Below are 72,089 nucleotides of genomic sequence, written 5' to 3'. Positions count from 1 at the left end.
GATATATAGACATTTACATGATACAATATTTCAAAAGCAAAGCTCTTTGGTGTTTCATCACTTTGAGGAATGAACAAAGGCTACTTAGGCCAATATGAGCAGGTGGCATGTGTTCAGTATTTCCTTTCAAATGTCCACCATACCTGTAGCTTCCTTTCTATTTGTACTGGTACACCCTGGTTCTTGATGTTTCATACTCATATCTTACAATATAGATGTAATGGCAAGTTTTCCTGATTCTAGTCTGTGTGTCCTCCAACTTGTCCTGCATGCCAGGGCAAACCAGTCACCTTTTAGAACTACATTCATGTCATTTCTTTGCTCAAAATTTCTGTGGCTCCCCATTTCCTATGGTGGTTCATTTATAATCTTCTTTTTGGGTTACTAGGAACTATATCATCCAGCCTCTTTCCCTGCCATCCCATCTCCTCTTCCGTCCCAGTCCAGCCGACTCTTCATGAAGATGCCCTTCCTTTGTCTCTGCCCTCACTCTTGGTGTTCCCTTCCCTTGGCAATGGAGTCCCCCCTTCATAAATCTATCCCAAGACTAACACATGTCCCATCTTCCACATGAAGTTTTCCCTGATCACTTCCGACCCTCACTGGGTTCCCCCTCCAGGAACTTCACAGAGCATATCCTTTTAGCTCACAAATTGACTCGGCTTACAGAATCACTGCTTTTCCATATGGGCCAGTTTTAGCTCCTGGACTAGTTAGTAAACTCCGTGATTTTGAGTATGAGATAACTATTTTCTTGTTGACATTGAATAAATACCCTGAATGCCGCATACCACCCCCAGAAGCAGCTTCAGGAAGCAAGATTACATTAGGAATCTCGTTTTACCAAAAGAGAAAGTAGAAAACTCATTTTAATCTCCTGTAGTCAGTGCCCAGCCTGCAAAATGAAAACTAGTGAGGCCGTTCTTACCACCAGAGAGGCTGCTAATACTTCCACTATTAGCTATAAGTAGAATTTATAACAAAAGCACACATGAAACATGACGCCATAGGAAAACAAGAATTTCCAGAAACCAGACATTGGGAATCAGACTGAGTACTAGAAAAAGCACTGAACCATGTCGGGTGGCCTGGGCTCTCGTGGATTTACCACTCGCTAGCTATATAGCTTTGGTTAAGTCTCTCAGCTTCTCTAAGCCTAGCTTACCCCATCTGGAAGTAAAGCATGTCACAGAGCTCTGAGGTTTGCTCTAGCACTAACATCTTGGTGTTTGTTGCCATGCCTACGTGTAATTTCACACTAAGTTGGAAGGAAACACAGGGATATCTTAGAAGGTGATTTGGACTATGTGGTCAGAGTACCTTTAGCTCGTGGTCTCCCATCTGGCCAGAGAAGTGGCTTCCCCAGTAACCCACCAGGAGGCCTGACTTCAGCCCCACCCTTGGCCTTGGTATAATATGTCCCAACCACTGCCTAGTTCCTGTAAAACTTGCCAATTGGCTTAAAAGATTGTCTTAATGTATGTGCTTTCTTTTCACTTGGTTAACCTTGAAGTTGAACCCAATTTTGTTTTGCTACTTCCATTCTTAGCTGACTGTTGAACAGTTTAAGACTCTTGGAGCCTTTTGTATAGCTGAACCTGCATTGTTCTGTCCTAGGAGCTGTCCCCTGCCACCGCCCCCATGTGCTCCTTCTAGTTTGGGCCACAATCTCTCTTCCTTCCTCTGGTGACATTGCAGAACACTTCTGTGAACTACAATGCAATAGCACAGGTCCTGTTCCATGGAGTTTAAATCCCACGAGGAGATTATTGGAGAACAGAGTAGCTGAATGACTAGACTTCAATTCAGAGGAGATGTGAAATTCGGCACTTTTCTTCTTCTGGTTAGCAGCTCCCAAAGCCATTTTAACCGCTGTAACATGAATGACTTGCCTACTTCTCAAGCTTATGAAGTCTTTCTTGAAAGCCATCACCGGGCCAGCTTCATGTGTGGACCTGCAGGCTCTCGGTGGATCGACCTGATAATGCCTTACGGAACACTGGACATGAGGATGCATCTTAATTTCAGGCATATCAGGTCCACTGCTAACATGGATTTGGTGCCCTAAAGTTTAAAAAGCCAAGCCTGGGGTGAGAGTGTGTGCTCTTGAAAAGTGCTGCTGTGGGCACTTGCAGCAGTGAACGTGGGCTTGGGGGAAAGGCTGGAAGAGCATTTAGGCCTCAAGCAGTCACTATCAATGAATGAATGACCCTTGCTTGATTTCTGTGACATAAGACATCTTCTTTGAATAAGGGATTCTCTTTACTAAAATAAAACTAACCAAAATCAATAAATAAAAGGAGATTTCGCAGGCAATAAAAGTTGGTTGTCAGATAATGCTGGTTAATAGTAAAACATTACAGCCTCCCTCTGAAGTTGGAGTAGGCTCTGCTGAAAATCACAGCTGTGATTATCCAGTACAGTGAATTTGGGAAATTAGTGCTTCAGGACAGCTGGAGCTCAGGAGATGTATTGGAGAGAAGTAGGAAGTGGAAAATCAGGCAGGGGTAAATCTTTTTAAGCCATGTTGATATTTTGTTCTGTCCTGTAAACAATGAGAATCCAATTAGAAGATCAGAACAGACTTGTATATACCTATAATGAGGGTCTGTGCTACTAGATGATCCTGAGACACCACTTGTATTTAAGCAGGAAAAAAATAAATCTATACCAACATCAACTGAAAACCTTTTGACAGCATCCTAGGAATAAAGAAGTTCCAACAACCTCTACAAATGCCTTTAAAAGTTGTCTTACGTCCCTATAAGCACTCATATAAGCCTGAACCTGGAAAGGCAGATATGCCAAACACAAGCTGTCTCACCCCGTCCTTTGCCTGTAATATTTATGTTACTAACAGCTAATATTTATTGAGTACTCTGTGCCAGATACTTTGCTAAGCCCTTGGCATGAATTATCTCAACCAATCCTCATAATAAATCCTGTGAAGCAGGTGCTTTAATTTATCTGCATTTTACTGATGAGAAACAAGCCTGAAAGTGATTAGGTAACTTGCCCAAGGTCACCCTGCAAATAAGTGGTGGAGACAGAACTTGAACTTCTGTCTGACTACAATACCCATGCTGTTAACTACTATGCTGTCCTGCCCATGGCAGACATCACTAATCGATCATTGCATTCTTTCTCACTCAGCCCAGACTGGGCATCCCAACTTCTTTTAGCATAGTGCTCTAGAAAGCCATTACTGATAGATCAGAGTTGATACATGATAGGACTAATTGCTGCCCTTGGCCTATAGCCCAGTAATATCATCTCAGATGCAGCCTCAGATTCTGATTCGGCACTGTAAGCCTGAACAACATCAAAAGCTGACCTGACACCATAGATTGTATTCTGACACCTTTACTTGGAGTTTTTACATTAGATGGTCCCCCTAGACTGCTTTTCCAAGCTGACTCATACTGGTCAATTTGTTGGTATGGAAAAATGACAGAAGGAATTTGAGCCATCCAAAAGCTATCAATATGAGTTTGCTGCCCATAAAGAATGCCTTTCATGAGGAAATTGCAGAAGTGATTCCAGGAAGAGACTATGGCTTTATGTTACATGTTCTATATATCTGGATTTTTTTAATTAATGTAGAAACTAAAAGCACTGTTGAAGACTCAGAGTTGATTAGGATTTTGGAAAAGATTAATGTATTTCTAGATATTTTCTATAACACATTAAATGTACCTCATCATTCCACACAAAGTGGCAAGAAATCAAGTGTCCGTGTTAATATCACAGGGCCCCTCCAGGCAGACAGCTCCACCTTAGTGCAACGGCTTCCCCTTTTCTTTCCAAACTCCACGAAAGTCACAATTTGTCACCAAGTATTTACATTGCACAACGGTGTGATGGCTTGAAATGGTTCAGGAATGAAGAATGGTAAGTCCGGGGACACAGGTTCGAGCCCTAGTCTGGGAAGATCCCACATGCTGTGGAGCAACTAAGCCCGTGTGCCACAACTGCTGAGCCTGTGCTCTAGAGCCCACGAGCCACAACTACTGAGTCCTCGTGCCACAACTACTGAAGCCCATGCGCCTAGAGCCCGTGCTCCACAACGAGAGAAGCCACCGCAATGAGAAGCCCGTGCACCGCAACGAAGAGTAGCCCCCGCTCGCCTCAACTAGAGAAAGCCCACGCACAGCAACAAAGACCCAACGCAGCCAAAGATAAATAAATAAAATAAATAAATAAATGGGAAAAAAACAAAACAAAACATAACATGGTAGAAACTCTTAGTGCCCAGCAAACTTATAAATGTTAAATAAAAATAAATTATTGGGGATGAACTTTGTAACTTCTAAAAATAGTAATAGTTACTGTAGTATAGAAGAGAAAGTAAGCTTCTCTTTAAAATCTTCTTAAGGCAAAGGAAACACAGAAAGAAAAAATAATGCAAACTTTCTTATCAGAAAAGCACTTCTTATCAGCAATAATTGTAGTTAAAAAAAAAAAGAATGGTAAGTCCGGGGCTGAGAGGAGGGGAGAGGTCTCATTGAATCAAGCAAGGGCCTGATCCCTTGTGATGAGCGGGAGAAAGGGAGAAACAGGAATGACCCACCCAGATTCGAGACTGGTCCTGGCAGGGCAGCTAGGTGCTCCAGGAGTGGTGTCGTGGGTTGCACAGCCATTTCTATCTCAGGGCTGGAGCAGGCGGGCAGGTGAAGGAGCCAGTCAAAGTCCGGGAGCCTGTGGTTACCAAGGAGGCACAGGGTGATACTGGAAGATGTGCCAGCATAGACTAGGAACCCAACCAGGGCTGAGATGTGAGAGCCAGGCCTCATCCCGGGGAGAGATGATGATAGGAGTTAAGCAGGGTACCAGGCTATAGACACTCAAGGAAGGTCTCCCCAAAGGGAGAGATGACAAGGGAGACTCCAACAACAGTTAGCTCAGGTCAAAATCCCAAACATGTAGACTGGGACAATGCATGGGAATAGAGGGAAGCAGAGAGGTTTAAGCAGTTTAGGGATAACCTGGGCATTTGATCCTAGGATGCTAGATCCTAGGAAGGGCTGACAGTGTAACAAGGCTTTGGGACAACCTGGGAGCCCAGTGGCCATGGTCTCCCTCCCACGCCTGGCAGTCTGAATTCACGCCCAGCTCCCACAGGATGCTGGGCGGTGGCTCTGATGCATATCTCATCTCTTCTAGGATGGTCTCAGCACCCAGGGAGGCCTACAGGGGGAGTTAATTGTGTGGTAACAGGGAAGGGAATTGACATGTTATAAACCTGCCAGATGCTGGGTGCTAAATATCCCATCTCTTTTAATTCTCAAACTACTTCAGAAATGTTCAGACCTGCCAAAGATCACAACTAGTTGGTGATCCGGCCAAGATCTGAATTCATGTATGACTCCAAAGCCCTGGCTCTCTCAACCCCATCAAGCTGCTTCTGGGAGGACCTCGGCACATGCTGCTGGGATAGACAGAGGTGAGAGACACTGAAGACCAGGCAAAGGGATCTGATTCTGTCATCATCTCAGGGGTTTTTAACCCTGGCTACACATCGAACTCTTCTGAGAAGGTTTAAAACACACACACACACACACACACACACGTCAGGACCATCCCCAGAGATTCTGATTAAATTGCTCTGTGGTGGAGTCTGGGCATGGGTGTTTTTCTTTAAAAGCTCTCCTTGTGATTCTAAGGTGCAACCAGGGCTGAGAACCATTGATTTTCCTTGTTCCTGGCCCTTTAAGGCAGTCTAAGGCACTCAGGCCTGCTGGTCCAGGGAGGCAAACTGAAAACCCAGGGCTGAGGTCCTTCCTTGCCTGTTTCGCACTTTTCTTTTGTTCTTATTCCTCTTGGCTCTCAGGTCCTGTGCTGCCTGGGAGAGAAACACCCAGTTCCTGCTCAGGCTATAGAACCCAACCTTTGTTCTCTGCTCTAGACAAGGAGGAGCCACAGGAGCTGGACACAGGAGGGGTGCTGTGTCCTGGAGGCCAGTGGTGCTGGGGTTCCAGGAATCTCACAGAGGGATGCAGGACATGGAGAGGTGGAGGGTGGTGTTTCAAGGGGAAAACAGAGTTAAATCCAGGGAGAGCACTTCAGAGAGTCATCATCAAAGCAGAGGATCTAGGAAAGGAGAACCCAGGAAAGAGATGCAGGGAAAACAGCACAGAGCGGGGAGGGTTTAGAGCTGACGTTAGGAGATAGAGCCTGGAGAAATCCTCTGGGGTGGTGATACTACCTGCAGCTGCTGCTTACTTATCAGGAGCCTGTGACCCAGGGCCGGGCGAGGTCATCACATGGGCTGGCCTGGGCCTGTTTACCTGCCCAAGCTCAAGGAATTTGTGTGCTGTTATCCTTGGGCTGCCTCACCCTCGGACAAAAGATCTGGCTGAGAGGGCAGTGCAGGTGAATAAGGGAGCCTGAAGCAGAATTTCGGAAATGAACCAATCTGGAGATGTCTGGTCTCTCAATGTGTTGGGTCAGGGTTGATCTTGCTGAATTGCCAACGAGAGTTACCTAGATCAGCTCCACCCAGACCTAGCAAAGAACTTAGAAGAAAAATATAAACATACCCTTTGCTTATTTTATCATGAGAACTGGTCTTTTTTTTTTTTTTCTGGCTGCACTGCGCAGCTTGTGGGATCTTAGTTCCCCAACCAGGGATTGAACCCAGGCCCTCAGCAGTGAAAGCGCGGAGCCCTAACTACTGGATCTCCAGGGAATTCCTGAGAACTGGTATTTGGACGGCAGCTGTGAGCAGGTGAAGGCGGGCTCTACCATCTAAGGGTTTGGACTGGCAATGCCCTTCCCGGGGCCAGAATTCAAGTCGTTTCTCTGAGTTCATATCTTCCTGCTGACTTTCGTCCTCTGTGGTTCAGTTGCCTTTCATTCCCAGCCATGTTTGAAGCCAAACAGACCGTTCCTTTCTGGGAGTAGCCAGGCCATGGAGAAACAGAGACCCTTAAGAGGTATCTCGGGGCTTCCCTGGTGGCGCAGTGGTTGAGAGTCTGCCTGCTAATGCAGGGGACACGGGTTCGAGCCCTGGTCTGGGAAGATCCCACATGCCGCGGAGCAACTGGGCCCGTGAGCCACAACTACTGAGCCTGCGCGTCTGGAGACTGTGCTCCGCAACAAGAGAGGCCGCGACAGTGAGAGGCCCACGCACCGCAATGAAGAGTGGCCCCCGCTTGCCGCAACTAGAGGAAGCCCTCGCACAGAAATGAAGACCCAACACAGCCAAAAAAATAAATAAATAATAATTAAAGGTGCTAATAATTAAAAAAAAAAAAAAAAGAGGTATCTAGTCCAGTCCTTCCCAAACCTGCTCATAATCAGAGCCTTAAAGGCACAGATTCCTGCACCTTGAGAGGGATTTACTGAATGAGGACCTCTGGGGCCTGTGTCCCCACTCTTCTGCCGAATTTCCCATCCAAACTGACATCCACTTCAATTAGCCTGGACAGAGGAGGATCGTCCTTCTGTATGTTGAATTCACAGCTTCCTTTCATCCCTAAAAATGTTTCATGTGATCTCTGATTCAGGTGCAAGCCCAGTACGTAGGAAGAATCACAGCTGCAACTAATATTTGGACAGCCAACAGTCATTTGCCTCTCTGCCTCCTAAATCATAGTTTTTGCTAGCAACTCTACAGTAGAAAAGTGATTAAAAGCATTCTACTACCCAGCTGCTGTGTCTGTCTCTAAGACAGCATCTTACTAGATAGTAAAGAGTAAGGAGAAGTACACTGAATTTTGAATCGGAAGGTCCAAGTGTGGAGCCCACACTTTCTCAATCATTAGTAGATAATCCTGGGCCAATTACAATACTCTTCTCAACTCCAAATTTATCACAGCCATCATGAAGCTAACATTTATGAGGCAATTCCTATGTGCCAGGCACAATGCAAAGGACTTGACTGACGTCATTGGCTTTAATGTTCCCAAGGTACCATTACATAGAAGAGAAAACCGTCTCAGATAGTCGGCCGCTTTTGCTAAGTGATCATAGTGATGCCGGCCCTGGGTACTTCACGGGGTTACTGGGAAACTATTGGGAGATAATGATGTGATGGTTGCCCTATGTATATGTTTCTCTCCTCAAACTGTAAGTTCCTATAGCCAAGATTCTATCTGATTTGTCTTCTGCTCCCTCACACAGCATTGTACCCAGCACATCCGTAGACAGTTGAGTGAAAATGAATAAATGATTTAAGAAACAAATCAACATTTGAATGAAGCGCTATATAAATGAAAGCCTTATTGATCAACCTATTACATCAGTGTGACAAAGACCCCAGAGATACCTGTGCTCTACATCCACGGCGGGCTTTGTATCACCAGGGTGGCTAATCAGGGGCTCTGTTTACATGAGATCTCGATTGGCCTACTTGAAGAAACAGTAACCAGACATCTGGAGGGTGTGTCCAGCCCTGTGGATCTGGGCCAGCACTACAAACTTCCACCTCGCCAACCTGGACCCCCGCCACGCAGCAGGCCACCGATAAGGGCCTCAACATCCTTGCCGTGGCTTCTTCACAATCTCCTCGCAGATCTCATCTGGCCTCCTCTCCCCGACATCCTTGGCCTGACCCTGCCTCTCTTGTTCCAACCTTGGCTGTCCTCTTGTTTTGCAGTGGGCACTCTGGACAAACTCCCTTCTCACTCAAGCTTGGCCTCCACGTCCATTGCCTATAAGGCTGATTTTCCCACTGTGCTTGGTCAAGCTTCATGGATTGGAATCAGACACCAGACTGAGCCTCCTGGTCAAAACCAGGGCAAAGTCGCTCATCTGCATTCTCAGAGAGGACTTCCAGGTGGGCCCGGAACCACCCTGGGACTGGACAGAGCTGCTGTCCTTAGTTTCAGTCCCCAGACGTAGATGCTGATTGAGTATCGGTGGGAGGGACAATTCGGGTGGGATACAGCGCTGTACCGCTCACAGAGAATGAAATCAAACACTCAGAAATATGTCCATGCCCCAAACCCTCGGAGGGAAAGGGAGAGAAGGATCCTCTAGAAAACTGAAAACTATTCAAATGAAAAAGCCGGTGCACTGGCAAAATTGTAAGAATGGGAGCAAGATCTCCCTGATTTGGGATCCCATGAAAATAATACTGAAGGTGCCTTAGTGAGATGAAGCAGAAGAGAACTGGCAAAGACTGTGAAGTAGTAAAAAGAGTGATAAGAACGTGGAGATCACTGGCAGCGCGAAAGGACAGGTGGGCCTCACAAAGCTGAGCTAGGTGACATTAATTTAGCTGCTATAAACCAGCAATTCCTAGCCAAGTCAGCCATGGATTAGCCGTCAGGGCCACCAGGTGGCGCTAGAGTAGAGAACTTCGGCGGTGACTCAGCTGTAACGAGGATCCCGCAAGGGGAGCGGGGGTTTGAGAGGCTGAGGGTCCAGCAGCAGCGGGGGGCGGCCGAGAGGGGAAGATGCGAAGACATACTTCGGTCCTCGCACTCTTGAATGTCCTTGCCTGAGCTGGCAGCTAGAGGGGCATGCTCTACTGGTGTCCTAGTGACAGAATTCCCAGCGGGCCTCTAGTTACAACTGCACGGATGTGATACTGCGCAAGTCTAGGGTGTCGGTCACCTGGGGAAAAAAAGCTATTTGCTTCCCGTTTTCCAACTCAGTGAGAATCCATCCTGTGATCCCAAACTCGATGAAATATGTGAAAAGAGCCTAGCATAGTGCCCCGTACCCAGAAAATGCCCAATAAACGTTAGTTTTCCTCCTAAGTAATCCGTCGCGGCGGGCAATCTGCTTCCAGTCTCACACCGGGGTTGCTCGGTGCCCCCTCGGAACTGAAAGTGCCCCTGGCCCCATAAAGCCTGTAGCCCCTCTGGCCAGAGACCCTTTTGTCGCAGCGCCTTGGCTGTTCCAGATTTCTCACTGTGAGGCCTGGGCAGCTGCCAGGGGCCACCGCGGGAGCTGGAATCGCAGCTCGCACGGAGAGCAGTCCCCGCAGGCCTTCTGCCCGCTCCCCGCCCGCTGGCGGGCTCCAGCCTCCCCCCACCCCCCAGCCTCCAGCCCTCCTGCCCTGCACGCTCCGGGCCCCCTGGCCCCCCCTTCTCCAACAACGTGTTTCTAATCTGCCCAGGAACAGTCACCACGCTTGGTTTTCCTGCCGGGTCTAATCAGCTTCGCCTCTGGGCCTCGGCGTCCCGGGGTGTGTAACCCAGAGGCTTGCACGGAGGTGATCAGCTTGCAGGGAACAGTGCGTGTCCCTCCCTGACTCCGCTTGTTTTCTTCAGGGGCCAGGGCCAGCCAGCTGAGCTGTCTTTCTCTTGCTCCACTCCTCTCCCTCCCTCACACGTGGTCTGCCTTCAGTGGGTGCGTGAGAGGCGAGCGGAGCAATGCACGGGGCGCGTGCACAGCTCGCCGGGAGTGGGTGTGAGTTGCAGGCAGGTTCTCTAGGGGAAGCAAGATTGCTACCGCTTGGGGCATAGTGGAAGAGGAAGGCGGGACAGGAATTTGTGCAGACCAGTTCTGGCCAGATCTCTTAACATGTTTTGTTCTTGCTTTGCTGCTGCTGTCGGTTTTTTGTTTGTTTTTTTTCTTTTTTTCCCCTTCCCTATGCTGAGCTGTCATTTCTTAGTCCAGCCAGGCCCCTCTGAACTTCTGGTTCCTCTAGGCAGTAAACACCCTAGTTTCCCAGGCCACCCTATTGCTCCCTCTTGTTGTTTTCTTCCAACATGCAATTTTGAAAAATGAGAAAAGTGGCAACGTCAATGATAAGGGCGGGGTTTAAATCAAAGAACAATTAAATACAATGTTTATTGAATCTGACACCTTCTTCAGTTGTATTCTCTCTTGTTCTTGGCAGCATTAGATCAATACCTAAAAAATGTTCACCCTTTTAGAGCAGTATTAAAATAAATATTTTCAATAAAAATATTAAACAGTTAATAATTAAAGCATGAGCATGTTTATCCCTAGAAGGGGTCAGAGTTCCTTTTGGTCACGTTAAATTTTCCACAGGAGTCGGTACCAAGGTGACTAGGAATGTGAGATCTGAGACTGCCCTCCCAAAGGATCATGAGGTCAGCTTGGGGTGAGTTTGCCTCTGGTATCCCAGCCTCAGTCCCATGTCATCTGCTTCTTGGACTCATCCAGGCAAACGTCAGCTCGCTGACCAGAGATGGCTGTGGCTTACGTGGTGCTCAGCAATCCTCAGGTCTACCAGCCCGCTGTGTCCATGCCAGGCGCACTGGTGATACTTTGAATGCTTCATCACTTTGCTAGAAGCAGATTTTTTTTTTTTTTTACTGAAAACAGTTTGCTTCAGAAGAAAACTTCATAGTTTCATTTTAAGTGCAAAATCAAGATCACTTCTTAAATAAAAAGGAAGCAGAAAAATCAAGAACTGACAACATGAAATCATGAAAACAGAACAATGTTATCTCAAATACCTTGCAAGCAGCAATAAATCTCATCAATGTATGCAAATAAGTTCCTCTATGAGAAAAAAGAAACCGTTTCTAATCTTCCTGTAAAAAAGGCATATCTGGCTCGATGTGCTAAGTTTTCGAGGATGATGAAACGCTACGTCTGTTAGAGGCAGTTACACAGGCACAGCAGCTAGACTTCCTGGATCTAAGTCCCAGCTCCCCATTTAGGAGAGGAGTTGGGAGACCACTAAGGGCCAGTTTCTCCACATCCCTGTGCCTTAGTTCCTTGTTTGTCAAGGAAGGCTTATAATAGCACTGATTTCAGAGTTGTTTCTGACAGCTGCATGAGTTAAGACTTGCAAAACACTTAAACACTGCCCGGCCTGGCACTTAGTAAGCTCTCAATGAATGTGAGCTATCATAATAATCAGTAGTCATAGTATTAGCATTAGCAGAATTCATGGACTTAAAATTCCTACTCATTAGAGTATTGAGTTGGAAAGATTGAAAAAAAAATTAACTGTTTTCCTCGGTGAGATTGGTTACTTAAAAGTCAATTTCTAACCAAAATGATGAAAGTGACTTTTACCCATCAAAATTCTCCTTTAATAAGGAATCCAAAGCAATCTCGAAAATCTTAGTCTTAGAATGTATCGAGTTACCTTGTAATGTTTGGAAAGTGAGGGAAAATGGGTTCTTCCTCATCTACTCCCGGCTGCATCCCCATCTAGAAAAATAGTTATAAAGGTATTTTATTTTATTTCATTTTCCAAGGATCCATATATAATATTCAAAACAATTTGCAGCTGTTCAGATGAGTTCATAACCATATGGTTCAGGTAATGAAAATATTTTCTGATATTTAAAATGAATTGAATGCTTGGGTCAGCTTAGAAGAAACATCCCTGAGTTCTCGGTGTACTATCTGATGCCAGCTACCCCTTACAGACGGTTAACTATGTGCTATGCAAGATTAAATTATTTAATTCTCATCATAACCCAATAGCGCACGTATTCTGTCTCCATTTTACAGCTGAGAGAACTGAGGCTCAGAGAAGTCAAGTAACTTAGGAGCAAACCATTAATGATGGATTCGAGATTGGGATTCAGGTCTGTTCACCAGCATTCGGGCCCTGCTCTGCATCCCATGCTTCCCTGACTCAGTGGGAGCTACAATGTCAGCCGAGGCTGCAGCTCTGCCTTAGGTGTTCCCATGAGCCTAGGCCTCAGAGCAGGGCACCAGGGTGGGATGTTCTGTCCCAGCTAGATTCCTGCTGATCCAGTCCTACCTGGAAACCCAGATGATGAGCAAAGAAGCCGTGGCCACTTGGGCCTGGGTGTCTGTAGCAATATGTGCAGGGGTAACCAATGGCCTCAGAGCCTGCAGAGAAACCACAGTGCTTTCTCCTTTGCCCAGAACTGCTCCCTACCCCAGTCTCTTCCTTTCTTCCTTCTGCCCCCTCCTCTACTACTGGTAAAACCTACCCTTCTGCTATATCTACCACCTTTCCTACCTCCTTTTGTGTACCAGCAAAATCGTCTCTGTTGGTCCATAGACCATGTTTGGGAAAAATTGAATGAACACATAGTAGTTCTCTAAGACATGCATGAATAGATTAGAAATATAATTGGAAGCTTCTTTTATTGTAAGTACCTCTAGGGCAAGAATTTTGTCTGATTTATCTCACGAGAACCTAGAATAGTGCCTAGCGCATATGAGGTGCTCAAAGAGTCTCAGTTGTTGAGTGTTTGGCACAAAGGAGCAGAAGGGAAGCTCAAGAAGAAGAAATGAGTTTGGGTTTCATTTTTAGTGTCGATGTTCAAAAGTATTTAAAAGAAAAAAGTTCCACCAAACCCCCAATATTTTATTGAACCTGTAGGACATCTCAGCTCTGGGAAGATCTTCCTTCTTTCCTTCTCACTCCCTTCCTATTCCTACTTCATTCTGGAAGTTCTTCAGTTATTGGGAAAAGTTCTAAAGGCAGAGGACTGATGGTAGGGAGATGGGCAGAGGCAAGAGGCAGGAGTGGAAGAAAAATAAGGGATGCAGCGAAGAAGTACAAGAGTGAGAAAATGCTTCCATTTCTTCCCACGCACTGCCAGTTTGCCAAGAGGGACGCTAAGACCTGCCGTCAGCCTTCCCCACCCTCGCTGGTGTCATGGCCTTGGTGGGGGGCTTCAGAGACCTGAGCTCTAAAGCTTGAGGAAGATTGAAAGCTGCGATTATTATTGTCACTATCCAATGTCACCCTTCTTTCTGACTGAATCTGATTTCTTTCAAGTCTTGACTGTTTCTTAGTGCTGGTGTCTCTTTTCAAAATAAGACAGGGGAGGCTTGGAGGAAGCTTCTGGGGACTGGGTTTGGTTTGAGGGGAATACGGGAGGGGAAGGGAGCTGTCTTTGATGGGAGCCCCTAGGGAGGGAAGGACGTGTCTTTGGAGGTGCTCCCTAAGTGATGGAGGTCCTCATGGGGCAACTCATCCAGGGAGGGTGGATGCTGTTCTAAGAAATGGGCTCACAGTGGCCCCCAGAGAGTCCTGAGGGGCCCCAATCTCATGTTGCCATGGAGAGTCTCATTGCTCCATGATAACAGATTTCCTCAGCCATCATCTAACTTATGACAACAGAGCTCTAAGAAGGGGAAGGAAGAGCTGGCTTCGGCCCTACTGAGTCACTGCAGTTAATTTTTTTGCTCTCTGTCTACTACATTTCTTTAGAGAGTCTCAGGACTGTTCCTCCCAGCCCATCTCTGAGTAAATTTTGGGTTATGGAATTCAGCTTTGAACACAGTGTTTCCAGACAGGATCATGTGGCCTCCAGTTTTGGCCATCTCTCCTACCGACCCATTACCCTCTTTGTTTTCCTTGACCCCCGAGAGCAGTGTGCTTTGGTGCTTTTCCCCACAAGGAATTTCAACTTTGTCTTTGTGCCCAGGCCAGCCCTGGCTCCCCGCTATGTCAATCTCAGCTCAATATCACATTCACTCAGCCCATGTTTTTTTAGCCTGGCCCTGACACTTGCATAACTAATTTATTCAGCTCTCACATGAAAAATCTCAAAGTCTCAGCCCAGCCCTGGGCAAAAGACAGGATTAATCTTCTGCGGATTTTTGAGCTTGACAGTTGAAGACTCGAGGTACCTAAAACCAAATTCATGTGTAATCCAGGGCTCTCAACACTACAAAGACGTGTAGTGATAGCCCTCAGGTGTAGTGCTGAACATGTTACATGCAAAACACATACCTGTTAGGCCCCCTTTGAAGGCAAGCTCTGACGTATTTACTTACTCCTTTGAATCCCTAAATTCAAACCATAGGAAATGTCACCCCCAGTTGGGCCCATGGTCCATCCAACTCAGGTCATAACTGTAACAGCCAACATCTACTTTCAAGTACTGGCATTCTGTTAAGTACTTCTCAAGTGTTTTCTTATCTAATATGGCTGTTCTCAGAGCAATCCATTGTCACCATTTTACAGATGAAGCTGGAACTCGAGGAGACAAAGTAATTTGCTCAAAGAGCTATATCTTGCATGCTACAAAAAATGACTTGAACCCAGAGCTGTCTGAAGCCCAAACCAAGCTTTTAACCAATTACACTCTGGGGATGAGGGTTTTTAGGGAAGAATCGTGTTCTTTGAAAGGAGCTAACCACATAAGATTGGGGTTGGGCTCCCTGAAACACTGTTTAGTTCTCTCAACAACCAGGGCAATTTTATTATCTCAAAGTTAATTAAATTCCTCTTGAATCTTAATCTTCTGCTTGCACAATGTCTTGAGTAAAATGGTTTTAATCAGATTCTATGTGCTTCCTCTTATTTGAACTAATGCTCCTATCTCCAATCTTTAAAGAACAGTCCTTAATTCTAATACTCCAAGGTTTGTAAATTCCAATTTCCCCTCACAGAAACGTCTGCTTTTCTTTAGATTTATTATATTATGCTTTAAGGCCTCATCTTTCAAGGCCAAAAAGTCATGTTTTCAGTGTTTTTATAAGGCAGCTCTCATGCGTCCCTTCCTGACGCCATGCTCCAGGCAAACCACCAGTTCTAGGCTGGTCCCTGTCTATGCCTTCAGTTTCCCACGACCCTTCAAACTGAAATGCCCTTCCTCTGTCCCCACCTGTTCCTCATCTCCCCGTAGCCAAAATCTATACTTGATGACTAGCTCAAAGATGAACCCCTCCTTGAAGCCTTTTTTAATGCCCCCAGATAGAAGTGATTTCACTCTCATGTGAAATAACCACAGGACTCTCTACCGTTCAATCCTTCTTATGGTACATTTCACTTTCTCCATTGGATTTTAGTTACACAAAACTTTCATATTTCTCCTTTTAGATTATATCTACCTACTTGAGGGCAGAGTCTGTATCTCCTTTCTAGGGACTTGTATTAAATTAGGTACTCACGTGTTGATTCAATGCATGAATGGATATATAAATCAGTGGTTTTGCTTGATTTCTTTTCTGGAACATTTCTCTTTCTTTATCAGAATTAGATAGGCTTAACTGCTTGAAGTATTCCATGTGATAGATTAGTGAGGGCTTATACAAGGCTAAGATAACATTTTATAGTTTGTATCGGACAATCTCCAACATTTTATTGGTCATTTAAAATTGCAGTAGCATATTGATAAGTGAAATAAGACAGAGAAAGACAAATACTGTATGATAACGCTTACATGTGGTATCTTAAGAAATACAACAAACTAGTGAATCTAACAAGACAGAAGCCGACTCACAGGTATAGAGAACAAACTAGTGGTGCGGGGTTGGGGGTGGGAGATGGGGAGCAATATAGGGATGGGGGACCGGGGGATACGAACTGCTGGGTGTAAGATAGGCTCAAGGTTGTACTGGACAACACGGGGAATAGAGCCAATATTTTGTAGTAACTGTAAATGAAGTGTAGCCTTTAAAAATTGTATAAAAATTTAAAAAATTAAATAAGTAAAACTGCAGTAGCACATTGAATTGAAGTATTCTTGGAAAGATTGAGACCTTTCCTGCATCAGAATGGGGAGCTCTGTACTTGTCTTTTCAAAATGGAGAATGACTCTTTCCCTCCTAAATGCATTACTTTGCTTAACTTTAATCTGAAAATACCTTACTCACAAGATGAATATTGCAGTGGGCACTCTTTCAAATTATATGTCTTACACAGATATTATCATCTGTTTCTTGAGCCATTACTACCAGCAAAATCTCAAAATTATAGGCACCTTTGTGGCCAAAGGAATTGAGCATCCTAATTCATTTCTCCCCAAATGTAAAGTCTGCGCTGAGTTGGCCTGAATTTCTGGCCAATGCTGGAATGCAGAACTCTCAGCCATGGCAACAACTGTGATGAGCATTGGCTAAACCTTCATTCCCTGCACGCACACCGTGAATATTTTGATGAATAGTATTCAAAATATATTGTTCACCCATGTGCAGCTGATGTACAGAATATTGAAAGGCACAGTTTGCAAGAGACTTAAAGTCCTAAGAGCTGCCTCTCGGATCAAAAACTGCTCCTTTTAGAGAGATCCAAGGGTATGCCAAGAAGAAAAAGAAATCATGATTACCTAAAACTACTGCTGCAACCATATTATGTTACCTCTGTGAATACCTTCTTCTGAGGTGATCATAGTGCTTGCAAAATAAGGGCTTTCAACCCATTTTCATTTCTAGTCTATTTTGCTACCACAGAAAGAAGTTTTCCCTGTGTCATATAGATCAGGATTCCAAAACCACTCCAGGAGCAACAGAACTTAAAGGTTAATGTGCCTTAGGGATTACCTAAGGGGCTTCTTGGCAGAATACAGATTCACAGGCCCTACCTCAAACCCACTAATTCAGCATCCCTGGGGGTGAAGCTCATAATGCATTTTTGAACATACCCTGTCAGGATTTTCTGATCAACGGTCCTGGGACCAGACTTTGAGAAAAAATTAGAAATAATAAAGGAGAAAGGTTATGGGGGAGTTATCCCAACATCCGGGGCCGACAGAATAGAAATGTTCTTACTTTCTGTGAGTTGTGGCGTCGACACAGGGCCCTACCTGCACCCTGCTCAACACCTGAACTCCTTGTCTGGGTCAAAATGTATAATGGAAGTGCCACAGGCTGATAACACAGAAAGACCAGGGTTCTTATCCAGCCAGCTGTGAGATTTTAGGGAAGTACTTTACCCCTCAGATCATCATTCATGAAATGAGAGGTGGGCCTGATTAGCTCCATGATGCTCGATTCGCCCATGAATTCATTCAGCAAAGGCCCCAGCACTGCCTCTAGAGCGTTTCCATCCAACAAAGACATAATACGAGCCACGTATACATGTGTCAATATCTAGTAGCCATATTTCAAAAAGTAAAATTAATAATTAATTTTATTTAACCCCATATATCTGAAATGCTATCATTTCAATATGCAATCAATATAAAATTATTGAGCTGTTTTATATTTTCTGTTTTTACTAAGTCTTGGAAATGGGTATATTTTATACTTCAACACATTTCAGTACAGACCAGGCATATCTTGAGTATTCAGTAGTCAGCCATGAAGGTGCAGTCATAAAGCAGGGACCTGCAAACTAGCCCCGTGGACCAAATCTTGTCTTCTGCCTTTTATTTTAAATTTATTAGATTGAAGTATAGTTGATTTACAGTGTTGTGTTAATTTCTACTGTACAGCAAAGTGATTCAGATATATACATGCACACACACATTCTTTTTCATATTCTTTTCCACTATGGTTTATCACAGGATATTGAATATAGTTCCCTGTGTTATACAGTAAGTCCTTGTTGTTTATCCATTCTCTATATAATAGTTTGCATCTGCTAACCCCAAACTCCCACTCCATCCCTCCCCCATTCCCCCTCCCCTTTGGCAACCACAAGTCTGTTCTCTATGTCTGTGAGTCTGTTTCTGTTTCGTAGGTAGGTTCATTTGTGTCATATTTTAGATTCCACATATAAGTGATATCATACGGTATTTGTCTTTCTCTTTCTGACTTAACTGTATATATGATAATCTCTAGGCCCATCCATGTTGCTGCAAATCTGCCTGTTTTTTGTATGGCCCATTATCTAAGAATGGTTTTTATATATTTAATTATTGAAAAAAAAAATCAAAAGAAAAAAATTTCATGACACACGAAAACTATATGAAATTTAAGTTTCAGATCCACAAATAAAAGTTTGTTGGCACATAGTCCAGCCCATTCATTTAGATATTACCTAAGGCGATTTTAATAGAACAGCAGAGTTCAGTAATTGTGACAGAGACCACGTGGCATGCAAAGCCTGAATATTTGCTATCTGGTTCATTACAGGAAATGTTTACAGGCCCCAAAGAGGAAGCATAAGAGCTGGTCCTGGAGGGCTGGCTGCCTCTGGCCCTGCACCATTTGCATATAAGTAGGGCTTAGCTAAAGCTAGTCTGGGTTGATTTAGCAAGCTTCAATCCAAAGAGATGGGGGCTGGACAGTAGAGGTTCAGGGGGGCAGCCAACAAAACGGAGAACTGATGGAGATGCCGGAGCAGAAAGGAAAGTCAGGCAGGCATAGCACAGGGGCTTGGAACAAAGTGGGTCATTCTAGGGGGCAGGATACTAGACGAGGGCCAGGGTTGGAAGTGGTATCCCATGAAAGAAGGGGCTCTGAAGATGGGCTTGGCCAACTTTAGAAGACTGACCCCTTTTCCAGTGGAAGGAATTGTTTGTTTGTTTTTTCTATTTTTTTGGCCACGCCACACGGCTTGTGGGATCTTAGTTTCCCGACCATGGATCGAACCCCTGTCCCCTGCAGGGGAAGCACGGTGTCTTATCCACTGGCCACCAGGGAAGTCCCTACTGTGAAAGGAATTGGATTTGGGCCTTAACTGAAATAAGGACATAAGACAGCAGCTATCTGCTCTTATTTGTTGCTTTCTCATCTTTAAAGGTCTACTCTTATCTGGTGGTGAGCTTATTTAACCTCTTTCTAAGTCCATTACTTGACCTGCATCCTCCCTGGACTGTCATCTCAGGATCTGGATTCGGATTTTGTTGGTTGGTTAGTTGGTTTTCCTCTTGCCCTGGCTGGGTATGTGGATGATTGATAAGCAGTCTCGCCCAGGGCCTTGAGTTTAGGGAAACTTTCCAGGACAGTAATTACCTGGGATTTAGCTCCATCAAAGTCATGTTTTGATCCATCAAGCCCTCGTCCTGGCCCAACCCTTTCAATTCCTGTAAGTCACCTTTGGGTAAAATAAAGATAACATTTATTAATTTTTCTCTTTTAAACAATTGGAAAAATATGACCAAGCCTTTGGGGGGAAAAAACCTTTCCCTGACCTCTTTGATCCATTTCCTTGTGAGTTATAAATTCCTGGTAGTATTTCTTTAATGTGGTAGCATTTTTTGCTGTATTATTCCATAACTGCTCTTAACCCTTTTGACCCAATCATTTCTGCTTTCATTCATTTTAAAAAAATTCTTTTCAAGGGCTTTCATTTCCATAAGCATAATTTAGTCTGAAAAATATTTCTGTGTTGTGGGGAGGGTACTATTTGTTACATTTTTGCAGATTCAGAAACTGAGGCCCAAAGATGTCAAGAGATTTGCTTGGCTTCACACAGCTAGTTAGTGGATGACTTGAGCTAAAGTCTTTTGACTGCTGGGCTCATGATCTTTCTGCAGCATTTTACTGGCTGCCTGTTATTCTTACCCTCTCTTTCTTTCTTTGTCTCAATAATCCTTCCTCTCAACTCATTGTACCTTCAGTCCCCATTTTCTCCCCCCCCCCCACCAAGTCCTCTTTCTGCAACATTTTACTGGCTGCCTGTTATTCTTACCCTCTCTTTCTTTCTTTGTCTCAATAATCCTTCCTCTCAACTCATTGTACCTTCAGTCCCCATTTTCTCCCCCCCCCCACCAAGTCCTCTTCCTCCCTCCCTGCCACAAATACATCACGTGTTCTCTGAAGCCCCTGACTCAGGGGCTCTGCCCCCCTCGACCTGGTACTAGCTGTTAGCTGAAAGCCCTGCCGAATGGCTGGATTTCCAACCCCCTTGAGCCCTCTCCCTATCACTCCCTGAAACACTATTAATAGCTCCACTGACATCCAGTGTTCCCAGAACTGCTTGGAATCTGAGGGTGGAGGACCGGCAGTCCTGTGCCCAGAGACTGACAGACCCTTCCCACTGGGCCCTTCCTGCCCACAAGGGATGCAGGTGTGAGGTCTGTGGGCCAGGGTCCTCCGTAAGCTCCTCCTGGACTAGAGCCCTTGTTAACACGTCCAGCCCAGACCAAAGATCCCTTGACCCTCGGGGCAACCCTGACCCCTGTGTCTAGTTTGTATCCTAAATCTTTATTTTTCTAGGACACGTTATGCCTTCATTTCAATTAAAATCAAGTTACCCACCTCTGGCCCCCTCAGCATCGTTCTTTGCTGGACCAATGGGCCCACGTCCTTTAGAGTCTCTCTTCTCCCCTTCATGCACTTGGTCTCATTTTACGCTCTTTCCCCACAATCTTTTGAGCTACAACCCACTTGATTATGTGAGTAAGAAGGTAACTCTTGTCTGCTCTGGGAGAGAGCATCAAACCTGAGATGTCCAGAGCTGAGGTTTCCAGCCAGGTTTCTCTTCAGCCCTAGAGCACCCCCAGTGAGCTCACGAGACACTGGAAATTTTTCAAAACATTCAAAGGTCAATGTTAGTTACCTTGATTTTTTGTTTTAACATAAAATGCTAGAGCTAGAAGATTCTTTAGAGATGATGTCATCCATCCTTCTCATTACAGATGATGAAACTGAGGCCCAAAGAGGTGTCTAAAGTTCACCCCAACACAGTGTGTTTTTCTAAAAAAATATTTACTTATTTATTTATTTATTTTTTGTTTTGGCTGCACCAGGTCTTAGTTGCGGGATGGGAATCTTTAGATGCAGCATGCGGACTTCTTAGTAGCGGCATGTGGACCTCTTAGTTGTGGCACGCAGACTCTTAGTTGTGGCATACATGCGGGATCTAATTCCTTGACCAAGGATCAAACCTGGGCCCCCTGTATTGGGAGCACAGAGTCTTACCCACTGGACCACCAGGGAAGTACCCCAACCCCATGTCTTAAGATTTGGGAATGAGCATCATAAAATCCTGTAATGATAGGAACATTTCAGCTGTAAGAATTGAGACTCCTTGGTTTAATTTATGTTTAAGACCTTACCAGATTGTTGCTTGCCTAGTTTACTGGAATATCACCAGACCAGGAAGGACCAGGAAACATGAGAACCAAACTGTACAAAAGTTTTCTTCTGAAACTTATCTCTGCCTCTTTTTGAAGTAAGTAGTAGCTCCACTCCAAGTTTTCTATACATCTCTGAAATGTTACCTAGTCATTTATTTATTCGTTCATTTATTCATTAAACCAACATTGATTAGGCCATCTCTATGTGTCAGATATTTTTCTAGAAATGGAAGTTATAATCCTTCCCTTTCAAAGCTTACCATCTGCTTGAAGGAAAGGACACACCAGCAGGCACTATAACGTAGCATGAGAGGTAAGCCCAGGGTGCGGGGGAACACTCAGGGCAGACACCCCACCAAGACCCGGGAGGTGAGGCTGTGGAGGGGTAGTCGGGAAGGATTTACACAAGGAGACGATTGACTTCCAGGTGGAATTTGGAAGGATGGGTAGAAATGAGCTACTCTTTCATTTATTCAATAAATATTGCACCAGGCAGTATGATAAGGCAATAAGAAGTAAGCAAATATTACAAAGTGTGACATGCTAGGAAAAACAAGAAAGGTGCTGATATAGAGAACAAAGAGAAGTCACATTAAAATGATCAAGAAAGACCTTGCTGAGGAGCTGATGTTAGATACGACCTGAAAGATAAGAAGGAATTAACCATGGGAGGATAAGTAAGAGAATGGGGAGGTGGGGGGAGAATGTGCAAAGGCCCTGAGGCAGAAAATTGCCAAGACTGGATAGTAACTGCAAAAAGGCCTTTGTGTCTGGTGCAAGGTGAATATGAAAAGGAGAGATGCATGATACATTGCTAGGGAGGAAAGCAGGGGCTGGTACATTCAGGGCTTGGTAAGCCAAAGCATAATAAAAATGGGCGGCAAGGACTTTCCAAGCAGGAATAGCCCGTGTAAAGGCCTACAAATGTAGAAACAGTTGGCAGTTGGAGGAACTGGTATGTGAGCATGGCAGCCTACAGCATGGTGGCATACGTCCCATACACAGCACGAGCCAGGCACCTAGAGGCCTCGGTCGTTCCTAACCTGGCTCTAATCAACCTTTCAAATAGACTAAAACCATCGATCATCTCCCTAGATCATCTGGATGGCCGTCGTTCAGCCTTTCTAATCCGCTGCTGGAGGCACAATTTCAGAGAGCAAACTAGAAACAGCAGCTCACCCAGTGTACCAAGCTGGATGAAAACAAACTCTGCAGTCCCTGTGAGATAAATAGAAATTCAGAACTGAGACTGGCAAGGACAGCTGGCCAGCAGGGGGACAGGCAAATGGCCAATGGTTTGTGTTTGGATGATGAGGAAGGAAAGAATAAAATGCAAAAGAAAACAAGGACTCTCTCTTCAAAGAGTTGGGAAACACCCTCTGCTTCCCTTCACTTCCCAGCTGGGGAGGGCAGCGGCAGCAGGACAAGAGGTCAGGAGGAAGCATTCAGTCCCAGACACCCTGCCTGCTCCCAGGAGACCTGCTGGGGTGGATGCCACTGGGCCGGATGCCGGAAACGGGACACACAGGATGCGGTGCCCAGGCCCCTGCTGATGCCAGGGCCTGCCCTAAAGAACTGGACGTCAGCAAACAGAAAACCATTGAGACCCTGCAGCAGGCGGGGTTCCCATGGCAAACAACTGGTTCCCCCAGCACCTCCCCATCCTTCTCTTCCTGGACTAAACTTTCCATTTGATCACTTTGGGTAAAGTACAGGTTGGATAAGAGGTGCTGGGAGAGGGATGGATTTGGAAGGGGGTGTCGAGTGTGGGAAGAAGAAATCTGGTTTTTCTATTAAGTTTGAGAATTAAAAGCCAGTGGATCTCTAGGCAGAGATATAATCAGGCTGCATTTTGTTTGTGTTTTTTTTGAGCCCAGCTTTGTTCCAGCTCTGGCACTTGCCTGAGGCTCTTTTATAGCCAAAGGCCACTGGTCACTGCTTCCTCTTGGCCCTTCCCTAGCCATCACTCTTGCCTGCTGGAAAGGACACTCTGCTGCCCGATATTGTTCCCAAGACCGAGCTGGCTGAAGTCCCTCTGCCCTTTTTCAGTGGCTGACAGATTAAGGGAAAGGGAAAGGGACCCTGAGAATGTTAAAGAAAGTCGACTCCTGGGCCCCGCCTCCAAGTTTAGAAGTCATTAAGCCTTCAGTGGAGTTCTAGAATCTGTTCTTTTCACAAGCACCCTAATCTATGCAGGTTTTGATGGATGCTGAACACATAGCAAAGAAACACTGTTCTAAGGGATCACCTAGATTGGAATATAGCCCAAACCATGGTTTAAACAGACTTCCAATCACCTAGATTGGAATATAGCCCAAACCATGGTATAAACAGACTTCCAAGCATATAGAAAGATTCAAGCTATAGTGTGTATACTCCCCAGGCCGTTTGGAGCTGACAAGTATCCTTCAGCATCTTTCAGCTGACACTATAACTTTTCAAAAGAAGGAGGTTCTAAGTCTTCACCTAGTGAAACGTGTGCTCCATTCCCTCTTCCAAAATGACTCCAGGATCTCTAAGAATAGCAGGATTCATGCAATGCTGGACTTAGATTTAAGTGGGTTCACTGGCTGTCATTTCTGATTCAAACAACCCAAATAAGACACAGGGGAAGTCACATGAAGTGAACCAGAAAATGAACAGAAATGAGCATGACCAAAACGCTGGGAGGAATTCCTCTCATGTTGGAAACAGAGGAAATGTTTGTGTTGACCTTGCTTTCTTCTCTGGTGCTGATTAGTTTTAAGTGGGGTTGTTTTTATTTTTGTGTGCAGTGAATATATTTTGCTCTGAGCCTCTTCTGGCCCTTGGTTTCTCTGCCATTTAAGGCAAAGAAATTAGGGAAATCCTTAAAGGAATATTTTGGTTCTTAAAGAAACTGATTGACAAGAAATAAATACTAAGGAAGAAATGGGAAGTGATTGAATCTCTGCTCTAGAGAAAAAGATGAGTGGTGACTTGTGGAGGAAATGTGCAGGCATTATATATTAAAAGTTAACATATAGAGATTTCCCTGAATGGACCATACACTGCTCAATGCCCACGTGTCAGAGAACTAAACCTTTACTTTTATATTACCCTGTATGAGTTCATAGGGGTTGGTGGTTTTTTTTTGTTTGTTTGTTTGTTTTTTTAAGTTTCTTTTGTTTTAAATTTATTTATTTATTTATTTATTTTTGGCTGTGTTGGGTCTTCGTTTCTGTGCGAGGGCTTTCTCTAGTTGCGGCGAGCGGGGGCCACTCTTCATCGCGGTGCGCGGGCCTCTCACTATTGTGGCCTCTGTTGTTGTGGAGCACAGGCTCCAGACGTGCAGGCTCAGTAGTTGTGGCTCACGGGCCTAGTTGCTCCGCGGCATGTGGAATATTCCCAGACCAGGGCTCGAACCCGTGTCCCCTGCATTAGCAGGCAGATTCTCAACCACTGTGCCACCAGGGAAGCCCCGGGGTTGGTTTTTAAAAAGAGTAAGGATCATGCCACATTTCTTTGTATCCACTATAGTATTCAGCATGATGCTGGCCATCTACTAGGTATTCAAAAAGTCAATATTAATTGGTGGACTTTAAGAAGTAATTCTGATGGAGTGATACCCGTTCTGCGATGCATGTAGTGAAGTGTTTAGCAAGACTTATAAGCAAATGTTTTTTGGAAGCTAATTTCTAGCTGCATTCTCGGCAGTGTTCTTCCTGTGAATGCAAGAGATGCTTATTCTGCGATGTGCCTAGTGCAGTATTAGTAGAACATGTAATAAAATGTTTCTTACAATCTAAAAATAAGAAGAAGTAATTTTGATGGTTCTGATGGCTGAACAGGTTATCTTCAGGCTACATCTACTGGATAATGCCCTGGGGATGAGGTGACAAAGGAAGAGACCTGCAGTGTTTCTTCTGAGTATTGCTGTGTGCTTGCAGTATTGGTAATAACTCTCCAGAGAGATTGGCCCAATATGATCCTTCGGAGGCATCTGCAAGACCGAGCTTGATCACAAGTTAGGCTTCTGAGTTGACGAATTAAATGAGGGCAGTACAGAAGAGTGCTGAAGAGCAAAGGCTCTGGACCTCCACCACCTCAGCTGGAATCCCAGCACTACCATTCATTAACTGCATGACTTCATACAAACCACTTAACTGGTCCTCATCTGTAAAATGGGGACTGTAATAGAATGTCATAGGGTTATTGTTGAGGATTAAATGAGAGAACTCAAAGCATTTAGAAAATAGCCTGACCCATAGTAAGAGTTCAATAATGTTAGCTATTATTAGCACTAATGGGTAGTGATCAGAACTGGATTGGCTCATAAACAAAGGCTTGGGACCATGGCCACAACTCAAACCCCATAGACACACTCAGGTAGGATTCTACTTCATCTATGTCTCCTACCCAAGCTGCTTTCTACACCCGAATTTGTCACTGAATCATTGAGTATAATGACATCAGATACCTAAACATGAGGATTCTTTGCCCTGTTTCTCTTCCAGTCTCATTTCTAACAATTCCATTCTGGACAAATGTCCTGCCCACATTCTTACTGAGCATCTAGATCATCTAGAACCTGGATAAGTAAGGAAAAGAGGGGCGTGGCACATAGCAAAATGTCTGCTCTAGAAGTCACAGTTAAGTTATATTAATACAAATGGGGGTTTATGAATGACAGAAACAAAGGAATCAAAGCAGGCACATTCTCTTCTGTTTCCCACTAATAGATGCTAAAAAGTAGCCCAGAGAGAGAGGAGTCAGCTTGTTTCCAAGGGAAGCTGGGTCCTACTGCTGGGAGTAAGGACCAAAGGGAACTTCTCAACAGGTTATGAAGTTTGGCATTCTTAAAAAAAAAAAAAAATGTTGTTCTCACTTTTGCATACTTCCAGAGTCAGGAAAAGAAAGCCAGAGAAGTCAGCCACCAGATAGTTTTGGCCTTAGGATTTTTGAACCACTGTCCCCAGGTCTTCTATGGACAATACTAGCTTCATAGCATTCTCCCCTCTGCTGCTGGTCCAAAATGAGCATTACACAGTGAATGCCAGGGGAGAAGCATAAGTGTTTACATATATATTAAAAATAACATCTGAATATATACATATAATGGAACATTATTAAGCCTTAAAAAGGAAGGGAATTCTGACATACACTACAGGATGGATGAACTTTGGAAAAGAGCTAAGTGAAATAAGCCAGTCTCAAAAGAACAAATATAATTGCATTTGTATGAAATACCTAGAGTAGTCAAATTCACAGAGACAGAAGGTAGAAAGGTAGTTGCCAGGAGCTGGAGGGAGGGATGAATGAGAAGTTGTTGTTCAACGAGTATAGAGGTCCTGTTTGAGATGATGAAAAAGTTCTGGAGATGGATGGTTGCACAAAAATGCAAATATACTTACTGCCACTGAACTGTACATTTCAAAATGGTTAAGATGGTAAATTTTATATTGTGTACATTTCACTGCAATAAGAAACCACATGAAGCATGAAGAAAAATAATGCCCAAGTAGCGGCTGAAATTTCTGCTCCCTTCTTTGCATGAGCAGCTCTGCTCCAGCCCTATTAGATGAAGGTTGCCGGTTTCCAACCTTGCAGGCAGATGTCACAGCAGATGCTTTTCAGTGGATGTCATCATTGGAGGGATGCAGAATCTGCCCTGACCTTCCTATTTGCCTCACCAGTTCTGATGCCTGCTCCTCTTGAGGGTTCTGCTAAGATTGTGGAAGGAATAGAAGGAGGAAAAGCTGGCTGAAGCACGGGCGTTTTCGTGCATAGCATAGTGAGCTTCCTAAGAGAAAGGCAGGTTCTTGGAGTCACTGAGTTTATGCAGTGGGTAACTAAAAGCATTTCTCTCCAGTTCCCTAAATAAACGAGAGACTCGTCACTTCCCAGCAGCAAGTTTTGAAGATAATGAAATCAAACTTCAATTTTACATTTCAGTAGCTTTCGAATTATTTTGATTGCCACTCCACAGTAAGAAATGCATTTTACATCAAGACACAATGTGCACATTCATATCGTTGAATTTATATAACTGAAACAACAGTTTCACCAAACAATACTTGCCCTTGTTACATGTAGGGCACTGGAATGTTTAACTTTCTCCCCTCAGTTCTTTTCAACTCTATTGCATTTTTAAAGTGCTAGTTGTGCTGCATTAAATTTGTTCCGGACCTTCTAATGCATCTTGATCGGCAGTTTGGAAAATACTGCAGTATGTCTGCCTCTCTTGCCATTGGGTCAGCACGAAATGGCTTGCTCCAGGGAGCTAACCACAAGTGAGACTCTGCTAGCAAGAGGAGTCTCCAGGTCAGTTTCTCTTCAGTCTCAGAGGGAAAGAGCCTGATGTGGCAACACAGGAACCGATTGCAAAACAAGTGTGTATGAGCCACGGGCAAGGCTCAGCAGGAGAGGCTTGGATCATATGTCTGCCCTTCAGCAAAAACAGTGACTATGGGCGTCAGCAAAGTTCCCCCTTCTTGGACACCACCGCAAAGAATTATCAAATCAAATCTAATTTGGGTGATCAGGGAAAAGGCAAAAACGGGAAACTCTGGAGTCCTGCTAAGCCTTTCAGTAAGGAGTCCACAGACTATGTGTCAGTTTTTCAGAGGGAAATTAAAAGACAAGTAATGTTTGAGGACACATGTGGTGTCACCTGGGTTTTTCAGAGCCTCCAACACCCAATTACTATCTCACTTCTGGCTCCATCTTTCTTGTTGTGCTGTCTAGGGACCTGGGAAAGAGATTATTGAAAACTTGTGCCTGTTTCCTCTGTTTTTTTTTTTTTTTTTTTTTTGCTTCTCTTATAAGGTTGATGTAAGCTTTTACAATAATTTTTTTTAATCTTTTTTTTTTAACATCTTTATTGGAGTATAATTGCTTTACAATGGTGTGTTAGTTTCTGCTTTATAACAAAGTGAATCAGCTATATGTATACATATATCCCCATATCTCTTCCCTCTTGCATCTCCCTCCCACCCTCCCTATCCCACCCCTCTAGGTGGTCACAAAGCACCGAGCTGATCTCCCTGTGCTATGCGGCTGCTTCCCACTAGCTATCTGTTTTACATTTGGTAGTGTATATAAGTCCATGCCGCTCTCTCACTTTGTCCCAGCTTACCCTTCCCCCTCCCTGTGTCCTCAAGTCCATTCTCTATGTCTGTGTCTTTATTCCTGTCCTGCCCCTTGGTTCTTTATAACCTTTTTTTTTTTTTTAGATACCATATATATGTGTCAGCATATGGTATTTGTTTTTCTCTTTCTTTTTTCTCTGTTTTGAGGGACTTTTTCTGTGCATGTGAGAGAGTTCTGAAAGAAGCCCCACTAGCTCTAGTGTCTCTTCCTCATCTTATAAAGGCACTAATCCTAGCAGATCAGGACCCACCCTGGGACCTCATTTAACCTTGATTATTGCATAAAGGTCCTATCTCCAAACACAGTCACACTGGGAGTTGAGACTTCAACATATAAATTTTAGGGGGAAACAATTCATTCTGCAACAGAAGTCAATAGAGGATATAAAATGATAAAATTAAGAAGTAACACATTATTTAGAAAAATGGTGGTAAATATAAGAAATAGCTAAGAGTTAGAAGAGATTGCCCCTTGGGCAAAAAAGAACAGGGTACAGAGGACTGAGGCAGGGGATATATGAAGTTGCTGATAATTATTATTATCTGCCTTTAAAATTCAATTCCTTCATGAAGTTTCATTTGACTGAAGTTTGATTGATTAAGGCTGGGAGGAAGAGGAATTGATGGGGTGCTTTGTCATTTATCGTTGGAGCTGGGGCATGTCTGAGAATGAAAGGGAGCACTATTAGTTACATGGGGACAATAGGTGCAAATGAAACAACTCTGGATAAACTGGGATTTATGATCAGCCTTCTTATGAGGTAACTAAGGTTTGGTTTTATGGGGAAGGATTATTTCAGTGCTACAGAGGCAGAAGAATGGCTATCCTTCCAGCATTTGTGGAGTGGTGGGTAAACAGGTCATCTCAAGCAAAATCCACTCAACTGAGTGGCAGCATTCAGGGAAGTAGTCCCAACCCCTCTGCCAGGCATCTCAGGGCAGAATTCAGTGTTCCTCTATGCTTCCTAAATATCTTCTTTATACCTTTATTCAAGAACTTACCACACCCCATTGACTCCATGATTTTCTTATCTGTGTCCTGAGCTCCCCTTGCAGGACTCCCACCCCCAATACTGGACAAAATTTTGGAGCAAAAAGATTGTACCAGTGTCACCTGTTTTCCCAGAGTCTTTCATAGTAGGATAAACAGTAGGTGCTCAAACTATTTTTTCCTGAATAAATACTGATTGAAAATACAAAGGAGATTATAGGAGATTTCTTTTAAAAAGAAATATAGGATAGAGGAAAGAGAGCAAGCTAATACCTTTAAGAAAGCTTTTAAATGTCAAAAGTAAATAAAATACATCTAGAAGGCTGACCATTCCTGGAATAAAATAACCTACTCAAGTTACTGATTTTTAAAATTATCCTCTGGGCGATTGCTCTAATCTTGTAGCTAGACAGTACTTAATTTGTTGGTGTCCACTAGACAGGTTTTCATCTGCTTATTTTATCTTTGATGGGGATGAGGGTGAAACATTATGGTGAATATCAATACTAAAAAATTTAGAAGTAAACAAATTATGAGAAATATAAGAAATAAAAGTTCTTAAGTGGTCTTGGAGTAGAACTATGGGTAGGAATACATAATTCGATAGGAAAAAGCAAAACAAAGCTGAAGCTATATGTCATTTTGACAGGTGCCAACAAGAATTGCATTAAAACATTTAGTAAACATTCCTCCCCAAAACTCTTAGTAAACTGGATATGGAAAACTAATTCAATAAATGACGCAACACTAATGTAGACCTTGTAGTCGACACCATGTTCAATAGTGAAAAAATAAAGGTCTTCACGTTAAAGGCCAGAAAGAATGTAAGGAGGTGGCCATCTTGATGCTATTTTAATAATGATGAGGAGATTCTAGTCAATGAAATAAAATAAGGGGAGGAGGGTTGAAGAAAGGAGGATGAAAATTATTATTTGCAAATGATATGATTGTCTACATCACAAACCAAAGAGAATGTACTGAAAAAGAAAATAATATAAGGGACTTCCCTGGTGGCGCAGTGGTTAAGAATCCGCCTGCCAATGCAGGGGACATGGGTTCAAGCCCTGGTCCAGGAAGATCCCACATGCCACGGAGCAACAAAGCCCGTGCGCCACAACTAGTGAGCCTGCACTCTAGAGCTCGTAAGCCACAACGACTGAGCCTGCGTGCCACAACTGCTGAAGCCCATGTGCCTAGAGCCCATGCTCTGCAACAAGAGAAGCCACCGCAATGAGAAGCCCCCGCTCGCCAGAAATAGAGAAAGCCTGCGCACAGCAACGAAGACCCAACACAGCCAAAAATAAATAAATAAATAAATAAATAAATTCATTAAAAAAAAAAAAGAAAGAAAATAATGTAAAAAGATATGGTCAGTTAGAAAATAAATATACAGGAGGAGGAGTCAAGATGGCAGTGTGGGAAGACCCGATTTAACGTCTCCCTACAACTAGGGCACCTGCTGGCTGCTAGTGGGCGACTCTGATGCCCAAGGAGATGGGAGGAACCCCAGAGTGAACCGGTAGGATGTAGGGGGACTGAGGCAGGAGGAGAAGCGGAGGCCAGACAGGATCGGCGCCCCTGAGGCCGGGGAGATCAGGAGAGGCAGGTGGGAGGAGCCATCCCAGACCAGAGGAGCAGGAGAGGAGAGGAGGGCATTTGCCACGCCCACTTGAGCCCAGAAAGCCTGCTAGGCTCCCAGGTGAGGTCCCCTGCCTTCTGAGACCAGGGGTGGGGGGCACACCTGGACCCCTTCTGTTCCTTGAGACTAAGCCTCACCCCCCCACAGCCCCCAGGGCCTTTTACAGCCGTGTGGGTCCTGAGCCTTGGTCCCACCCAGTGCCTAAACCTCGCCCTTGCCTGCCCTCGAACCTAGGGGCAGGACAGGAATAAAGATGCACACATAGAGAATGGACTTGAGGACACGGAGAGGGGGAAGGGTAAGCTGGGACAAAGTGAGAGAGTGGCATGGACATATATACACTACCAAATGTAAAATAGATAGCTAGTGGGAAGCAGCCGCATAGCACAGGGAGATCAGCTCGGTGCTTTGTGACCACCTAGAGGGGTGGGATAGGGAGGGTGGGAGGAAGACGCAAGAGGGAGGAGATATGGGAATATATGTATATGTATAGCTGATTCACTTTGTTATACAGCAGAAACTAACACAGCATTGTAAAACAATTATACTCCAATAAAGATATTAAAAAAAAATAAAACTTTGGTCTAGAAAAAAATAAGAAACGAAATTAAGTTATTTGTAGTGAGGTGGATGGACCTAGAGTCTGTCATACAGAGTGAAATAAGTCAGAAAGAGAAAAACAGATACCGTATGCTAATGTATATATATGGAATCTAAAAAAAAAAAATGGTACTGATGAACCTAGTTGCAGGGCAGGAATAAAGAGGTAGACATAGAGAATGGACTTGATGACATGGGGTGGGAGGGCAAAGCTGAGGCAAAGTGAGAGTAGCATCGATATATATATACTACTGAATGTAAAATAATTGGCTGGTGGGAAGCAGCCGCATAGCACAGTCAGATCGGCTCAGTGCTTTGCGATGACCTAGAGGGGTGGGATAGGGAGGGTGGGAGGGAGGCTCAAGAGGGAGGGGACATGGGGACATGTGTATGCATAAGGCCGATTCGCTTTGTTGTGCAACAGAAACTAACACAGCATTGTGAAGCAATTATACTACAATAAAGATCTATTTAAAAAAAAAGTAAAAAAAAAAAAGAAAAGTTTCCTGTTGCCATAGAGTACTGCTTTTGATTTTATTTGTGTATCCCCATCCAGATGAAGTTGTGTAGGTTCAGTCAATTCTATTAAGAATCATCCCCTTGTAGGAGCCTGGGTAGTAAAGACTAGTAATTAAATGTTTTTCAAACCCTATCTTAGTTCATTCTGTGGAGCTGTCTTCTTTTAAACACTATAAACTTCAATGGAAGTTTCAGAAAGTGGACACCTTTTAATCGGCACTGTCCAGTAGAAATATAATGGGAGCAGCCTAAGTAATTTAAAATTTTCTAGTAATCATATTTAGAAAGGTAAAAACAAACAGGGGAATTTAATTTTAATAATTTTTATTAAACTCATTATATTAAAACATTGTCATTTCAACATGTGATTGACATAAAAGTTATTAACGAGATATTTTACTTTTTTGATATTAAATACGTAAAGTTCAGCATATATTTTTCAATTCCAGTGCATCTCAATCGGGACTCATCAGGTGTTCATTCAAAGGGTGTGGCTGGCAGTTACCTTATTATACTGTGAAGCTCTTGGTATCTTTTTTTTGTTGTTGAAGTATAGTTGATTTACAATGTTGTGTTGGTTTCAGGTATACAGAAAAGTGATTCATATATATATTCAGATTCTTTTCCATTACAGGATATTGAATAAAATTCCCTGTGCTATACAGTAAAAAAAAAAACAAAACAAAAAAACATATATTAATACCTTGTCCTAGCAGTAACAAATTCAAAAGTATAATGAAAGAGATGCCATTCACAGCAGAAATTTTAAAAATATACAGAGTACCTCAGAATCAACTTCTCAAAAATGTGTGACATGTATAGTTTAAAATTTTAAACTATATTTAAAAGCAAATGACAAATCAGGAAAGAAATTTCTAGTATATGGCAAACCAAATTTTTCTCTCTCACATGTAAATAACTCTTACAAATAAATAAGAAACAGGTGAAATTCCAATTAAAAATTGTCAAGGGGCAAATAATTTGCAAAAGAAGAAATAGTCAACAAGTCTATTAAAAATGTTTGGCCTCATTAGCAATCAAGGAAGTGCATATTAAAACAGTGAAATGGGGCTTCCCTGGTGGCGCAGTGGTTAAGAATCTGCCTGCCAATGCAGGGGACACGGGTTCGAGCCCTGGTCTGGGAAGATCCCACATGCCGCGGAGCAACTAAGCCTGTGAGCCACAACTACTGAGCCTGCGCGTCTGGAGCCTGTGCTCCGCAACAGGAGAGGCCGCGACAGTGAGAGGCCCGCGCACCGCGATGAAGAGTGGACCCTGCTTGCCGCAACTAGAGAAAGCCCTCGCACAGAAACGAAGACCCAACACAGCCAAAAATAAATAAATAAATTTTAGAAAAAAGGAAAAAACTCAACTATATGCTAAAAAAAAAAAACAAATAGTGAAATGTTATTTGTGGCTAGTCAAATTGTAATCTTTTCCTAAAAAACTGTCGGCATTGATAAGACATGAAGAAACTGGCACACTTATACATTTCTGGTAGAATGTAACTATTTGTGATTTTCGTAAGGATAATTTGATCATGTATATCAAAAGTCTTTAAAGCCTACCTTTGACCCAGTAATCACTTCTAGAAATACATTCTAAGGATTTAATCATAATCATAGATGTATACAAAACTTTGCTATAACCAAGTTTTGATAAGAGGAAAACACTGGAAACAATGATGACTGATTAATTAAAACATGGTCCATCCAAAGTAAGGAGACCATGCAGTATTACACATGACATTACAGAAGAGAATTCAATAACATGGAAAAAGTTCTCAGGTATTACATTAAAAAGAGTTTACAAGATGTGTATATAATACAACCTTATTTTAGTAAACAAACATATCTTGGAGATCTTTCCATATCAATATATACAGAGAGATCCACCTCACTTTTTAGCAACTATAAGATATTCCATTTTATGGAAGCACCATGAATATTTAACAAATTCCTATTGATGGACAGTTAGATTGAATATAGTCATTTGCTACTATAAACAACAGTGCAACCATACATATATATATATATATATATATATATATATATATATATCTGTACTTATGCACAGTCTCAGGTAGAATTTCTGGTTAAAGGGTACTTGTATTTCTAAGGCTTTGTACAAGTTTTTCCTTCTGCCTGAAGTGTTTTTTTCCTTAGATCTTCACACGGCTTCTTCTTGTCATTCGGGTTTCAACTTAAATATTACTTGCTGTCATATCATTCTGTTTTCTCTTTATGATAGAACTCATCACTACCTGAGACTTTATTTATTGTCTCGTTTCCCACCAGAAGGTAAGCTCCTTGAGAGGGGTCAGTAATAATTGTTGGAAAAATGAGTGAGTGGTGAAAAAGTGTTATATGTACATACTAAAAACAAGGCAGCCAAATGTTCACTATGGTTATTTCTGTTCATACATGAGTTTATTTTATCCTTTATGCTTATTTGAATTTTTCAAATTTCTTGCCACAGAAATTATGCTTTTGTGATCAGAAAAAGAACCTAAAAACATTTACATGTATTTTTAAGGCATGGCTGAACCCATACAATGATTGGGAGAACATAGAGAAAAATATCAGGAACTATACTTAAGTCTGGTTCTGGAGAAAAGGAATAATGAAGAATAATACAGATTGTTTATAGGATAGGACTAGTTTTTAATTATGCTTTGGAATTGAGATGGTCTTTGTGGTTATTTAGAGTTTTCTATAAATTGTACAAATAATGACAGGGGGACTAACTTTTAGAATTAATTATGGGTCAGGTGTATGTAGTAATTCATAGACAGTGTTTTGCTATTTAAATTGCAGAGATCATACCTCATTTTTTAAAATCCACCAAAACTATTTTTTTTAAAAGAAAAAAAGAAAGAAAGAAAGAAGAAAGAAAGGGAACGAAGAGAGAAAGGAGAAAGGGAGGGAGGAAAGGAGGGGGGAAGGAAAGAGGGAAGGAAGGAGGAAGAGAGGAAGGAAGAAAGAAAAGCCAATGGGATATATTAACAAAACTGAAGTAAAAATATTTATGAAATATATTTTTCACCCTTGCCTACTTAATTTCCACATGTAGCCACCTCAGAGCGACATTCTGTTGGAAACGCTAGTTGGTTGTTTTTTCACTTTGACTCAGACTCAATTTCTTGGATCCTATGAGAGCAGCTCCTCCCCTGAGGTGACATGCCCCAACCAGGGCACAGAGACTCATGAGTAACTGTTGCTTCCCATCAGAATGGGGCACCCAGCTTCCCCATAGAGTTCATAGACATACACCAGGCACAGAGGCATCTGATACAACTCTGGATGCTTGAGGAGCAGGGATGGCAAGGAAACTGGATTCATAGGGATCACTTGGGAAGCCAGAATTTGAACTCTGTGCCTGATAAGCCCCCAGAGTCAGATTTAGGAGAGTCAATAGGAATTCCTGGGGAAATCCAAGTAGCACAAATTTAACTGGGATAAACTGATAGCCTGGACAGGTTAAAGGAGACAATCAAAGTTGGTCAACAGCTGGACTAAAATAGGTCTTGCATTTATCTGCTGATTAATTACTGTACCTTGATTGATGTCATGGGGCCCCACTGCATTTAAGCTCCTGGAATATTTTAAGAGCTGGATATTCCCAACTATTTAAAAAAATCTATTGGGTATTGTTATGGACTGAATACTTGTTTCTCCTCCAAATTCATAAGTTGAAGCCCTAACCCCCAATGTGACTATATTTGGAGATAGGACCTTTACAGAAGTAATTAAGGTTAAATGAGGCCATGAAAGTAAGGCCTTGACCTGGTAGAATTAGTGTCCTTAGAAGAAGAGGTAGAGAGACCATAGTACTCTCTCTCTGCATGCACACAATGAGCAAAGGTCACATGAGGACACAGTGAGAAGGCAGCTGTCTACAAGCCAGGAAAACAGCCTTCACCAGGAACCAACCATACCGGTACCCTGATCTTGAACTTCCAGTCACCAAAACCATGAGAAAATAAGTTTCTGTTGTTAAGTCACCCAGTCTGTGATATTTTATTATGGCAGCCCAAGCAAACTAAGACAAGTGGGGACAGAAAAATGTTCATTGGGAGTGTTGCAGTCCCCACAGCAAAGGTTAAAAGAAGAAAAAAGTACTTGTGCCTAATAAAGAAAAGGTAAGGACATCACATTCAGGGTCATCCTTCTCACACACAGGTCAGATTAGAATGCTCCTCTGCTTAAAAAACCTCCCCAGATTCCCTGGGTCCTACAGGACAAAGTTGGAATTCTTTGCCTGGCTAACCTAGCCCTTCTCAGACTGACAGAGCCCACATCTGAGCCTCTTCTCTAGCCGCTGTCACTGTTTCCTGGTTGGGGCATGCCACGGAGTAGGAGCTGGCCTCAGAGACCCAAGAAATGAGTCTAAGTAAAAAACAACCAGGCAGCATGTCAAAGGAAGGTTTACTTTAAGATGAGTTCTCTCCTGCCCCAGAATTTGACCACAGCCAATCATAGAGGTCTACTCATGTGCTCTGGATTTTCAGTGTCTTCTTACTTTGCTCATGTTATTTTCTCTGAATTTCAGGAGATAAGGGCTGGTTACAGGTGGAATAAGATAAAAGCTGAGATACGGTTGCAAGAGAATGTTAAAATGAGACTCCCATTTTTCACAGTAAGGTACTAAATACCTATCCTGGACTTGCAAAGGAGGTGTCTGGAAATTTTTCTAGACCATTAGCTGATCACTTTATACAGGATGTTTAAAGAGGCTGAGAGAGGGGGTCGTTTTTTGAAGAGTCATCTGTGCCCTGCAAGTCTTAGGGAGGTGGGGAGAGAAAAGGAAGTACTTTCCCCTTGTCTCATACAAATCAAGTGAGAAGAACTTTCATGGAACCAACTGGAAAGCTCGGTATGTGCCTTCTGCAACTTTTAGGGCACAGAGGACTCTGTCACGTGCCTGAGGCATCTAAATGTGGAAAGCTGTGGTTGGGAGAATCCTGGTCTGTGGGCAGAGCCAGGAGAAGTGGCTGTGTTTGACAGTTTACATTCCTAGGATTTGTCAGGGCCAAGAATTAAAGAGTGCTTTCTGGAACCACATGTGGGCCATAGGAGAGAGCCTGCTGTGTTTCTTAAACCCCACCTGGGACAGCCTCTTGGAGGGGAGAGGAAGTGGGGATCCTAAGTGACCAGCCAAAGGATGCATTTGTCCATTCAAGGGAATAACAGGAGAGAGATTCCTCCAAAGAATCTACAAAGTGCCCTGATAGAAAGTCAGATTGAAATACATACCTGCTGCGTCCAGAGAAAAATTGCAATCCATCATTGCCAGCCAAGTGAGATCTTTCCTGAGCCCTATCTCTTCTCTTTCCTCACTCCAATCTTTGCGGGATCAGAGCCTGTAGCTTTCAAGTCTGGGAGTGGGGAATAGGGAGAGTGGAACTGGGCAGCCAACCACAGTCCGCTTTCTCAAACCCGGAGCTGTCCTGAGCTCAGGAAGGAGAGAAGATGTATCCTTAAATAAAAGTTGGACCAGACACTTTAATATTGGAAATGAAATTGTTTGTGAAACTCAGAGTGACCAGAGGGTCTCTTACCATTTAAGAGCAGTCAGAAAAGCCATGGACCTATTCTAGATTCATCCAAGGGTATTTAAAAAAAAAACAGAAAAACCAACAACTAGCCCCAGAGGGTAGGATTGAAGGACAGCCAGGTGTCAGTGGGAGGGGAGATTAGTTGCATCCCTGCGTGATTAACACAGACCATCCCCAAAACAGTTTCAGTGGAGTAATGGGAGCAGAAACCAAACTGCAATAGGTTAGACTGGGCTAGAAGGAGCTGAGGATGTAAATGCATGAACAGGAGAAGAGAGAGAAGGCAGCTGCTGGGGGATTATGTGGGATAGGCAGAGTTTTTTGTTGTTGTTGTTTTGTTTTTTTAAATGGGAGAAATTAGAGTATGTGTGAAAACTAGTGGAAAGAAGCCAGCAGAGAGGATGCTGACCAAGGTGTGGTCCCTGAGCAGACCGCAGGGGGCGGGACGCGGGCACAGCTTCAGTCTCAGACAGAAGGCGTGGGCACCTCTTCCATCAGAATAGGAAGGAGGGCTTCCCTGGTGGTGCAGCGGTTGAGAATCCGCCTGCCAATGCAGGGGGCACGGGTTCGAGCCCTGGTCTGGGAATATCCCACATGCCGTGGAGCAACTAGGCCCGTGAGCCACAATTACTGAGCCTGCGCGTCTGGAGCCTGTGCTCCACAACAAGAGGCCGCGATAGTGAGAGGCCCGCGCACCGCGATGAAGAGTGGCCCCCACTCGCCACAACTAGAGAAAGCCCTCGCACAGAAACGAAGACCCAACACAGCCAAAAATAAATTAATTAATTAAAAAAAAAAAAAAAAGAATAGGAAGGAAAGGGAAAGGGTAGGCACAAGACAGGCAGGAAGCTGAAGGAAGTTTCATCTGACTACTTGTCCGTGTCTTCTGTTAAGTAGGAAGTGAAGGGAAAGCTGAGGGTTCAACCCCGTGAGGAGGATGGAGAAAGTCTGAAAGCACGATCTCCAGAGAAAGGAGAGACACTCCGCTTGTGGAACAAGGTTGGATGACCTGGCTCCACTGAGGGTATGGCTGAGGCTGGCAGACATGTTTAACTGAATATTCATCTGGACTCTCTGCTAGAACCTTGGGAAAGACCCAGCTATGGCAACTATGGCCGCAAAGTCCCTGGAGATTGAGAATGTCTGAGTGAAAATGGAACAATGTGGTGATCACTCTGATTCAGGGAATCTGCTGGTCTGAGATGATTTGAGAGCTTCTGTCCCACATGAATCCACATCACTATCTCTATTGTTTGGGGATATTTTTTTCAAATTTTTTAAATAAATGGATGGTGTCTTCCGAAGAAACTTACAACCTGAGCCTGTAAAAAAGACATGAGAGACTTATCATCTGGTTACAGGCGATAAGACAGCATGACTGATGTTTCTGCAGTTTTCGCATTGGGGATATGGCTCCCCTAAGTCTTGTCTTTCCAAAAGTCAATGACAAAGAATTTTAAGGAAATAGACAATGACGCACAGGCCCCTGCTCTCTAATCTACTGACAGACTAATCTACTGAAGCCAGATAAGGACTGAAATAGGGTGGAGATGAGGGCATGTGAAATGTGAAAAATAGAGAGGAATAAATATGCCATGCTATTTTCCAAACTCACACTTTCAGATAAAGGTCTCATAGACACAAATTAACTTTCACAGAGAATATGAGTGTTTTTAAATGGCATTGTCCAGAAAAGATATGAGCGTCATCTATTTTATTCTCCATGGTTTCCACATCATGTAGCACAGTGCCTGGTACACAGGTAGGTGCTTGATGAATAATTATGTAATGAATGTAATGAGCTCCGGGGTGGGGGCTGACCTGCCCATCTCAGGGCACCCACCTCTCTTCTGCCCTATGTGTGTGTGCACACGTGCACACACATGCTCATGGAAAGCTGCTTTACTCCTCTAAATATCCGTGGGAATTTGCATGTTGGCAAAATTAACATTGTTGCTGGAGAGAATTTCTTAGCCTGATGACTATGAAACCAATGAGAGATAGATGTTGAGCTGAGGCAGGAAAGAATGGATTCTGTGCAAGGAGTGTGGATACAGTGAGGCAGGCAGGAGACCCCTGAACTTTGGGAATAATTTTGCCCCGTAGTTAGTCTTATTTGTCCATACTGATTTTGATGGTGAGCAGCTAATATGAACCTACTGGTGTGGTGACTGCTACCAGTAAGCTGCAAACAGGAATTCTCCCCGCACGAAAGTACAGCCCTTACTAGCTGGATAAGCCTTGGCAAACAAATTTGATGACTCATCCTGAGCTTTCAGGATGTTTTGTCTTTGCCGGAATCCTTGGCATACAACTACTGAAGGATTTTTTGTTTTTAACTTTACTTCCTTTTGTTTTAAATGGAAGCCAGGCCCAGCACTAACTGTCCTCTATGCTCCAATACTTGAAAAATTTATCACCTTGCCTGTCTGTAAAGAGTTCTTTTTTTAAATTAACTTGTTTGTTCATTTTTATATTTTAAACCAATGGTCAAAACTGAAATGATAAGCCCTCCTCTAATCTTCTGACAGAAGAAAAAGAAAGTAAATGAACATCAGTCATATACTAAGTCTCTGAATTACTCCCGAAAGCAATGCAAGATTTCATTGCACAAGCAATTTTAGTGCCCGAAGACCCCTGGGTAATGTCTGGGCTCTCCCGTGGGTGGTGCACCCTGCTGCTTTTGAGGGCAACACATGGGAAGAGGTTTACAGGGTTTGCCACACAGGGTGATTTGTACAAGTCAACTTGGTTAACCTGGAATTATGTTTCCCAAAACTCCCTTCTCAGCTCCTTTTGTCACCCTCTCCCCAGTTTCCCAATGTCATCCAGCAAACCCCACAATTATCCCTCTGTTGAGAGGGGTCCTGATAGTGTCTTGCACTGAGAAGGCTGAGCAGCAGAGTGAATGTACATATAAACTAGGCAAATCTGGTTTAAAGGCTCGGCTCAACCACTGATGAGTGGGATAAACCATGTGTTTAAGACAAAGCCACCAAAGATACTAGCTCTCCCTCCGTAACTGCCTGTTCATGCTTCTACCTGTCTTCCATCTTTTAAAGATTCTTATGATTACGTTGGTCCACCTAAACAGTCCAGGATAACCTTCCCAGCTCAAGATCCTTAACTTAGTCATAGCTACAAAGTCCCTTTTGCCATGGAAGGTGACATACTCAGAGGTTTGGGGGATTAGGACACGGCCATCTTTGGGAGGCTATTATTATTCTACCTCTCGCGAGTCCCAGTGTTGGTGAGGATGTGGAACAGCTGGAACGCTCATACACCTGCCGGTGGGATTGTAACATGGTGCAGCCATTTTGGAAAACATACGCACAAAGACTTGTACACAAATGCAACTTTATCATGATCACAACCTGGAAATGACCCAAATGTTCATCTACATGTGAATAGATAGATGAAAGAAGCTGTGCTATATCCGTATAATAGAATATTACTGTTAAAAAAAAGTGAACAAACGACAGGTATATACAACAACATGGATGAGCAAAAGTCACCACACACGGAAGAGTACATACCGTGTGACTCCATTCATATAAAATTCCAGAATAGGCAAAATAATGATAGAAAGCACATCAGTGATGGCCTGGGACCCAAGATGCAGGGAGGTTGGCCCTAAAAAAGGAATGAAGGAACTTTTTGGGTCAATGGAAATGCGTTCAACCCTGATTGTGGTAGTAATTACAGGAACGCATTCATTTGTTAAAACTCATTGAACTCCACCCAATAAATGAATGCATTTGCTGTATATAAATTATACCTCAATAAAGTTCATTAATTTTTTTCCTGGAAGGATATTACCTGCCCTCCTGAGGAGACTAAATTGCTTCCTGGAATTTCTTCCTGTGTAGCAGGAAGTGTGCCAGCTGCCATTGGGTTCCATTTCCTCTTACCTGGCCCTCAATGGAGATGAATAATAGCTCTTCAACACCCTTCAAGTTCTTTAAGGCACTTAGCCAAGAATGAGCCAAGTCCTGAAAACTATCCCTTCAGAGAGCTTCCCTAAACTGTAAATTATCCCTGCAAATATACCCATTTCCCTCATTGCAAAGAGCCCGAAGTGCTCACATTTGGAGAAATGACCAAGGCAAAAAGCTTGAACTACAGATCTAGAAGGAATCCTGATGAACTGTCTGACTCTAATTTGTTCTGCTTCCTCCAAGCTAGATCCCATTTCAGTCAGGCAATCAAAAAATGTCTGTGATGTTCTGTGTGCTATGTTTTGAGCTAATTATAATAATAGCTCTCATTTATTCAGAGCGTACTATGTCCCTGGGCTGGGCTGAGTATCGTATGTGAATAATACACAAATTAATCTTCATAGCAATCTTATGAAACAGGTACTATTATCATCCCCATATTACGGATGAAAAATTGAAGGCAGGGTGCTTAAGTGACTTCCTTGTTGTCAGTGGAGAACCAGGATTAGAACCCAGAGCTATAGACTGCAGAGCATTTAACCTTTGTCATATACGGCTGAACTTGGTTCTCATAGAGCTTTCAACATGTTGGAAGGATGGCTTAGAAGCCTGAAACTAACCATACAGGGAAGTGGGGCTCTAGCCTATTTGAAAAGTCTCTAGAAAGATTCTATCCTACCCTCTCTCCCTAACCTGTGCTTTTTTCCTTGCCCAAGCCCCTGGGGCCTTTGTGATTAAGCAAAATGATTCCAAAGCAATAAACTGTATGCCTCACCAAATTCCTGATTTATAGAGGAGACATGAATGAGTTGCCATAATTTTATAAAGAGTGTTTGGAGAAGGAAGCAAGAATATGGCATTCATGCATTCAATCATTCATTGGACATCATTTAAACATTATGGGGCAGTTACTCAGCCAAGTTGTTGTGTTGGTACCCAGGATACGTAAGACAAACATGGATCCTATTCTCAATGTCTAAATGTTCTAATGATTATTGTCTCCTATCACACTTTCCCGGTTGTTGGCCAAACTCCACCTCCCATTCATCAGCCCGACACAGCCAGCCCTGCCCCTGGGATGACCCTCTGAACGCTACTTCCCTGATGGGTGTAGGAAAGTAGGGATCCCTGTGGATCTGGCCAAACAATCAGTCAGGAAAGAATAGTCTCCCCTTCCCTTCTCCCCCACCCTTCTCAGTGAGTTGTAAAGAAATGGAGAAATAATGGACTGGGGTTAGCTCCAGGGCCCCTTAATAAACGGCTCCTACACACCCCTCTTGCATTTTAAATGGAAAGAAAATGGGTGGGGTAGATCTCTTGCACAATTTCAAAATGGAACTGAGTTTAATTCTGTACAATAGATTCTCAGTTACATCATAAATAATGGTATGGGAACACAGAAATTCGAGCCAGAGAGACAAACTGTTCCTGAAAGTGAAAAATCCTGATGTGCAAACAAACATGAACAAATGAGCAGTTCAATCCCCAGAGGCTGCGAGGCTAGATTTCCCTGAAGAGGAAGAAGTCCTGGAAAGAGAAGGATTGCCCAGAGGCTCAGGCTGATGTGAGTCATCTGCACAAAGTCTGGCACATAGTAGGTACACTCTATATGTGGTTTGCAGCCGTCCTAGTTGATGACATATGATAGTTACACGGGGTACACAGTACTCCAGCATTCAGCACAGTGACTGGCTTAGAGTAAGCTTTCAGATTTTTATTTTTTTGGTAGATAAACAAGGTACATTGTGGCGACCCTTGCTCCACATAAATGGAGCAGTCCTGTGTGATCATTTAAAAGGCACCACATGACCCTGCCTGGTAAACAAACAAACAAAGCAAAACTCTCTCACCAGCCACAGATGGTTCTGCTAAAATTTACAAATGCATTGAACATTTACTGCATTTAGAGCACTACGCTATGGTGAGGGCAACAGTGAGTATGGGATGGTACCTGCCTTCTAGAAGCTACATTTTAGTATGTGTATTGTGTGTACTGGGGGAGAGAGGACAGATACAAATGCAATAACTATGATGAAAGAATGCAGGGAATCATAGAGGAAGAAAATTTATATTCCTTGGAGAATCTAGAAAGGCTTCTTGAAAGAAAAGGGATTGAGCTGAGCTTGAAGGAGGGGTTGGGGTACATATTCCAAGAAAAGGGACTCTCTGAACAAAAGTAGAAATTTAGGGGAGTAGAGAGCATATTTAGGAAAGGGCCAGAAAATCCTGTAAGAGACCAGTGATCTGTCTGAACTGTGAGGCTGTGGGTACCTCCGTGGCCCGGAAAGCAGAACAGGTTTAAGAACTTCACAAGCCCTAGGTATGGAAATTTTATTACAATGCTCTCCAGGTGCTATGTGAAATTTTAAAAATTACAAAATAAGGCTAAGGAAGCCCACCAAAGTTCTGACTGCCCATTTAGAATAGTTTAATCTTTAAAAAAAAAAAAAAAAACTCGTGTCAAATTCTTTAAAAAAAATTCCATTATTATAATAAATGCATAGCATCAGTCACTTGTAAATAAGCAGCAATGTTCTTGAATAGTAAAAAAAAAAAAAAAAAGAAAAAATTCCAGAATCTCTGATTTGGAGATTCTGGCATTAGACTAGGAGAAGCTCTGCTGCAGGAAACATGAACTCTGCAGACTCAGGGGATTAGCCTTCCTGCGTTTGGTTGAGGCAGCCCCCTTAGGCAACACTTCCAAATGGTGACTTCAGATTGAAGGTTCCTTGCAAACAGTGGCTCTGCCGTCCGCTAGAGCCTCCTTGGAATACTCTACTGACCTTCTGCATTTGGCTGTCCAACCAGCAGAGAGAGAGATTATGGCGCATTGTTTAGTTAGGGTGCAAATCACATCCACCCCCGTTCCAAGAGCCAGAGCTAGTCTCACAGCCCCACCTATGCTCTCTCTGTAGAGAGACTGGAAAATGTAAAGAAGTACATGTGCATTCATTTCCTATGGCTGCTGTAAAAAATTACCACAAACCTAATGGCTTAAAACAACACAAATTTATTATCTTACAGTTCCATAGGTTAGAAATCTGATAATGTGTCTCACTGGGCTAAGATCAAGTTGTCACCAGGCCTGCGTTCCTTCCAGAGGCTCTAAGGGAGAATCTGTTTCCTTGCCTTTTCTAGCTTCTAAATGCTGCCCACATTCCTTGGCTTGTGGCTGCCTTCTTCCATCTGGAAAGCCAACAACAGTGCATCTCTTATAAATGTTGACACCTAACTTAATGAATATTATTTTAATTTTAATAGTCAAAGGTTATGTTCTTGTAGTTGTTGTATTATATCTTCATATTTTTACTTTTTTTTTTTGCAATTCCAAAGTTAGACTACATGTGGTGCTTGGTTGAATTTTACTTAATGTAGTTCTCTAAATTTGCTTAAAATTTCACCAAAATATTACCCCACATTTCAGCCTTGAAATGAAAAAGTTCCTAGTGCATAAGTTCAGGCAGACACACCTAGGAAAAGTGAATCAAAGTTTGTCAAAAGAGGAGTGAACACCCTTCACATTTTTTGGTAAAGCAACAACGAGGTGTCCTTTAGACCCGAGCAGGGTTTTATTTTGTTGTTGAGAGACACACAATGAAATTAGAGGCAGCAAACATCCAGGTGGAATAACGTGGTGTAACTGACTAATCCATCAGGAAGGACTCAGAGACTCCAAACATGGATCTGACAAAATCTCCTGGCTGATTTTCAAGAGGAACTAACTGTTTAACAATCCTCAATACATAATTTAAGAAGAAAACAAAATATCTGCTTAATCCAATAAGAAATGTAGACCAAACCCAGGTATGCTTTAATATGTCTCAATTTCAAGGTCAATATTAAGTCTGCAGAAGCAGTAAAGCTCCCCAAAATAGCAGCTTCTCACTACAATGCTCTGCATAGCTGCCCATGGCCAAAAGTAAATAAGAAGAACCTTTAAGTACTGAATGTGCTCTAGTTAGTAAATAAAATAAATTCTGTGTAGGTTTAATGTTTCTTTTTTTCCCCAAAAGCTTTTTTTGAATCAATGAAGTGATTTAAGGAAATACAGCATTTGTAGCAATTCACTTGTGACACCTCTGTCAGAAATGATTGCAATACACCATGAACAAGAAACATTTGTCCATGGACTTTGAGGTCCCTTCCATGTGGGATATTTCATTATCCCATGAGCCCTCAATCAGTGGTGTGTTGGAGCCAGGTTGCACGGGCTCTTAAGAGTCATTGTATGTGTTTTTTCTCCAACTCTGTGTTCAGTAATATCTCATTGTTAATTTGAAATGGCCACAGTGAGAGTATTTATACCACAAAAAGTGGCAGATACTACAAATGAGGGCTTTATTTTTTGTTATTTATTTCTGAGAGCCAATTGTTAAGCATTTACCAACACACAACTGGCTCACATTAATTCTAAAACTGTCTTCAGGATCTATCTGGGGAAATCATCATTCTAACATACTGTTGGATTCTATTATTTTAGTGACACTTCAGGATCAAGAGCTATGATGTCCTATGGCTTTTAGTAGTTGATGGCAACAAAAAACCAATTAGATTTCGTGTTACTTAAGAGGAAGTGCTTTTCACAATAGCCAAGACATGGAAACAACCTAAATATCCATCGACAGATGAATGGATAAAGAAGATGTGGTACATATATACAATGGAATACTACTCAGCCATAAAAAAGAATGAAATAATGCCATTTGCAGCAACATGGATGCAACTAGAGATTATCATACTAAGTGAAGTAAGTCAGAAAGAGAAAGACAAATACCATATGATATCACTTATATGTGGAATCTAAAATATGACACAAATGAACCTATCTACGAAACAGAAACAGACTCAGGGACATAGATAACAGACTTGTGGTTGCCAAGGGGTAGGTGGTTGGGGGAGGGACGGAGTGGGAGGTTGGGATTAGCAGATGCAAACTATTATATATAGGATGGATAAACAACAAGGTCCTACTGTATAGCACAGGGAACTATATTCAATATCCTGTGATAAACCATGATGGAACAGAATATGAAAAAGAATGTATATATGTATAACTGAATTACTTTGCTGTACAGCAGAAATTAACACAACCTTGTAAATCAACTGTACTTCAATTAAAAAATTAGAAATAAAACAATTAAAAATTAAAAACTTTAAAAGAGGAAGTGCTTTTATTGGTCATTGCTTGTTTTCTTTGCTAGAATATAAGGACAGGAATCTTCTTCCCTTTTGTTAATTGATGTATCCCAAGAAGCTAACAACACATGATAAGTGCTCCATAAATATTTGCTGAGTGAATGAATAAGATTTGTCTGAATCAAGGCCACTGTCTTCCTGGTAGGTGATTCCACCAGGCTTTCTCTGTCATTAGTATTGCAAATTCTCAGTGGGAAGAGAGTTAAACTCTTGTCAATAACTCCTTCTTCTGCATTCTCATAGCAATTTAGAAAATACTTAGATGGGTGGCAATTCTGTACATTATAATCATCTCTTTTATTATATACATGTGACTCTTCCATTATAATAGCAGCTCCAAAAATCCAAGTCAATGTTTCTGTTTTGCTTTAATGTTTATTTCCTGTTTAAAAGTAGTATTTCATTTATTTTTTATTATTTATTCTCATGAATGTGTCACATGGAAAGGATTTGTCTTTGGCTATGTCCCTTAGCCCAGTGCAAGCCCATTTGCAACAGGTGTGATGGCCAAATCCACATTCCAGGTCTCATTTTCCCTTGTGTCCTAGGCCCTGGCAAGAGTTCAGACTCAATACATGCTTATGAAAGGAACAGTGCTGACTTTGCCTTTGAAAACTCTGGAGAGATTTCAGCAAAGCTCAAAGGAAGAAAAGCTGAATTTCTTCCTAAAACTTTGCGTGGTCTCTGCTCCCCACACACGTGTAGTAGCTTATAATCTTGGTCTATGCACTAGTCACCTGTCGAAGCAAATCTTTCTTAAAAGGGCTTAGGCAGGAGGCCAGCCCAAGACTTGACTTTGACAGAAGCTGTGTGTCTGAGAGAGGCTGACCATGTTCTTGGCCTTGGCTGTCCCATCCTGTGACTCAGAAATAACCTGAACCCCTCTGATGTCACAAGCTTTGAGAAGTTCTGCTAAAGTGATTGACAAATCTTTTCCAGGACAGCCCGAGACACCCTGACACCGTTTAACTGGCACATTGACAATGATGATCAAATTAAATAGCTTTCCTTAAGTTTCACTGTCACCAAGGCAGAGGTAATCCTGAAAACACGGGCCTTGAGAAAAATATGCTTGGAACATACTTTGGCTTCTTAATAGGGCATTATATTTCTAATTTGCTAAAAGGCTTCAGGCTGCTGGCATAAGCACAAGTGCCACTATATTGCAACCATTAAGAAATAAACAGAAAGCTACAACAAACGAGGCCAGCACATCCTGAACTGATTTTCTGTGGAAACTCCCTAGGGGCCCAAGGTTGCATAAAACTCAACAGGAGAGGACCGCCAACCCCATCTAAACCCTCTTTACCCAATATAGGATTCTGTAATGTTTGAGTTTGCCCGTTGTTGCTTGCAGAATTAATGTATCATCCAGATGTTTCATAGAAAGTAGTTTTCATTGGGGCAGCTCCTTCAGGGATAGTTGGAGGTCAGAGTGTTGCTCCAGAACCCTCTGTCCTGAGCGTTGGGGCCAACTGGCCAAAACACCAAGCAACATTTTTCCAGTCAATCAAGGTCAAAGCTTCAGGTGGAACATATATTTTTGTGTGTATTTTGTATGTATGTTTATACTATGTATTATGGGATAGAGAATCATTGTCCCAGAGGGCAAAGGGAAATTATGCTGCCTCCTAGTGGCGGAGAGGGTGGAAAATTGAGAGAAACAGCCATTTAGAATAGGCTGGAGTAATTGGAGAGGATCTCAGACTCCAAATAAACGTACAAACTCTACCCCTCCCTGCCTCTGAAAAATCTGACTCTATGCAACGCAAGGTATCCCTTTCTAAAAATCTATGCAGCCTCACTTGGTAGCCCATTCGAATCCACTGACCAACATATTTTGTACTCCTTCCTATGTGCTTGAACATGTGTGTAGAATCATAGAGGAAATATTAGGCAGGACTTCTGCCCTCAGGAAATGTATGTATAATTCAGTAGGAGGGACCAGCTTGTACCTTAGAGCAATTAGAATAAGCAAGTTTTCATCTGTGTAGCTCAGTTTATAGGTCAACAGTCTACTTTTCCTTTGGCCCCTCTGTCTACTTTCAAAGATTTTCATAATCTGGTTTCCCACTCATATTCCGCCTAACCACATTTCTTGCCACTTCTCTCTTATATTTTATGTTCCAGCCACTCTTGGAGCTGTCTTAAGGGTGGCTAGTCCCCTCAGGGAGCCAATCTGTAAGGCTTTCTAACACATCACTAGAAATCTAGCAAGGTGTAGAGGATAGAATTGTCAGAACAACTCAAGGAGCAGACATTTTGTGAGGTCCTGTGATAAACTGCTAAGGAGAGAGAGTGATATCCCCCAGGGACCTGTGTAAGTAACAGTAGAAGATTTCTAAATTTCTGCACAATTTTGTTGAACTGAGTCAGGAGCCAAGGAATAAACTTGCTTGGGACAATTGAGATGAGGAATTGCATGTTGCCATCAAAGAGCCTCCTAGATTCCTTTGAAAAAATTTAAAGGAAACTGGTTAAAAGTGAGCTGAAACCTAAATGTCCATCGACAGATGAATGGATAAAGAAGATATGGTACATATTGTACAATGGAATATTACTCAGCCATTAAAAAGAATGAAATAATGCCATTTGCAGCAACATGGATGGACCTGGAGATTATCATGCTAAGTGAAGTAAGTCAGAAAGAGAAAGACAAATATCATATGATATCACTTATACGCAGAATCTAAAAAAAAATAATACAAATGAGCTTATTTACAAAACAGAAACAGACTCACAAACTTAGAGAATGAACTTATGGTTACCAGTGGGGAAGGGTTGAGGGGAGGGATAAATTGGGAGCTTGGGATTGACATGTACACACTGTTATATTTAAAATAGATAACCAAAAAGGACCTACTGTAAAAAATAAAAAATGGAAATAAAAATAAAATAAAAGTGAGCTAAGAGGGTCTGGTTATGGGTTACTGAACTACCTGTAGTTCTCTGGATTTCCCATGCCATCTCATGCCTCTGTGCTTTTGACAGATTTGCCTGGAACCACCCCGTTGATAGTCTATACCAAGTTAATCTCAAAACTCAACAAAACCTATTGCCTCCTCCAGAAAATCATCCCTGACTCCATACTGTACTCTGGCCTAGCCTGTTCTGTATTAGATGCCCAACCTTTGTCTTCCATAGCTGTCTATGCACATCTCTTATCACAGCACTGTGTTATAATAAGCTATTGTTGCATCTGACCCCTTCACTAGGCTGCAAGTTTCCTGATAGGTATGTATTGTGTCTCATTTTTCTATATACACCCAGCATCTCTCCTAGCTCCTGGCTATTTCTGGTATTAGTGCCCTTTTTTAAGACTAGGAAATATAGAGATCACTAAGAATGCCTGAGTAGTTGGATTCATAGAAAAACACTTGGGTTCGATTTTGGTCAATAGGTAAGTAGGATTTGAAAGCTCAGGGGATGTGCTTCCTGCCAGTAGAGTGATCCTGAGCATGAGTATGTGAAACAAACAGTAAAGGACACAAGCCCAACTGTGAGAAGCAAACGTTTTTTCCATATATCTAATGAAGATCTAACAAAGTCCATTTCCTTTTTCTCAGTCCTTCCCAGAAGGTCAGAGAAATAAAAATATGGTATAAGTGTGCAATTGGAATTGTAAGCAGACAGAACCTTGGTTGCCATTCCAGCTATGAAATCAAGTCTTCTCAGGAGCTGTATGAATTCAGAAGACAAGATCCTTCTTAAGACATCCCCTTCCCCTGATTCCCCAAGAAAGTCCCTAAACAGAGAGGTCTTGTTCATGTGGTATCACAGCTCAAAGCTGAAATAGCTAGAGGTTGAGCAAAATAGCGGGTCCTTGACCTCTCACCCTTTCCCACCCATAGACCTCAGCTTACTATTGGTGGTCTGTCTGTTCCTCAAACCCTGGATTATTTTGCAGACAATGTAGGATTTACTTTATTTTATTTTTATTTTTACTTTTTATGCTATATGCAACACCATCAATTTTATTACCGATTATATCATCTTGATAATAAAAAACTTTTGTATGCACATACTGCCAATACATTTAAAAAGGCCCAAATTTTAACAAATAGACAAATCCATCAGACGAGAGATCAAAAATTACTTTGGCCAAAAAGAATATTAAAAAAAAATCTGGTCAGCGACAGAGCCTCGGGCCTGAGTTCACAGTTCCGTGAGCTGCCCGCGGTGCTTGCGGAACCCCAGCCCATCCTCTCCCGGCGGCTCCCCCACGCACCCGAGGCCACGTAGCACCCCCCAAAGCTCCAGCCGTGCCCTGTTTGCCCTCCTGGGAAGCCCTGCTCTGCGCACCCAGGCCAAGGCCCATCCGGGGCCTGCCCACGACCCCGCCGAAAAGGAATCAATAAATGCTTTTGCTGGTTTCTGGGAGAAGGCTGGATGTCGGAGAGTTGTTACCATCGGTTCTCTGCAGTTTGGGAACTTCTGACCTGTATTCAAGCTCACTGACTCAGCTGTGACCAGCAGTGAGTGACCTCAGCTGTGACCAGTCTACAGTTGAGCTCGTCCAAGGTGTTTACAACCACAAATTTCCCTCTGAGCACTGCTTTCACTGTATCCAGTAAATTCTGCCTCCACACAGCTTTGTGGGACCTTAGCTCCCGGACCAGGGATCCATGCCCCCTGCAGTGGAAGCGCAGCGTCCTAACCACTGGACCACCAGGTTCCACAGTCATGCCTCTGGGATATTCCTCAACTGTGGTAATAACCATGAAAAGTTTTCCTTGCCAGGCCCATACTGGTGAAACTACTGCTGCTCTCTCCAACCAAGCTGGGATGGAAGGTGGGTAGGGTGGGGGGTTTTCAGGCAGAAAGGCCTCAGGCTCTGTTGCTCTTACCCAGAACTACAGTAGTTTTTCAGGAACTAATGCTTCTCAGTGCTTTTTGGTTGACTTCCAGATTCCTGAAATAGTTATTTTGACAATTTTGTGCAGAGGATTCACTGACTATTGCACACTGCCATACCCATTAGTAGCATATAATTTTGGAAGAGCAGAAAGCCACATGCTCTAGATACTTTGTTTTTAACAGAGGGATATACTAGACATTCCTTGAGGCTTCCTTCTGAACCTGTGATCTCACAATAACCTTCCCTGACTAAAAGGAGAAGAAATGTGGCCCAGGCAACTTTGTATCTCAGCTTGTTTCCAAATGCCCGCTGTAACTTACCAGGAACCTAGATTTTATCTCTTTCTCAATATGAACAAATACACTGTTTGGATCAGTGTTCAAACATTACAAATGGAAAGTAATGTCCAATCAGAGCAAACTCTCTTAAAAGAGGCTTAAGAATTACAAGATAAAGCAGTGTCTGTTGGGGAGGTTACATTTTGAGCATACTTTATGACTTTGGAAAGGTTTAAAATTTATTATGTGAATTAGAGAAATCAAGAGTTTTAAAGTATGGGAAACAACAATTAAAAACATTTTTTAAAATTATCTTCAAAGGACTTTTACATAAGGAGAAAAGAAAGAAGGAAAATAATCCTTATCATTTCGTTTAGTAACGTATTCTTCCCTAAGTGAAAAAGGCTGCTATAAAAACCTAAGACCGGGTCTTCCCTGGTGGCGCAGTGGTTAAGAATCGCCTGCCAACACAGGGGACACGGGTTCGAGCCCTGCCCGGAAAGATCCCACATGCCGCGGAGCAACTAAGCCCGTGCACCACAACTACTGAGCCTGTGCTCTAGAGCCTGTGAGCCACAACTACTGAGCCCGTGCACCACAACTGCTGAAGCCCACAGGCCTAGAGCCCGTGCTCCTCAACAAGAAAAGCCACCGCGATGAGAAGCCCGTGCACCGCAAAGAAGAGTAGCCCCTGCTCGCCGCAACTAGAGAAGGCCCGCATGCAGCAATGAAGACCCAACTCAGCCAGAAATAAATAAATAAATAAATAAATAAATAATAAAATAAATAAAACCTAAGACTATGACAAAAAAAAAAATCTGGCTCAACATTCTGCTTGCAGGTTTCTACATATACTGTATATGCAGTGAGTGTGTGTGTGTGTGTGTGTGTATGTGTAGCTTTTTTTAAGGGAATGGAGTAATGTCTAGCCCACTTTTCCATGGTTATATAGGAACTACAATGTTCTTTGTTAGCAAAACAATAAGTGCAAGGTCTGCATTTCCACCAACTTGATGCAAAGCCCCAAGAGTTTCCTGCAAAGTAAAGCCAGCACGGAGAATCTGGTCAATGTCTGCAGCAGGAAAAATTAATTGTGTAAGAAAGGAGGGACTTGATGATGGATGGCTGGTAGGTGGTTCAAATTCTAGAAGTGGCCCTGCAGCTTCAGAACATTTTCTCTGGTCTCAGTCCTGTCTGTCACTGGATTCTGTGTGCACTGACTCGAATCTTTAACCAACGTAATACTGGATGACAAGGACTCGGTTTGCTCAGAAGTCTGATTGAGTGCATCCTCCTCACTTGCTAAAAGTCTGGGTCAAATTTCTACACCTAAGGTGCAGTGTAGTTAATTAGACATTTTAGCTGAGGCTAGAGTGACAGAACTGCTCTCATTTATTGATTCCCTAGATTTGGGGACACCTTCCTCACCAGTTAACAGGCTATCACATGGACCCCTGAAGTTAATATTTTCTACATCTTCTACTCCAGCATCAGTTGAAGTGTCTGTTAATTGTTCTGTCTTCACTGATACAGATATGGCCTGATGAAAGGAGACTTGTGAACACTGTTCACTCTGGGTAGCTGTAAGATGCTCATTTGGGGACCATCTTTCAGAAAGGTCCTTAATACCTGTTTGGCCCTTAGTTACTATCTCTGATTGACAGATAACTTCTTCAGATGTGTTTTCTCAAGCTGGTTTACTATTAATGACCAAAAGTTCATGAAGTTCCTTCAAGGCTGCTGTTATAGATGAGCAAGATTCCTCTGTTGACTCGGCAGAGGGCTGACCACTGCCACAGAGACTTAAAGAGGAGGGCAATTCCCGTATTCTTTATTTGTTCCAGACATTTCAACATTACTTTCTAGAAGCTGTAAATCCTGAGTGGAAATGGAATTACTCAACATTTCAGGGGAAAGGCTACATTCTGATGTTTCTACTTCCATCAAGGGATTATCTAAGGTGAGATCAGATGCACCAATGTTCTTGACATTGGTATTTTGACTGCCTGCTGAAATAAGCACAGCAACTAGGGACTGTTCTACTGTATCTACTTCCACAAGTGTTTCTGAATTTGAGCAGCCAAAGCATCCTGAAGGTAGAATATTTTTCTCTGTACCTGGAAGGTCCCCATTCTGCTGTAAACTGTCTCCTTTCATTGTAGCTTCCAAATCAACTCTTCTTTGTTGATTCTGTTGCTTTTCTCCAAGACGTTCAAGGTCCCTTCTGTTATAAAGATGTTCTTGGTCATGTGGAGCATTTTGTTGTATAACCTCATGCTGTTCATTCCTCGGTTCTTCATGCTGCTGAAGGCCATTTACCTGACTCAGGTACTGATATTCTGGATGCCAACCATTTTCACTGATAAGCCTCTGTGGTTCTTGCATCCTAGTAGCTGTGACAAATAACCTAGCTTCCTGTCTTGTGTGGAGATGAGATTTGAGGCCCTGGGTGCTTCTTTCAGCAGATTTCTCTAGATTTCTGCAACAATGACTTCTTCAAGTGAATTCTGCAAAGGTGTACCTGGACTCTGGTTTGCTGGAGCATTGTCTGTTGAGGAAGCACAATCAGAAAGATCCTGTAGAGGAAGATGTACTTTCTTTTCAGAGGTTATCTGGAATTCAGCTGAAGTCTTCAAAGCCTTCACAGCTTTAGGTTCAATGCTGTCTGGGTCACTGGGTTTGATGGCGTAGACCGAAGCAGAGACAGAGTGAGCAAGAATTATAGGATTACCAATCTCGGGACTCTGTCCTGAAGGATGGGCTTGATGGTTAAATCCACCTGACGTTGGTAATGATGACATTCCCAGTGAGGCAGTTTCTTTACCTCTTTTCTCTGTTCTGGGGCCCACTCCAGCTGCAGTACATACACACGACATGCATCATGACTTCTGACGCTCTGCACCCTCTACAGATTTCTGAAGGGCTTCTGCTAATTCTTGGTCTGCAACCTCTTTTGGCCGTATTTCCTCTTGCCCGGCCACATATGCCAACTGGACACACTCTGGTAACTCCCTCTCTGGAAGAAAGGTGGTCTGTCAGCCTGTGGTGCTGATCACGAGTACATTTCTCTTGAGGTCAGTGGAACACTGATGCCATTTCAGCGTGTCCAGTGCCAGAACCATATCCATGGGCTCTTCCTCAAGTATAGAGAAGGAACACGCCAGGAAATCGCCTTCAATTTTTACCTGAACTAGATGTACCCTTCCAATAATCTTCTGGGTGTCCACCAACGGTCCACCAGCCTCATTATTTTGGGTTGGCCAAAAGGTTCGTTTGGTTTTTTCTGTAAGATGGCTCTAGTAGTACTTAGTTGTCTTTAACGTCATTCTAAACAATTTTGTTAGATTGTATGTGACAGCTGTCATATCAGCACACATTTTAAAAAAGACTTATCAAAATTGGTGAATTTTTGTGTACCCAGTTCAATCTTGAAGATTAATTTTTGGCATACTATGCTTGATTACTTCAAGAAAGGCAAAAATGCAAATGAAACGCCAAAAAAATGATTTGTGCAGTATATGGAGAAGGTGCTGTGACTGATAAATATGTCAAAAGTGGTTTGTGAAGTTTTGTGCTGGAAATTTCTCGCTGGAGTATGCTCCACGGTCGGGTAGACCAGTTGAAGTTGATAGCGATCAAAGCAAGACATTAATTAAGAACAGTCAACATTATACCATGCAGGAGATAGCCGACATACTCAAAATATCCAACTCAAGCGTTGAAAATCATTGCACCAACTTGGTTATGTTAATCACTTTGATGTTTGGGTTCCACATAAGTTAAGTGAAAAAAATCTTCTTGACTCTATTTCCGCATGCAATTTTCTATTGAAACGTAATGAAAATGTTCTGTTTTTAAAACAAATTGTGACGGGCGATGAAAAGTGGAAACTGTACAATAACGTGAACGGAAGAAATTGTGGGGCAGATGAAATGAACCACCACCAACCACATCAAAGGCTGGTCGTCTTCCAAAGAAGGTGATGTGTATATGGTGGGACTGGAAGGGAGTCCTCTATTATGAGCTCCTTCTGGAAAACCAAACGATTAATTCCAAAAAGTACTGCTCTCAATTAGACCAACTGAAAGCAGCACTCGACGAAAAGCGTCCAGAATTAGTCAAAGAAAATGCATAATCTTCCATCAGGATAATGCAAGACCACATATTTCTTTGATGACCAGACAAAAACTGTTACAGCTTGGCTGGGAAGTTTCGATTCATCCGCTGTATTCAACAGGCATTGCACCTTCAGATTTCCATTTATTTAGGTCTTTACAAAATTCTCTTAATGGAAAATAATTCAATTCCCTAGAAGACTGTAAAAGGCACCTGGAACAGTTCTTTGCTCAAAAAGATAAAAAGTTTGGGGAAGATGGAATTATGAAGTTGCCTGAAAAATGGCAAAAGGTAGTGGAACAAAAGGGTGAATACATTGTTCGATAAAGTCCTTAGTGAAAATGAAAAAATCTGTCCTCTGGTTTTACTTAAAAACCGAAGGCACTTTTTGTCCAACCCAATATTACACCTTTCTGCACAGGCTTGACTCATAATAGTCATCTGGGCTCCTGAGTCAGCAAAGGCTTTCAAAGGATGTCCAGTCACTTTCCAGTTAATATAAAGCACCACTACTCGGCAAAAACTTTCCAGACCGTCTTCCATAGCTATTGTCATGTTTTCCTCAATGTTCTGTTGCCTTGTATCTTCTTCTATCTTCGCCTGAGCCTCAAGATCAAAAGGATCCGCAGAAAAGAGATGAATCCTTTCTTGCTCTCTCCAGGCTCGGTCCTGCTGCTGCTGCACCAGGATCCTAGAAGATTTCTCAAGATCTCCTCTGAGCAGAGCATCTGCCAGGGTGGATTGCGTTCCTCCAGCAAGGACAGCTCGTGGGGGAGTTGGCCAGCAACAGGCATCAGAACAAGGCTGGATTGTCCAAACCCTGATGAAGCTATTTCTCCAGGAGATGAGTGGGACTGTGGGCTCCTGGTGGCTGGCACTTCCCAGAGTTGGTTTTTTTGTTTGTTTGTCTTTTGTTTCTTTTTTTCTCATGAATGCTGATTTTTATTAGGAGGTGGGTTTTTTTTTATACACATGAGTAAAATAGGCTATAAAAAGAAGTACCTCAAAATAAAATGGCTCTTAGCATATCTCCCCTCTCCTTTCACACTTCTCACTTTGGGAAGTACTGCTGACTGAAAATATCCAATTATCTTCCTTTGAAGAAAGTCTTTTGATAAACTGCGCAAGTCTATTGGGGTAAGTTTGGGAACTGCACGGAAAGTCAAGGGTCTGCATTCTCCTTCTTTCGTTAAAATCCCAACGTAGCCATCTTTTAAGACTTAAGCAGCCAGTAATCCCTGGTGGTCTAAGGAGGGGCCTCTCAGTGGAGACGATCTGGCTCTCGGCAGCTGGGATGCCGGACTGGAGCTCGCACAGCGCAGAAGCTGTGCAGCTCCAAGTCAGCGTCGACCTGGAGGGAAAAGGGCACCTCGAGGAGGTCCCTCCGCACACAGTACACGGTGAGCGGCACGGCCCGGACCCGACCCAGCTCGGCTCAGGGTGGCCTCGGCGCGGGGCGGCAGGGCGGCGGGGGGACCTGACTGGTGCTGCAGGCGGAGGGCGCGGGCCGCTGGCACGCCCGCCCGCCCCTTCCCTCCCTCGCACACGCTCAGGGACGCCCTTCGTCCCGCCCTCAGCGGCAAGCGCGGTGGCCACCACCCGCCTGCGACGGCCTCTCAGGGTTTACTTGAAAGAGTGCTGCTCGGGGCTGTTATCTATCTGTTTAAGTAGATGAAGCGTGGAAAGACCCTATGCTAACACATATATATGGAATCTAAAAAAAAAAAAAAGGTTCTGAAGAACGTAGGGGCAGGACAGGAATAAAGACGCAGATGCAGAGAATGGACTTGAGGACACGGGGAGGGGGAAGGGTAAGCTGGGACAAAGTGAGAGAGCGGCATGGACATATATACTCTACCAAATGTAAAACCGATAGCTAGTGGGAAGCAGCCACATAGCACAGGGGGATCAGTTTGGTGCTTTGTGACCACCTAGAGGGGTGGGATAGGGAGGGTGGGAGGGAGGGAGACGCAAGAGGGAGGGGATATGGGGACATATGTATATGTATAGCTGATTCACTTTGTTATAAAGCAGAAACTAACACACCATTGTAAAGCAATTATACTCCAATAAAGATGTTAAAAAAAAAAAGTATTGATTAATACTTCCTTTTCTGCTTGTGACATTGTTATTCTGAAACAGAAAGAGAAACTAGAGTTTTCTGTTTCTGGAGACTGTAGAAGACAGGGGAGAGAGTTGGGGGAAGAAAAGAAGGGACGCACCCCTTCTTACGAGAAAGAGTGAAACGATAAATTTGACATTGCCATGAGATACTTTTCTGGAAAAACAACTTTTAGACCATGTTCTAAGACAGGAAGCATTATATCCATACTCTTAAACTGCTTCACCTGCCTCTTCAGTGCTGAGCAGATGAAGATGTGTTTAGAAAGCTGACCCTAAGCTCTACACAGATCTTAATAATCAAAAATGGATTAAGTGGATCATAGGCCTAGATGTAAAAGCTAATACTATAAGACTTCTAGAAGAAAACATAGGTGAACATTTTTGTGACCTTAGGTAAGGCCAAAACTTCTTCGATTTAACACACAAAAAATAAACCATAAAAGGGGAATTCTCTGGCGGTCCAGTGGTTAGGGCTCCACACTCTCACTGCCGAGGGCGAGGGCCTAGGGTTCGATCCCTGGTCAGGGAACTAAGACCCCACAAGCTGCGTGGCCAAAAAATAAATAAATAAAACTTTAAAAAAATATATTTTAAAAAAAGTCAACTGTTTTAAATAAATAAATAAATCATAAAAGGAAACCTTGATGAATTGGATTTCATCAAAACTAAACATTTTAATTTCATAAAAATTAATCATTTGCTCTTGGACAAAAATGTCAATTGCATTGATTCATTCATTTTACATAGTTATTAAATGTCTATTATGTGTCAACACCCTTCTAGGTGCTGAATTATGGCAATGAATTGGATTCCCTCTATTATACTGGACTGTCACAGGAAAATGAACATTTTAAAAATGTTTTCAACAAAGGAAAAACACAAAGCAAAGAAAGTTTATTAACACAAACATCCCTGCCATATGTTTTAAGTTTTTTGCTTAAGTACATGGACGGGATGCAGTACCAGGAAATAATGGGAAAATACTGAGAAATAAGTATGTGTATTATCATTTGGTATTTGTTGAATCTTGTATCATTTGAGCAAGAATCCTGGGGATGTGGATGCAGGATAAAGAACATTAGAGCTTTGGAGGATGGTCTGAGGCCACATTTCACTCCATATTATTTATTGTACTGTGGGACTTGAGCATCAAGCAACCACAGATTAGATGATTAGTTCCTTCCATGAGCTGTGGGATCGCAGACTGTGATGAAAATGCCTATCTTGTAGAGTTGTAAGGATTAATGAGGTAGTAAATGTGCAGTGCATAGCTATACCTCAATAAGTGGAAACTCACTGGATGATGATGATGATGGTCATAAAATCCAATCAGGTTCCAAAAGCTGACCAGGACTGAGAAGCTCACCTGTTATTTTTGAGAAATGTGCCTCTTCCGCTAGGGTCTACGGGAAGAATGGGGCACTTTCTTTCCTCTCCCCATCCTGTGCCCATGACAGGTATCACTAACCAACCCACCACAGCACTGTTCAGTTAGCCTGGATCAGGCTTCAAAGTCCTCTCCAGGCAGACAAATCTGATCTGTTTACAGTTAGCACTGGAGATAAATGTATCTACCATTCCTGATGTAGGATTTAGTAGACAACTGAAGAAAGACTATAAATTTATTTTTCCTACAAAGTTAAAGGCCCAAGTTAGGCCTAAGGAGGGATGACTAGAGGTTCTAGAAGGTGTTTGGACACAATGTAGTACAAGTTTATTTCCTAAACAATCAGTCACTGGTTGATTTGTTTTTTAATTTAGTTAAACTATGTTTTTCTGTTCGTTCTAAATTTGGAAGTAAACGATTAATCATTTACCCAACTCTTGGGATTTCTTGAAAGTAGGTCTTTGGCTTTTCACAGCCTAGAGCCACATACCCGCTGACCCATTTTATAATTGGAGAGGTTGTTCCTTAGGTTAGGAGGCCCTTGGGCTCTATCGGACAGGAAATAGCTCCATGAGGCAGAAAGAAAGCCTGTCAGGTCGATGTTCTGGTGATCTGACTCAGCTAAGGCAACGATGCTCAAAAGAGCAGAACCTCCTTTACGACATGGTTCTCAGCCTTGGCTACTACGTAGAATCAACTGAGCAGTTTTTTAAAACCCTTATGACCAGGCATTGGCCCTGAGCAACTATATCAGAGGCTCTGCAGATGCCTCCCTACTGTCAGTATCTGAGTTAAAGCCAAGGTTGAGGACTATTTTCCTAAGGTGTTTGGAAATTTACAAGGAGTCTCTGGTGGCCCAATAATTGGGGCAGAGATATTACTGGCATTTTTCTTGGCAGAGATATGGGTTAGATGTCATAATGTCTTATAACGCCTAGAGCAATTCCCTCCCAATAAAAACATTGTCCCACCCTTTGAATGTCCTACCAGATATTGATACAGTTGAAAATTTTATATGATCTGGAACTTAACTCCACCTTACATATAAACACAAAGTATTATTTGCATGTTTTTAATTAATACACACTGAATTTTCCCAGAATGTAATCAACATATAAATCAAGGTAAAATTGTACTTTATTTATTTAGAAATTTACTAGGAGTTGCTTGTCTTGCCAGATAATCATATGACCAATATCAGTACTACTTGTGGTATTTGAATTGTCAGCATTTGTAACTGTGGTTTCCATGGTGATTCTATACATAGGTGCCAGCGTCTGATGATTTCATCATGCTTGAATGTTTAGATATTGCAATGTATACTACTTTATTATAATATACACTCATTTAATGTCTCTTTATGACTAAATATTGATTTTCAAATATAGTGTGTTAAGTGGGTTATATAATCTGAATTTCATTTCAGGATAGTAAATGTGGTGTTATAAAAGATTTCTTATAAAAAGGGGCCCTAGGGTTGAGATAGGGTTCAGAACTTCTGATCTAGGGATTCCCTTTGTGATCTATAATAAGGCACTTTCAGTTTGCCTCTCTGTTTATTGAGCATGGAAGTCCCAGCAAGCCCAGGACAGGGGTGTGTGTAACTTTGAGCAAGTTACTTAATGTCTCTAAGCTTCTGTTTCCTCATTCATAAAGATGGCATAATAATAGTACTTACCTCATAGAGCTGTCAGGAAAATTAAATGAGATCAATCAGGGAAAGCAAAGTTTCTGGCATGTAGGAAACACTGTGTTGATGATGGTGATGATGATAAATTAAGTAGTACAATTCAGAAAGAGACCAAAGACTCTTTAATCCCTTTCTCAGCCAAGCACATCACTTTGCTTCTTTTCTCAAGATTGAAAACTGGCCAGAGCAGATATCCAGAACACTCAGTCTTGCATGAAAACACCTTGTGTGGTCTCTGCTTCTTCATTCTTGTAGTTGTTTTGAGTAGTAGCCATGGCTGGAAACTCAGGATCTTTTTTTTGATGCCTAAGGAACAGTTACAGGTTTTATCATGGTGTCAGTGTTCCGGGATCTCAGAGACTCTGCACCTGGAGATATGCTACTTTGACTGGATGCTCTTAGGGTCTTTCAAAGTGGAGCCAGGCAGCACCTTCTACTATTTGTTTGTTGTTTGTTTTTTCCACTGTCTTTTCATCTTACTAGTACCCTTTTATCTCGTCCTTGCCTCCATGTAAACTTGTGAGAGCTATGCCTCGTCTTTGGGAAAATCTAAACTAGGTGTTCTCTGCTCTTATGAACAGAAGGACTAAAACTCTTCTTTCAGGGCTCATCCATAAATCTTAAAAGCCAGAACCATGGGGGCTTCCCTGGTGGCGCAGTGGTTGAGAATCTGCCTGCCAATGCAGGGGACACGGGTTTGAGCCCTGGTCTGGGAAGATCCCACATGCCGCAGAGCAACTAGGCCCGTGAGCCACAACTGCTGAGCCTGCGCGTCTGGAGCCTGTGCTCTGCAACAAGAGAGGCCGCGATAGTGAGAGGCCCACGCATCGCGATGAGGAATGGCCCCCACTTGCCGCAACTAGAGAAAGCCCTCGCACAGAAACGAAGACCCAACACAGCCATAAATAAATAAAAAAACAAAATTTAAAAAACAAAAAACACAAAAAAACTCAGAGCAAGGGAGAGCCAGGATCACAGGCTTATGAAAAAAAAAAAAAAGCCAGAACCTTAACATTCCCTTCCCATTTCCACCCAACCCTGACTTTACTCACCTGGAGTACTGTATTTGCTAGTGAAGAGACTCTATTTCCCTCACTCAGGAAGGACACTGTCTTCTGTTGCTGTCAGAGTCCATCCAGTCTATGCCATATAAACTGTCAAGTTTTGTAACCATAACAAACCAGGGTCTCTGTCCAGGAGCAATCCTCTATGTAATCCAGTTTTTCACTGTGAGGACCTTAAGTACCACAGTAGGAAGTGGTGGGGAGGGGTCCATAGCCAGCTGTGGATTTCCAGCTGAGGAAGCACTGAAAAGGTAACATATTCACCCCATATTTTGAGTAGGATGATACACAAACCATTCCAGATAGAGGAGAATCCATCTAAAATGTTAAGGACTCTCCAAAATGAAGGTTCCACAATGAGTATCTAATACCATCTAGTATTACAGTTTCTTCTTACTTAAGGAGAGTTAGTATTTATTGAGTACTTATTAACAGTTGGGAATAGTATTCAGGCTTTTACAGTCACTGTCTTAACTAATTCTCGCAAAAGCACTTTGAGTTAGGAACCAAGACAATTCATTTTACAGATGAGAAAACTGGAATTCAGAGAGGTTAAGTTACTTGACTGAGTAAGTGACAGAATCTAGACAACCCTAGTATGTCTAGCTCCAAGGTTCAGGAGATCAGTTGCCATGCTTTAGGCTACATTGCCTTACCTAACATGCTGTACATGTTATAGTTTACACATGCTCCCTTGTATTTGCTCCTGGCATATCCACTAGTCTTACTTAAAATCCTGGGTTTGGACTTCCCTGGTGGCTCAGTGGTTAAGAATCTGCCTGCCAATGCAGGGGACACGGGTTTGATCCCTGGTCCGGGAAGATCCCACATGCTGTGGAGCAACTAAGCCCATGCGCCACAACTACCGATCCTGTGCTCTAGAGCCTGTGAGCCACAACTACTGAGCCCACGTGCTGCAACTACTGAAGCCCGTGCGGCTCTAGGGCCCGTGCTCCGCAACAAGAGAAGCCACCACAATGAGAAGCCTGCGCACCACAATGAAGAGTAGCCCCCACTCACTGCAACTAGAGAAAGCCTGCACGGAGCAACAAAGACCCAGCGCAGCCGAAAAAAAAAAAAAAAATCCTGGGTTTGACCAGAGCCCACAGCTAACCAGACCAGCACTGCCCCATGGAAATAAAATGTGAGTCACAAATATGAGCCACATTTATAATTATAATTTTTCCAATAGCCACATTTTAAAAGGTAAAAATAAATAGATGAAATTAATGTTAATATAGTTTATGTAACCCAATACATCCAACTTATGATTTCAACATGTAATCGATATAAAAAAAATTTATGAAATAATTTATACTTTTTTTTTACTATACCTTTGCAATATGGTGTGTATTTACGCTTTCAGCATGTCTCAGTTCAGACTACCCACAATTCAATTGCTCAATGGCCACATGTAGCTAGAAGCTACTGAGCTGGACGTTGCCAGTCTAGACTCATAGATCCCAATCCTCTTAATAATCTTAGGGGGTCTTCGGGAGAATAGAAAGGAAAGAATTGGCAAGATGAAGAGCATGTTTCTAGTTAGTGCTTGATTTAGTGCAAGAAAAAAATAAAAGTAATAAACTCTACAATTTCCATCTATAACTAGTGGTTGGCTTAGTTGCCTGACAGCAGATGAGAAGCTGAGTGATGGTTTACATGATATGCTCTTAGAGGGGTACTGGACACAAGAAGAACAGGAAGCTCCAGACCCCGTCCAAAGGGTTGACCCATGAAGCCAGCTCACTGAGGGCCTCCAATAGTGTTACCACCACCTCTCAGTCCTTCTCCTCACATTCACTCTCACACCTGCCCCTGCTTGAGAAGCAAGGTGCATGAGCCAGCCCTCAGGAGCACGGCACAGGCTTTATTCTCCTCACACTGATTCTGACATCTGGAGAGCAGAGGGAAACCTCAAACCTCCCCTGCCCCCAACCCCATGGAGACTCCTCTACCCTAGTGGTTCACAAACTTTTGCACACATCAGTGTCACCTGGAGGGCTTGTGAAAACTCAGATTACTGGGCTGTAGCTCAAGAGTTTCTGATTCAGCAGGTCTGGTCTAGGGCCTGTGAATGTGCATTTCCAACAAGTTCCCAGGTGAGGCTGCTGCTACAGGTCAGGGGACCACACTTGGGGAACCAGCGCTCAATCCTAAAGAATCAAGGGACTTCCCTGGTGGCGCAGTGGTTAAGAATCCGCCTGCCAATGCAGCGGGACACGGGTTCGATCCCTGGTCCAGGAAGATCCCACATGCCGCGGAGCAACTAAGCCCGTGCACCACAACTACTGAGCCTGCGCTCTAGAGCCCACCTGCCACAACTACTGAGCCCATGTGCTGCAACTACTGAAGCCTGCACGACTATAGCCCCTGCTCCACAACAAGAGAAGCCACCACAATGAGAAGCCTGTGCACTGCAATGAAGAGTAGCCCCTGTTCGCTGCAACTAGGGAAAGCCCATGCACAGCAACCGAGACCCAACGCAGCCAAAAACAAATTAAATTTTAAATAAATCTTAAAAATCAAAATATAATTCAAGAGCTAGAACAAATCTAAAAGGCACAGTTACCATTTTCACCCTTAATGAGACAAATATGATATTTACATAATTGATGTGTTTGGCTATTTCTCCCCTGTCCGCCATTATTTCCTCTAGTCCAGGAAGGGATAAAGCGATCATGATGAAGAGAGAAAACACTGAAGGGAAGAAATTAAGGAGGCAGGAAGGTTGGAGGGAAATAAGGAGGAGGTCTGGGATAGATCACCGGGAGTTCAGGGTGGTAAAGAATCACATGAAACCTGTAATCAGGAGGAAAAAAGGCAGCAAAGCTGCCCCCAATTTCCCTCAGGTAGGACAGACGCACAGACTGGAGGCAAGTTTGCCGAGTCACAAAGGCATCTCAATAGAGATGATTTTCCTCTTTGCTTTTTAGGGGGGACACTGTGTCTGAAGTCTATGTGACAGCAGGCAGTAGCAAACACATCAGGAGTCTGGGACACCCCTTGGTGCAGGTTTCTTCTAACCTTTTAGGGCACCTGGATTTTAAAAGAAGGGGCAGTGAGACTTGCTGAGTTGCAAGCAGCTGGGAATTTGGCATGCATCTCTGGAGATACATACTGAGCCTGGCTCAGAACTTCCAAGAAAACTCAGTGGGAGGGGAGGAAAAACAGTGCAATGACATGACGCCTGGTAGGACCCGCCTTGGCCTTGCTGAATTGCCCAGAGATTGCATTCCAACTGCACTGCAGTGACCCGATGTTCCAGTAAACAAGGAGGGGATGGAATGGACAGACCTCAGATCAGGCTACGCTGGGGCTTTTAAAATAAAACACAGGGGGCCAGCTGGGTGTGGCCAAAGTGGGAGGGTGCCTTTGTGCACTTCCTGGATCAGGGAGGTACACCCACACCACCCACCAGACACACACATACACATCCTCACTTCCAGTGGAACTTGGACAAATACCAAATCCTCAGATGGTCGAGTCTGCAATGGTCAGAAACTGGTGAGCTCCTTTAGGACACTTCCCAGGAACCCTAGAACAAGAGAGTGTTCAAAGGGGCCACTGAGTCAGGCCAAGCCAAGCTGCTGACTAATGCTCTCCACTCCCTAAGCAATACTTCTGCCTTCCAGAAAGACAAACAGAGGCGCCACAGACAAACACAGTCATTCAATCCATTTCCCCATTTGATTTCATAGTATAAAACAACTGACGAGCCTATGATTTCTTGCGCTTTTTCTCCCCTCTCTGCCTCATCCCACACCCTCCTATTTTCTCCACTTCATTTCACCAGCCAGCAAATGGGCTTAAGTAAAAAATCAGAGGGACTGAGTAAACATATGAGGAAGAGTGCTTGGCCTTAGAGAGCAAGGTTCTGGAAGTTCCTTCTCTAAGTGTCCACCTGCCTAGGGCTTTGTAGCCCAAATAGCATATATAGTTTCCCCCTCCTATCACATAAATGTGTGAGTGATATTCTAGATTCTACATGACTACTAAGTGACCAAAGAATTTATCGTTCACACTGGGACATCTCTGAGAATTAAAGGGGGCACTATTGAAAATTCTGGGACAAAGCCCTTACCTACATGACTGGTGGGTCCATTTCTTATCCTACGTGGTCACCATTCTGCCCCACTTCACAGGTGACTTTCTTTTTTACTACGACTGATTTGTCCCTTCCCTTTTCTGGTTTTGACCTATTATTCCTTTATTCTCTTGGATAATAGTGATCTTCAGGCAATAATTGGATCTCTAGTTTAAAGTGGGGAAAAGGCAGGTTTTAAAAATTCCCCACGTGAAAAGCTATATGACTCCTCCACTGAAGCTCTGAGTGGTGTCCTCCAGCAGTCTCAAGAAGCTGTTTTTTTATTCCAGAGACTTACTTCATTCTGAATTTTAGTGTCCAGTAAGTATTGTCAGCTTTGACTCACCAAATGGTCACGCCCCAATTTTTGGACAAGCAAAACAGCATGAAAAATGGTGATGACTGCTTGAGTACTCATGGCAGAAAAAAAACCTTTCTCGTACTGTTTCCTTCAGAGTAAGGATAACAGGCCCTGCCTCCTTTCTGTTTCTCCAGTGTGCTTAAAGTACTGTGGGGATTGTTTCGAATGTTTATAGCCACACTGTGAAGTTCTAGTCGTCCTCAGTTTATTGACTGGGGCTGTACACTGAAGCCAGAAAAGGGAAGTAGCCAAGTAGTATCCAAATCCAGGTTTACCTGGTCCCAAAGTCCATGCCTGTGCTCCCCCAGGCCATCCATGCACCGGCCTATGTAAATCTGAATTGACCTCCTTCCCCAGGGGCTGTGGGACCTTTATACCCACAGATGGCAGCCTTCATACCACGCCCAGGCCCTCCCTCATAATTGGCCAGTCCTTCTCAGTCAGCTGACCAGCTTAGAATAACCCTTGATGGACCTTTGCTTCTTCTTCAGAGACCCATTTTTCTTTCGTTTCCATTACAGCTGTGATGATTTCATACTCCCGGAAGCCCTACTTACTGCACACCGAGACTCAGGCAGCCCCAAAAAAGTACTGGCCATGGGAAGGCTTGGGCTGGGGGTCTGACAGTTTCGGCTGAAGTTCAGAGAGGTCAGAAAATCTTGGACCCAGTAACAAGATGAGATTAAAAACAACAACAGTGGGAGGAAAGTTTTAGTGACTTTGGGTCTAAGTGTCCTCTGGGAGCAAGACTCAGTACCAAGCAAAGCTCTCCCCGGCCAAGTGCCTGCCAGGGCAACATTCTGTGCATGGAAGCAAGGAACACATCTGCCTAGAGCTGGGAGCAAAGTGGCAGAGACTAGGACAGGGATTTAATTACCTGGATATCTGAACACCCTTCCTCATCCCAACTGAGTTATGTCTGATCATTCTGCCAGGTGTATACATTTCTGTATCACTAAATGACCATTTCTCACAATGCCTGCCTTTCTCCTGCCTCTCCCAAAACATAGCATAGTGGGCCCATGAGCATGGGCTTGGAAATCAGATACCTCCGGGTTTGCTTCTATTGGCCGTGTGATTTTGGGCATGTTTCTAACTTCTGTCATCCTCATCTATAAAATAGGGCTGATAAGTAGAATGTACTAGAAGGATTAAAATAAGTAAAGTTATAATTCACCTCATATAGGGTAGGCACACAATAAATGGTTAGTGTTGATATTACTGCTGTTGCTGTGGCTTAAGTTTGGTGTAAGTTCTTCCTCCAGAATCAGCTAGCCCGAGTGCAGTAGGAACGCAGAGCATGTAAGAGATAAAAGGACCCTAGCATCCATTTAGTCCAACTTCTTCATTTGGGAAGGAACCTGATGTTCAGAGGAGGTTAATTGGCTTGTCCAAGGTTATTTGCCTGAATAGTTCCAACCTTCAAATAAGGACGTTAATTAGCTGAAGCAGTAGAAAAAGCTTTGGCTTTGGAGTCAGACATATGTGAATTTGTTTTCCACTTGCCAGCTTGGAAGTCTTAGACAGGTAACTTGACCTGATTCTGCCTCATTTCCTTATGTTTGTCATTGAGATAGTAGAGCCAGTCTCCCAGGATTGTGTAGAGGACTTAACGGGCTAGTATAGATCAGGTACCCAGTGAGCACTAATTGCTTGGTTCCCCTCACATCACTAGAACATCCCAGGGCCGGTTAGAACAGGACAGACCAGTAGAAAGAACTGAGTGCTAAATGGAGCTTAAAAACACAATGGGTTTTGCCTAAAAGTTGAAATTGGGACATTGAGAAATAACTTTTGCTTATTAATTTGCAAATGCCCACTTTACAGCAAAGTTTGACACAATAATCAGACAGGAATTCTTTCTGGTGAAGCTGAGAGCAAAGATTGAGAAGCTGATACGTGGTGTGACCTAGGACTCTAAATGAGGGAGAATGAAGAGAGCTGGGGGCTGGAGTGGAGGAGAGTAGTCAGGGAAGATAATCCTGACAGTTTTAAACTGACCTTCTAGAATATCTTCCAAAACAATTTTGAAAGCACCCTTGTTTCTAGACACAAATTATGTTTTGAATTGGTAACACAAAGTAGAGGGTGGCTTTGAGATGGGTGGCCATTTTTCAGATGCAATGGTTTTGGAATAAGAAGCACAGGCAAGTTTTGCAATGAAAAGTGAGTTCTGGTGTGGGTTTGTTCCAAGATGAATATGGAGAAGGACACAGACACTCCACAGTAGCTCAGCCCCTGAGTGATCTAATTATAGGTTTTGAAATGGACCTAGAGGCAGAATTTGGAAATCTAAAATGGAAAGGCAGAGGAGAAGCAATTTGTCAACTAGACAAATGACTGACTGTAAAAAGTCCTCTGGGGAGAAGAGGGTTTGGAAAAATGCTGTGTAAGCCATTTCTAAATGCCCCAGGGGAATTAGCATGCACTTTTCTAGGAATAATTAGGGTGAGGTTGATTGAGTCTGAGAGAGGACTATAGCATTGTGCCTGTAATTCACCCAGATGCTGGGTGACCTGTGGAATGGAGAGTAGTGATTAGTACCATTAGCAGAAGCAAAGTATATGGCCCTGTTTAACAAACAAACAAACAAACAAACACAGAAGAGAAGTTTGTTCTGAATTATAAACTTCTTAAGTACTGGGCCTAAGTTTTTGTCACCTTGTAGTCCTAGTGCCTGCCTAGGGAATGCATTCAATAAATATTTAATTAATGAACTAGTGGCCTGGCTGCCTTAAAAGATAATGAGTTTCCCAGCATACAAGATATTCAAGCAGTAATCCCTCAGCAGGAACTGTATAGATGGTTTCAGGATCTTTTGGAAGTAACTGATAATCATTAGGATTCTTAACAACCCTAAGATTCTGGGCCTCTAGCAGAGTACAGTAATTCTCTATGACAGTCAGATCTGATTCGAACATTGGGGTCCCAAGTAATGATCGTAAAGATTTTCAGGGAACTCTGGAAAAGAATGGATGAACAAAGGAAAATACAACAATCCAAAATCTATGGGATGCAGTAAAAGCAGTTCTAAGAGGGAAGTTTGTAGCAATACAAGCCTACCTCAAGAAACAAGAAAAACCTCAAATAAACAGTCTAACGTTACACCTAAAGGAACTAGAGAAAGAAGAACAAACAAAACCCAAAGTTAGTAGAAGGAAAGAAATCATAAAGATCAGAGCAGAAATAAATGAAATAGAAACAAAGAAAACAATAGCAAAGATCAATAAAACTAAAAGCTGGTTCTTTGAGAAGATAAACAAAGTTGATAAACCATTAGCCAGACTCATCAAGAAAAAGAGGGAGAGGACTCAAATCAATAGAATTAGAAATGAAAAAGGAGAACTTACAACAGACACCGCAGAAATACAAAGCATCCTAAGAGACTACTACAAGCAACTCTATGCCAATAAAATGGACGACCTGGAAGAAATGGACAAATTCTTAGAAAGGTACACCTTCCAAGACTGAACCAGGAAGAAAGAGAAAATATGAACAGACCAATCACAAGTAATGAAATTGAAACTGTGATTAAAAATCTTCCAACAAACAAAAGTCCAGGACCAGATGGCTTCACAGGTGAATTCTATCAAACATTTAGAGAAGAGCAAACACCCATCCTTCTCAAACTCTTCCAAAAAATTGCAGAGGAAGAAACACCTGAAAACTCATTCTATGAGGTCACCATCACCCTGATACCAAAACCAGAAAAAGACACTACAAAAAAAGAAAATTACAGACCAATATCACTGATGAATATAGATGCAAAAATCTTCAACAAAATACTAGCAAACAGAATCCAACAGCACATTAAAAGGATCATACACCATGATCAAGTGGGATTTATCCCAAGGATGTAAGGATTCTTCAATATATGCAAATCAATCAATGTGATACACCATATTAACAAATTGAAGAATAAAAACCATATGATCATCTCAATAGATGCAGGAAAAGCTTTTGACAAAACTCAACACCCATTTATGATAAAAACTCTCTGGAAAGTGGGCATAGAGGGAACTTACCTCAACATAATGAAGGCCATATACAACAAACCCACAGCAAACACTGCTCTCAGTGGTGAAAAACTGAAAGCATTTCCTCTAAGATCAGGAACAAGACAAGGATGTCCACTCTTGCCACTATTTTTCAACATAGTTTTGGAAGTCCTAGCCACGGCAGTCAGAGAAGAAAAAGAATTAAAAGGAATACAAATTGGAAAAGAAGTAAAACTGTCACTGTTTGCACATGACATGATACTATACATAAAGAATCCTAAAGATGCCACCAGAAAACTACTAGAGCTAATCAATGAATTTGGTAAAGTTGCAGGATACAAAATTAATGCACAGAAGTCTCTTACATTCCTATACACTAATGATGAGAAATCTGAAACAGAAATTAAGGAAACACTCCCATTTACCATTGCAACTAAAAGAATAAAATACCTAGGAATAAACCTACCTAAGGAGACAAAAGACCTGTATGCAGAAAACTATAAGACACTGATGAAAGAAATTAAAGATGATACCAACAGATGGAGAGATATACCATGTTCTTGGATTGGAAGAATCAGTATTGTGAAAATGACTATACTACCCAAAGCAATCTACAGATTCAATGCAATCCCTATCAAATTACCAATGGCAGTTTTTACGGAACTAGAACAAAAAATCTTAAAATTTGTATGGAGAAACAAAAGACCCCGAATAGCCAAAGCAGTCTTGAGGGAAAAAAATGGAACTGGAGGATTCAGACTCCCTGACTTCAGACTATACTACAAAGCTACAGTAATCAAGACAATATGGTACTGCCACAGAAACAGAAACATAGATCAATGGAACAAGATAGAAAGCCCAGAGATAAACCTACGCACCTATGGTCAACTAATCTATGACAAAGGAGGCAAGGATATACAATGGAGAAAAGACAGTCTCTTCCATAAGTGGTGCTGGGGAAACTGGACAGCTACATATAAAGAATGAAATTAGAGCACTCCCTAACACCATACACAA

The 72,089-nt window shown here is 42.8% G+C and overlaps 1 long non-coding RNA gene and 2 pseudogenes across 3 annotated transcripts; all 3 read right to left on the bottom strand.

Moving 5' to 3' along the window:
• Nucleotides 1-21,187: 21,187 nt before the first annotated feature.
• LOC309666525 lies at nt 21,188-33,483 on the bottom strand. Its single transcript, XR_014267132.1, has 2 exons — nt 23,861-33,483; nt 21,188-23,811 (listed from the first exon to the last, which is right to left on the bottom strand). It is a non-coding gene; the product is annotated as an uncharacterized lncRNA (long non-coding RNA).
• A 13,719-nt stretch (nt 33,484-47,202) lies between these two features.
• LOC309663186 (regulatory solute carrier protein family 1 member 1 pseudogene) lies at nt 47,203-55,102 on the bottom strand (annotated as a pseudogene). Its single transcript has one exon. The product of its transcript is annotated as a regulatory solute carrier protein family 1 member 1 pseudogene (transcript).
• A 25-nt stretch (nt 55,103-55,127) lies between these two features.
• Nucleotides 55,128-57,165, bottom strand: LOC309638438 (protein DDI1 homolog 2 pseudogene; annotated as a pseudogene). The gene is made up of 2 exons: nt 56,733-57,165; nt 55,128-55,531 (listed from the first exon to the last, which is right to left on the bottom strand). The product of its transcript is annotated as a protein DDI1 homolog 2 pseudogene (transcript).
• Between the last annotated feature and the right edge of the window lie 14,924 nt (nt 57,166-72,089).

The sequence above is a fragment of the Balaenoptera physalus genome (genome assembly GCF_965194825.1).
Source record: "Balaenoptera physalus genome assembly, chromosome: 1".
Taxonomy (NCBI): Eukaryota; Metazoa; Chordata; class Mammalia; order Artiodactyla; family Balaenopteridae; genus Balaenoptera; species Balaenoptera physalus.
This window is presented reverse-complemented; position numbering and strand designations above follow the sequence as displayed.